General features: G+C 28.8%; 4 protein-coding genes across 7 annotated transcripts; 2 read left to right on the top strand and 2 right to left on the bottom strand.

Moving 5' to 3' along the window:
• Window positions 1-5,258: 5,258 nt before the first annotated feature.
• Window positions 5,259-11,038, bottom strand: LOC110282490 (transmembrane protein 14C). 3 transcript variants are annotated; one of them, XM_021146011.4, is made up of 5 exons: window positions 10,917-11,038; window positions 10,705-10,792; window positions 10,064-10,165; window positions 8,808-8,895; window positions 5,259-7,146 (listed from the first exon to the last, which is right to left on the bottom strand). In XM_021146011.4, exons 2-5 carry the CDS (start codon window positions 10,778-10,780, stop codon window positions 7,098-7,100), a joined length of 315 nt encoding a protein of 104 aa, XP_021001670.1. In that variant the 5' UTR covers window positions 10,781-10,792; window positions 10,917-11,038; the 3' UTR covers window positions 5,259-7,097. The 3 variants fall into 3 exon arrangements, with proteins under 3 accessions (XP_021001670.1, XP_021001671.1, XP_021001672.1); XM_021146012.4 differs by having other exon boundaries at window positions 10,705-10,806; window positions 10,917-10,981; XM_021146013.4 differs by having other exon boundaries at window positions 10,869-10,977.
• NiPp1 (nuclear inhibitor of protein phosphatase 1) lies at window positions 10,902-22,486 on the top strand. Of its 2 annotated transcripts, none has more exons than XM_043044649.3 (8): window positions 10,902-11,381; window positions 11,467-11,523; window positions 14,332-14,392; window positions 14,582-14,735; window positions 18,155-18,372; window positions 19,238-19,376; window positions 19,465-19,529; window positions 21,232-22,486. In XM_043044649.3, the coding sequence occupies exons 2-8, from the start codon at window positions 11,495-11,497 to the stop codon at window positions 21,580-21,582; spliced, it is 1,017 nt and encodes a 338-aa protein (XP_042900583.1). In that variant the 5' UTR covers window positions 10,902-11,381; window positions 11,467-11,494; the 3' UTR covers window positions 21,583-22,486. The 2 variants fall into 2 exon arrangements, with proteins under 2 accessions (XP_042900583.1, XP_071033834.1); XM_071177733.2 differs by having other exon boundaries at window positions 11,206-11,361.
• Window positions 22,487-24,867: 2,381 nt separating this feature from the next.
• On the bottom strand, window positions 24,868-40,266 carry LOC107442281 (DNA-binding protein SMUBP-2). The gene is made up of 9 exons (XM_016055807.5): window positions 40,006-40,266; window positions 39,759-39,922; window positions 37,608-37,803; window positions 37,110-37,210; window positions 34,769-34,929; window positions 31,990-32,190; window positions 29,385-30,592; window positions 28,230-28,341; window positions 24,868-25,589 (listed from the first exon to the last, which is right to left on the bottom strand). Exons 1-9 carry the CDS (start codon window positions 40,110-40,112, stop codon window positions 24,990-24,992), a joined length of 2,850 nt encoding a protein of 949 aa, XP_015911293.3. The 5' UTR covers window positions 40,113-40,266; the 3' UTR covers window positions 24,868-24,989.
• Window positions 40,267-40,466: 200 nt separating this feature from the next.
• Window positions 40,467-44,352, top strand: LOC107442282 (dnaJ homolog subfamily B member 4). Its single transcript, XM_071177732.2, has 3 exons — window positions 40,467-40,695; window positions 41,416-42,250; window positions 43,706-44,352. Exons 2-3 carry the CDS (start codon window positions 41,417-41,419, stop codon window positions 43,934-43,936), a joined length of 1,065 nt encoding a protein of 354 aa, XP_071033833.2. The 5' UTR covers window positions 40,467-40,695; window position 41,416; the 3' UTR covers window positions 43,937-44,352.
• The last annotated feature ends 8,295 nt before the right edge of the window (window positions 44,353-52,647 follow it).

Below are 52,647 nucleotides of genomic sequence, written 5' to 3'. Positions count from 1 at the left end.
CTCATCATTATGCTTTTAAAATCTACTATAGCACAAGATTCTATATACCACATGAAAAGGTATCGACCAGATTTACCTCTTTCTGCAACCGTCGTTTCTCTCACCTGCCCCAGTTTTCCCTATTTTGTTTTTCACCCTAATTTCATTTTCCATATTTTTGTTAGAATTTTGTACATGTTTTTAAAATTTGCTTGTTTTCTTCATTCATGTCTGGTGAGACATGAGAATAGGCACTTTGTTTTTTAAAGTTCAAAACACGTCTACCATCTTAATTTTTGAAGCTAATGAAGTTTTTCCATTATCAAGCATCTTTAACGGAGCTTAAATTATGGACTACCAAAGTCTATGGTTAATTATAGACCACCAAAGGGATTAATATCGAATCACAATGAGGATACAAACACCTAAAAATGTAAAAAGTGGTAAACAATAAAAAGTAATTATCTAGTAATAGAGATTTAAATCAGCAACACTTTCAAGCATATTTCTTTCTGTTTATTATTAAAAATGAATGCAAGCCAGTAGTAGTTCAGATATGTCGCACAAGAGCTGCACAATGGGCTATTGGCGACGGTCTGGGAAACATCCCTGAGAATGATTCGAAGATATGCCATATCACACTTTTGATCATCTGCAGAGGGGATGGCCTGACGACCTGCACTCGAAGTCGAGCACTTTATGCTAGAACAGTTTAACGAGGACCCATACAGCACACCCTCGGTCCCTACGCAGACTGATCCAAGTGGTCTCCCACTTGCACATTGTGCGCAGCCAGTGATGCTTAACTTCGATGATCTTCTGGAAACCGTGTCTTAACGATCAGTCCACTGCGGGACGAATGCAAGACAGATTTTCATTTTACATATACTACTATATCGTTGATATAGTATATTCAAATAGAAAATGCATGGTAGTAGTTATGAATGAATAATTAAACTGGGAAATTACCAATAATGAGAGCCTCTACCACTACTTTACTTACTAAAAAAAAAAGGAGGTTTAAGTCCCCAAATTTAACTTAAAAAAAAGTCCTAACAACCAAAACAATATTGAACATTCTCAGTTTTTAGAAATTTTTAATAACAGGTTCACTAATTTGATGTTAATGATTTACATATTGCTCTGAAACATGTGTTGCCTGTTCACTGCAAGTTTCAAAAAATTGTTTTACTCTCAAATTCTCAGGATGGAATACAAGCAACTAGCTTACTAGAAAATCCTTTATTAGATGAAATTCCAGGGTCAGGAGCTCATCAAATTTTTATAGCCGATGAACAAAATTTTAATCATCCCGTGGCTACCAAGCCACAAACGGTAATGAGCAGGCTGATTTCCTTCCTCGGAATGGAACCCAACTACTCCAACCAAAACACTCTAGTCTGTCCTAGTATCTATAAAATACCCAGCAAAAATGAGAACCCTTTTTTGATTACGATAAAGTATAAGAATTGGAGTGAAGTAAGAGCAATACCAGATAAACCTCACTGAAATGCATTAGCCCATTTCTGACTCCTAACAGGCCACGACTCCTTAGAACACCTGTATCGTTTACGTACATGACTATCCTGTGACTCTAACGAACCTACGAATAGAAAACACCTCCATCGCTGCAAAACACTATATTTGATTCCAATATTTTAGCATGCAAGAGAGAGCCTCCGGGTACTTTAATTCTTTTATTTCTTGTGTTCGGAAATTATTGTTCTTTTTGTTGCATTCGCTTTTATTTCACACCGTTAGAAAAAATTCAATAACAAATGTTACACTAATGTAAGTTTACTTTTCTCATATAAGTCTATTTTCTTTTCCATAAATTGCCCATCAATATATAAATTTATTGTAATGAATTTTCAAAAGTATTCTGGTAGTTTAACGAACCATATTAAAAATTAAGTTTAAAAAAATTTATACATAAATATTTAATGTTATATTCACAGAAAAAGAAGAAACAAAGTTAAGCGAAAACACTGTTTAACTTTTAATACTTAAACATATATGTTTAAGTGAATATATTCATTAATAACTGTTTTAACCCCATTTCTATTTTTTTTTAAAAAGATATTGTGTTGATAACTATTAACTAACATTAATAAAAATACCATTAAAAATTATAAAAGTTGTGAATTAATAAATATTGCATTCAAAAATACTTACGAAATTTGTAATAAATCATTCAGACCAATCAGCCTCACTTCCTGTCTGTTGAAAGCCATAGAAAAGCTAATTGACAGACACTTCAGAGACACTGTGCTCATAGAAAGGCCACTGTCCTCCACACAGCATGCCTATCAACCAGGCAAGTCTACAGACACCTCTCTGTATGAGCTCTCCTACTTGCTTGAGAAATCTATCACAGATAAGGAGATGGCTCTCGCGGTATTCATTGATATTGAAGGTGCGTTTGATAAAGTCCCTGTTGAGACTATCATCAATGCACTTAGGAACAGAGGCATAAACTCAATAATTACCAGATGGATAGCGAATTTTCTATCCTCTAGGTATGTTTGTTCCTCTCTATTGGGTGCAAGCATGAAAGTGCATGCAACTGCAGGATGCCCCCAGGGAGGGGTTCTGTCCCCTATCCTATGGTGTATGGTAATAGACTCCCTGTTAGTTCGGTTAACTGCTCTTGGCATTCCCTGTATCGGGTACGCTGATGACGGTGTTATTGTTGTCAGAGGCAAACATGGAAAAACTGTCTCTGATATCATGAATAATGCACTCCTTGAAGTAGCTAGATGGTGTTTAAAATCAGGCTTATCTGTCAATCCAAGATAAGTTATGTAGCCTTCACACGGAAAAGGCAACTTGATCTAGGTAATGTATACTACCTGGACCATAAACTGGAACTCACGGAGAAAGTCAAGTTTCTCGGGGTTTATTTTGACCCCAAACTAAATTGGGGTCTTCAACTTGAATACTGTACCAACAGGGCCAGGAAAATTTTCTGGTCTTGTAGAAACGCTATTGGTAGAACATGGGGACTGTCCCCCAAAATAGTCTACTGGATATACTCAATGATTATTAGTCCTATCATCACTTATGGCGCAATCGTCTGGTGGTCAAGGACTAGATTGAGCTCCGCAAGGTCTAATCTTAACAGACTACAAAGAATGGTCTGTGTAGCCCTGTCAGGCTGTCTCAGGACCACTCCTACAGCTGCTCTAGAGAGCTTACTTGGGCTTCTTCCATTGAACTTACGCATTGAAGTTGAAGCTCAGACAGGCGTAAAGCGTCTTATGTACCTTGGCCTGTGGAAAGAGAATTCCAAACACTTGTCATGGGGACATCTTGTTTCACAAGTGATGGATTTATTCTCTTTTATTATGCCTAGTGATTATACAAGGTCCGGCTATTAATTTCCAGGACTCATAGAATAACTCAGAAGAAAATAAAATTAAACGCATAGCCATTTAATATTATTCGAAGTAATCCCCATCAGCCGTAATGCACGTCTGTGCTTGGCTGTACAAATTTCGAAAAGAAGTTTTAAAGTGCTCTTTCGGAATGCTCTTTAATAGTGACGTTACAGTCTTCTTGATGGCTTCGACATCTTGAAATCTTGTCCCCTTCAGCGAATTTTTCAGCTTAGGAAACAGTCTGCGGGTGCTAGGTCTGGAGAGTATGGTGGATGCTGCATCTTAACGATACCATGCTGGGTTAAGAATAGCCTCACAGGCAGCGCAATGTGTGGAAGCGAACTTTTTCAATTGCTTCGGGCGTGCGTAACGACTGCGGCCAACCTGTGTGTGGATCATCTTCCACGCTTTCGCGAAGTCCCGAAAGCTTTTAAACCATTCAAAAGTTCTTGAGCGACATAATGCTTCCTTGCCGTAAACTTGTTTTAACAATTTGTAGGTTTCCGCAGCTGTCTTGCCCAATTTGAAGCAACATTTAATGTTTATTCTTGCTCCATTTTCACTTCGACAACAGGAATTTAAGAGCTACGCTTTAATGCGCCTTTCCACGAGAACCACTTACTTCAGTATGGTGCCGATTGCACTGCACATGCGCAAGAAAGCACTCTTCAATATGCAATCATTAGCGCCATCTTCCGGCTTTTCGTTCTCCTACAGTTACGTCAGTCCTGGAAATTAATAGCCGGATCTTGTATGTCACTAAGATACGCTTTTTACAAGCCCTTCAAGATCCATTTTCCTACTAGAGATGAATGGTTTAATTCTCCTCGGTGACTTAAAGGCAAATGCCTGATATGGTACACTGATGGTTCAAAGATTGGTGCCAAATCAGGAGCAGGAATTTATTGCTCCAATGATGGTACCAAACTTCACTTTCCCCTGGGAAATTATGCCACCGTTTTTCAGGCTGAGGTCTATGCCATTATCTTGTGCTGCAAGTTATGCCTAGACAAAGGATATCAAAATACGACTATCCGCATCTGTTCTGACAGTCAGGCTGCTCTCCTATCACTGTCAAGGTGTAAATTCACCTCTTTGTTAGTGTGGGAATGCTTCTCGGTCCTCTGTGACCTGTCCGCTCATAACAAGGTATCCCTGCATTGGGTACCAGGACATATGGGTATCGGTGGAAATGAGCTAGCTGACGAAGCAGCACGGGCTGGCTCTAATGCAATTTTCTGGGGCCCTGAACCTGCGCTGGGAATTTCTCCCTCCTCATTTAGGGCAACCATATTCAAGCTCTACGGCAAGATCGCCCATGAGCAGTGGCGCGCTGCTGACGGTCAGAGACAAGCTAAGGAGCTGAATCGAGACTGTCCTAGTGTACGTCAAAAGGAGCTCTTAAAGCTTAATAGAAACAGTATAAGGAAGATCATAGGTCTTCTTACTGGTCACTGTATCCTCAGGAGACACCTAAACATTATGGGAATAGAACCCAATTCTCTTTGTCGGGGATGTCATCTAGAAGAAGAGACATCACGACACATACTCTGTGATTGTGAGGTCTATTCTGCTCAAAGATTTGAGCATTTAGGGCAGCATATCGTCAATGCCCGGGAACTGCAAGATGTTCCTGTAAGGTGCTTGCTGAATTTTATTTCAGCCATAGGGCTTTCATGCTAATCATGATTTTAGGGTTTGGGTACAATAGACCTCTGGTCGATGTGCCCTGCTTGTCAGAGCTGCCCAACCTCTAAGTCTATTTCTCTTCCAAACTTAATTTGAAATAATGACTTTTTTCATTGGAACTTGTCAAACAATATTTAAATTAGCAATATTTTTGAAAGTTTTTTTATATGAAATATACAATTACATCACAAAACAAGAAAGACAAAAAAATACCACTTTAAAAAATCTTTATTAATAATTTTTTTCATATTAATCTTATCAAATTTACAATCTAATTATTTTCAATAAAATGCATTTAAGTTCTGGATTTTCGAATTAGAACTTCATTAGAAGCTGATAATTTTAAATAATTTTTTAAACAATAAAAGCAGAAAAAATTTTCTTTTTCAACTAGTGCAAACATAACACTAGATCCCTTAAAAATTATGTGACAACGAGGTGGCAATTTTTTTTAATTATGCGGATAACCTATAAAACAACTAAATCAGAAGGGGGGGGGGATTCATTTGAAATAAAAATGTACACTTCTCATTTGCCTAGCTTAATATTTCATAAGTTGCTTAGTCAAGGATAAGTTGCCACAAGAAGTTCCAAGAATTGAAAAAGAGAAAAAAAATTGGAAGGGAAAAAATTTTAAAGGCAAATCCACAATAATTGAAACTACACATGCAGGGATGTCAACCATAGAGCTGTAATAGAGATAGAGCAAACATGTTGTTACATTTTCTTTTCTCCCTTCATCTCAAACATCAAAGTCTCCGTTGTCACACATTCCCCTTATTTTTGGTGGAGAAAAATTTCAAGTGACAGTCCTCTCTGGTGGATTCATGTTTTGTACTTATAATGGCAACAGTGGAAAGTAAAAAGCTTAACATGTTGAATGCCACACTAATTTAATATGGCTTGCCCGTCTGGTCAAAATGATTTTTGTGTGTTCTATATTGCATTAGTTTCTTCAAACCATTTTAGTAACGATAATAATAAAAAAAATTAAAAGCATTAAAAATTTACTCAAATTACGTTTTTCTAATAATCTTGGCTTCGCCAGTCACCAATAACCCCCGTTGCGCTATGAACAAACTCAGTGTCAGTCACCAGTGAGCCCCATGGCATTCAACGCGTTAAAGAGGGTTTAGATTAACAGAACAGTTAAGTGAATAAGATAATTTTTTGACAAGAATTTTCTGTAATAAAAATTATTTAATAATACCTATTTTTCAACATTCATAAATTGTACAAATTGTTTGCATTCATAAAAAATTAAAAGAATTTTAATTTTTGAATGGTTTTAAAAAAGTACCTAGTAATAACCAGTAATGGGTACACATTAAGTTTTAATAATAGTTTAAAATGCTTGAAGTACTTTACACTAGCAAAATAAAGGTCCATATTTATAATTGAAGTTAATGATGAATGAAGTTAATGAAATTATAAATGAAGCTAAAAATCATCAATCACTCAATCAGTTCAGTAAATTTTATTTTAAATAAATTAATAGTTAGTGGTTAAAGAAATATAAAATAGATAGTTTTGAAGTCAATAATCAAAGAAATAATTTTTATTTGCTTCCAAACAATTTGAAACAAAATTACAAAAAAATAAGTCAAAATAAGAGCTCTACACGAATCAAATAATTTAACAAAAAAATAAGAAGTCATTAATAAAATCAGCAACTCTGATTCCTTTATAGATATCAAAAAAATTATTAAAAGTTATGAAAAACTTGTCCTCTTTTACTGTAAAATATTTTGATAAATTTTTTTTTTAATAATTTAGTTTAGAATGGAACTTAAAATAATATATATACATGGAAAACATCACATAATTTGATAACAGGAATGTAAACAGTATCCGCTTCGATTTTATAACATTTGACATAGTTAGAATAAACAATGCATAAATGCCAACTATAGCATATATAGTTTTACACTTCATACAGCAGTTAATAATAACACATCATATAATATTCAACAAATCAATATCCCATTCCACAATGTTTTGTTTTTCCCCCATAGTTTAATCTCGTTAAAAAATAATACCATAGTAAGATTACAGTGAAAGTGTATGTTTGTACAAAATTCTTATCATCATCAGACAACTAAAATAAAGAAAATAAATATTAAAGAGAATAATAACTAACATAGAGAGAAAAAAATGCAATGATGATAAACCAGAATGTTAGTATAAATCTGTAAAGATGACGTTTGATGTAACAAGACAGACACTTATTTAAACACAAAAATGAAATTTATAATGTGAGTATACAAATATTATAATAATGAACAGCATTACTTGTTTAATTTTTTTAAAATAAACAATAATATGCATTCATTTTTTGGTAAATATTCAATACATTTATGCAATATTTGAGCGAAAATTAAATTAAGTATTAACATTAATGTCAAAACTGGAAAGTAACAAATACCAAATAAAAGATTTTTGCCAATTTACCTCTCTCTAACTAAATTTCCTCAGAACTTAAGAATTAACACAGAAAAAATATTGTCCATACTGCTCACAACGTCTGTTTTAAAACTTTAATGAAAAATAAACTAAAAATGTCTAACTTAAAAACTAATCCCACATAAGGTAAAAAAAAAAAAAATTAAAAACTAAAATTTTTAAAAATAAAAAATTTGATTAATAAATTCGTTATTTTTATTAATATATTCGTTATTAAATTTAAGTTTTATGGGAGGGGGTGAAACATCACAAGATAAATTTCTAAGGAAACTACTTGACGTCATAATATGCTGCACAATAAGTTGTTTTATTACTACTGTCACTAAACAGACCACCTCCTTTTATTTACTCAAGATGTCCATCTGACTGCAAGTAAGTGATCACGGTCTCTTTCATCAGGTGTCTTTTTTTCTAGAAAACAGCATGGGAGTAAAACTAACCTCTGGACAAGAGGAATGGTCATTTTCTAAAAGATGAATGGGCTTTCATTGTTGTTGGTGTAACAGATAAGACACCCTATTCAAAATTCTAGAAAGAATGTCTTTCCAGAAACAGCAAAAATGAAAAGGTCACAGGGGGAAGCAAATTCAATAGGATCTAGCAACATACATTTCCTTTTATCTGTAACAAGGGTTGCTTATTTGCTGATTTTTAATTTAAAACATTTTTTTTTTAAAAAGAAAAAATATTTAAAGGATTAAAAAATTAAAATGTTAGCCTAAAATTTCGGCGCATAAACGAAGGATGTTTATCATTGTTTTCCTATCTAATGTACTGGGACCTATAAAAATGGTCTTATAAATGAAAAAGGTGCATAAAAGAGGTGGTGTATAAGGGAGAGGTCACTGTATATATATATATATATATATATATATATATATATATATATATATATATATATATATATATATATATATATATATATATATACATATATATATATACATATATATATATATATATATAAAAAATTTGTTTTTTCAAGTTTTGTAAATTTTTAATTATTTCCATATTTTTATACTTTTTATTTTAAAATTCTTTTTTTTTTTTGTGTTTGTTTCTTGTTTTCTTATATATATATATAAATAACTTCCTAAGTAAAAATGTAAAAACTGAACTTGGTTAATAACTTTTGATATCAAACATAATGATATTCATGATTATAGCTCCTTCTTTGCATGTGATACTATAAATCTTCTGAATTTTAAAATTAACTGGAAAAACATACATAAAAACCTTATGATAAATAAAGATTTGGTTTTAATGAGTTTTAAGAAATATTTGAAAGAATCTTACCTCATACAACCTATTAAACCAGCAGGCATAAATTTACCAGAATAGTAAAATCGATAAGTCATAATAACTCCCAAAGTAAATGTGGCAACTAAAATAATTCAATAGTTATAACCCATTTTGTCCAACATAAATTTTCTGTAATATTTTATAAATATTACATTCATATTCATTCTTTGTAATAAATTTTAACTAACACATAAAATACACATTATTCATAGTTTTAAAACATATGAATCGCAAAATGGAACATGCTTTACAATGAAAATAAATCGCTATATATTTTGAAACTGTTCACTTTTCTCTAATACATTACATATACCTACATTTTTGGAGCATGCAATTCTTAACTTTTTCAAATCAATTACGAAGAACTTCTTAGCTAAATAACATCACTAAAAATAAGATCAAAAGATGTACTAAACTAAGTACATCTTAAACAATTATTCTAAAGTTATCATTCAACATTTTCTTTAATTTAAAAATCCCTGACATTCTTATTCCCTCCTCTATTCTAGGAATTCAGAAATTAAGGAAATATCACTGAAAAACCATATTTCAACTCTCACTTAACAATATTTTAGTCATTGTTTATTTTTCTGAATAACTTACATAAGAAATGAAAAGAATTTAACTTTAAGAACTAGAACTTTCAAAAGGTAAAGGAATGATCCTTACAACAACATTTTTCAGTTATTAAGATCTTTTTATTTAAAAAATTAGGTTTAATTTATAACATAAATGCCTTTACAGAAGTTATTTTTTATTGAATTTTTTAATTTATTGAAATATTTTATTCAACTTACAAATAATCTGCATTGGAAAACTCAAAAAAATGCAATCCACATTGAATGCAAAAGTTGCATTGTTTCCATTCCATTATAATGTAAACCTTGATTTTCTTTTTTGAGCTATGCAATATTGTATAAGATTCTTGAACGGTTAAAATAAAAGAAAATGATTATGTGTTAATTGTTAATCAAGCTCTAAAGAAATAAAGATGATTAATACAATTGCATTTATCTTCTTACTTAATTAATGACAAAGTGTAACAAAGAAAAAATACTTTCAGGCTTAAATTGAAGAATTTTATATTTATCAAATCCTTAGCTGCATGCTGCATGTATTTTTCATTTTAAAGTGAGAAGAACAACTAGGTTAACAGCTGAATTTTGATTCAATAAAATTTTGCAAGTAATTAGATTTTACAATAAATGTATAAAATTAAATACATATTCATGTTTTTAAATACTACTTACTAATTGATACAAGAAAATTCTTTCCATCTAAGGAAGTTTGATATGCACCATAACCTAAAACACTACCAAAACCTAATCCAGCAAGGAGAGAACTTGTGCTACCTATGTAAATAATCAGAGAGTGTAATAAGAATCGTAAATTAATTTAATAATAATTAAATAATAATAATTGTTACATTTAAGTTAAGCAAAACTTTGGGGTGTACAGAAATGTTAATTTCCGTTTAGATTACACTGTTTTATTGATAAATACCAACACATTTAATTAAAATCTTTGAAAGAAAATTAATTAATGAAATATATTGTGACACAAGCTATTATTTTTAACATAAGTCTGAGCAGATGAGCAAAAAGTAAAAAAAGAATAGTAATAAGAAATGCTAACAATATTCTATCATATCAAGTCTAAATAATTATAATAGTCACATAATTATTAAATATGTGTTAAAAATTAACTATAACACATGCAAAAAAAACTATACAGTATAATATATATATAAGTTAAATTCATATAAACTAACTTAATGCTGTTGTTAACAGAAGACCAGTTGTAATAAAAAGTAAATTAGACAGAGACTAAAGAGTACCTCTTAATTATAAAGACATTATATCAAAAATAATTTATGCAAAACACAGATTACCAGCTTTGATGTATCCTAATATACCACCTCCGGCAACGGCTAGGGCATAACAAACAGTTACAACATCTAATCCCATCTTTCTTCCTTTCTATAAATTAAATACTACAAATATAACTTAAACTGAATTAAAGATTTAAAAATAAACAGAAAGTGGTGACATTTACTTAAAAAAAATTACACATCAAAACTGATATTATAAAGCAGATAATTACTTTCTTGGATTTATTTTTATCAAATAATTATCAACTTCGCAGTAACTTCCATAAGATTACGTTTTTGTGTTAATATATAACTTCCTTTTATCCAACTTACAGCTTACTTTGAGAAATATTTTCGCATTCCATATTTTTATTATAATTACCAAATTTATTGAATTTGAAATAATTTTTCTCATTCAATATGTGATTTTTTTCAAGTTTCAAATCTAATCAAAAAATCCTAAAACAGTTAAAAATCGTACGGCAAAATTTTCTCTCAAAAAGTGGCAGTTTTCAAAAATCAACACAACAACAACAGCAGGGGCCGCATTTAGAATTCAATTGATTTTTTTTTTTATTAAAATAAAAAAATATATATCTATAGCAATAAAATAATGATTTACTCTTGACTGTTTTTATTTTATTAGGAATTTCATATTATAAAGCAAATGTGCCAAAAGTAACTTTAAATTGAACTTAGTAAGTCTAATTTAAATCCAACTATGAGTTCCTCGTACAAAATACTATTTCTTTAATTAATGAAAATTTTAAATACTTATTTTAGGTAATATGCCACATTCTGCTTTTTAAGTATGGCGAATCATTACGACATACCCTCTTGGTAAGAGATTTGTTATTCATTATAAACTTAACCTTTACTACCTATCTATTTTACAAAATAGATTTTTAAAGTGATAATTGTTTAGATTTTAATATTTTGTTGCAAACTGAGTTGAACATCCATTATTTTCAAGTGCAAACCAGCATTAAATAGTTTATTTTTAGTTATTAATAGCATGTTCTGGTGCCTAGTATTTATTCACTTTTCAAATATTTCATAGCTTTCTCTTTCTGTATTTGCTATTATAGTGAAACCTCCAGGAAATACCACCTCTAAGTAGCGACCTCCTCTATTTATAACCACTTTTGGGGGTCACAGAATTTTTTTTCTATAAACTTTGTGTTGAAGGCAACATTTAGGAGAGACCATCGAAACCTCTCTTAGCAATTGGGCAAACCTCTCCACTAAATGACGAAAAGGTCAATTTAGGAAACACAAAAAAATCTGAAAAGAAAAATAGTAACAAAACAAATAAATAGATTAATATATATTCAAAATGTTTGTGAGTGACTCTTATTTAATCATCTCTGTGGCAGAATAATCGGCAAGTCTTGAAAACTTCCGGGCAGTGGCCCGTGAGAAACTAAAAAAAAACATCACAGAAAGGGACCAACTCGAAAGGTATAACTCGTAGCCACCCCTGGGCAAACAACTACATGTTTTTTGTTTTTTTTTAAATTTGCAAGTTTAAAATCTATTTAGCATCTTGGCGATTGTAGTTGGCACAACAGATCACGATATGGAAATATCCCCCTACAACTTTATGCTGTTGTCAGAGTGCACTAAGGACGATGCTGACAATGATTTATTTCTTAGAGTTGAAAGTTAAATTCGAAAAAAAAAAAGTTTTTCTAGAAAAAAAAATAAGCATCTCAAACCAACAAACCTCTTCTCATCTATTAAAGATAACTAATTTTTATGATATAAAAATGAATGCAAACTTAAGCAAAAAATACAATTGTTTATTTGTTTTTACACATAATTATATCTATAGGGATCATTTTTATTGACGCAAAATTTTATTCATATACAGTAAGGAACCGATTATCCGGGACCATCGCTATTCCGGATAACTGATTTTTCCGGCTTTCTGAATTGCTACAAAAAGCCTTTTTTTTTTTTTATTGTTAAACCCAACTGAAAAAAAAAATATTGGGAAATAATCTTAAAAAGAAGAAAAAACGATGAAGTAATACACTAATGATTATTTCCAAAATGATGGTAAGGTAAACATCTTTCAAAAAAGAAAGAAAAATCCTAAAATCTTATAAGGAAAAAAAAAATTGCGGGATAATTTATTGATTTTCGTTCCGGTTTTTTGGTTTTCCGGTTTTCTGATTTCCGGATAACGGGTCCTGTACTGTATCTGGTTTTAATCACAACAACACAAGTGACTTTTCTGCACTGAAGTTAAAATCTAAAATCGCTTGCGAAAAATCATGTCCCTTCGCTAATAATTTGAAATCAGTGGAGGTAACTTTAGAACGACCAACCTCCATTAACGACCATTTTATAGTGGAACAGAGAGTGGTTGCTACCGAGAGGTTTCACTGAAAAACTGATTATTTAAAATTGTTTATTTAATACTAATCTTGAAAAGAAGGTACATTTAGAGTATGTTTTTATTTTGCATTTTTCATTAGTGTATAGAAAAAAATTAAGTTTTATCTCTGATTCAAAAGACCCGCAACCAAGTTAATAATTTAAAATGTTAAGTCTTAATATTTTACTTTTTTCTTGTTGATAGTTAGTTAATTTTTTTTAGTTTTGATTAAATACTTAAAACAAATTGAAATTTATTTGTACGATACCTTTAATACTGAGCATGTTTGTTAGGAACTTATAATATAAAAGTGTCAGTATCTAATATTTTGATCTAAGTTTATAAATATTTATGAGTGTAAAGATAGGAAACTATAAAGTCTGTTAACTTATTTATAAGTCATGAAATAAAGAGTATGGGTGTTGTCTGTTATTGAACTTTAAAAACAATGTTACTTTTCAATATAACATTTGATATTTGCGTAGGTAACGCCTTTATATTTTCTGATAACACCTTTATATTTTTAGATCAAGGTATGTCAATTAATGGTGTAACAATCATATCTCATTGAGTGAAAAATTCAACAAATTATATATTATAATAATTTTCTTTTTTTTTTCATTTAATTTCAACAACAATTTTGTTAAATTTTCGAAGCAAAATTTTCTTTTATTAATTTAATAATATTTATATTAAGCATAACTTTTTGTAATCCGCATGCTAGTTACTAATTGGATTTTAAAAATATAGTTCTATTATTAAAACATTATGTTATAAATTGCTTTGGTAATGGAAAGTTAACCTGTAAATTGCCAAATTTTACTATACTTATATTTTCTTATTTTAAAGAATTCTGTTCAAACTTCTCAAATTATTTTGTATCTACTGTTATTTAGTATTAGTTTCCTAAGCAAAAAATTTGAGGAAAAGATTAAATCAAAGATACTGTTGTGTTCTTTATTTAAACGGTATTTTATGGACAAAATATGTAATTCTTGAAAAAAAGATTATGAAGTTTAAATTTTCATTCACCTCTCCTTTCTTTTTCATACTGGCTATTAATTAATTAATTAACAAAGACAAAAATTATTTTTAAGAGAGAAGCAGTGTTCAAAAATTATGTGAATAACTTTAATTATTCCTTTAAGGAGAATGAGCATTAAACTCAACCTATTAATAATATCAGAGATCTAAGATGAGATCAGAACTGCTTAATCTTTAATTATGACTGCATTTAAGATGTGATGAAAATATTTTTATTTTAGGGCTGGAAAACCACCAGTTGGTCTTCACCTTGATGTTTTAAAAATTGATAAGCTGATTCAGGTAAATGTTTGTTTATTACTTGAGCCTGTATTTGTTCTTTGATTTATACTGGTTCAAAAGACATTTTCTTAGGTTTGTAGAAAATTAACTGAAACCTGTGTACTTAATTGTTTTTAAGAAAAATTATTATTGTTGGTTCTTTGTGCAAATATGATAAAAATAAGAAATATTTGTTTGTTTTAATTTTAGAAATTGATGATTGATGAGAAAAAGTGCTATTTGTTTGGTCGCAATCCTGAGCTAAATGATTTTTGTATTGATCATGCCTCTTGTTCAAGGGTACATGCAGCTCTAGTTTACCATAAGCATCTGAACCGTACCTTTTTAGTAGATCTTGGAAGTAGTAAGTTTGACTCTTTAGTAAGTGTTATTGCCTTCTTTTTTTTCTATTCAGAGATAAGCATGCCAAAGCTGTCCTTCTGTACTTGTTAAAAGAACTAGCTTTGGCATCTGTACTACTAATTTACAATTTGGAGACGAAAGTGCCTTATATCCTCAAAATTAATTTATTTATCCGAGAAAGAATTTTTTTCTTATTTTTGGTATATGCTTTTTTTTTTTTTTTCGAATCTAATGAAATTTATTTAAAAAATTATTAGGGTGACCCGGGGTAATTCACGATCACTCTGTTTCTGAGGTAAATAATGATCACCTAAGTTTTATTTTAAAAAAAACTTTTTTTTTTTAAATTAGAGACAATTTTTTTTTTAAAATACTACTACATTAAACTATGAAAAATACCAAAAAAAATAATAATAAATAAAAAAAAAGATTAAATTGGGGTGGTTATTTACAAATCATGTAAATAATTCAAAAATTCTCCTCAATAGTAAGATCAGAAACTAAAATCTACAAAGTTTCAGTGATAAAATAAAAAATAATTTCTTTTTAATTTCAAAGAAGTAGCTGCGTGACATCAAAATTCTACAAATTCCAGGGAACACAAAGACTAAAAAATTATTAATACTTCATAAGCATGTAACCCAATACGGAGGAAAACTTAACATAAAGCAAAGAACTATTTTATAAAACTGCTTGTAATTTTAGGTGTTATGATTGTCCTAACGTTACAAATTTAAAGTGGTTTAAGGTACTAATATAAGGTGAAACAGATGTTTCTTTAATGTTTCCTCATCCATGTGTGTTCTTTAGACTTTTAAGTAAATAAAGTCCCCAGAGGTAGTTTAATACAAAAATTATATATATATATATTTAGAATAATGCAAAAATTTACAAATATATAATTAAAAGCATTGCAAAATAAGAATATTTTATTCCTATTTAAATCTAAATTCTCTAATATAGATACATCTTTTGGAAATGTTAAGCAAAACAAAAAAATCTGCTTTAATAAATTAAGTCAATAAATAGCAATTTTGTTTATTTTTTTTATAAAATTTGCTTGTTGATTTACATTTTAAGAATATCACACCCCATGCAAAATAAGGTTAAAACTCAAGGAGACCTCATTTTACAGTTTAAAGTTTTGTTACTTTGTGAAATTAAAATTCATATAATTTAGTCTTAGAAAGAATAATTATTGGAATATGTACCTTCATTAGTTTAGACAAAAATTGCCTTTTCTGAGATTTAAATTGGTGCACCAAATTTATAAACTGATTGCATTTCCAGTTGGTATGTAAATAAAATTTTGTGTAAATTAGGGTACAATTTTATGATGAATTTTATTTTGTTCTTCAACTGAGATATTTGTATAGAATCTATTGCTTCTATCATCTGTTGCATTGTTACCAAGATTTTTACGTTTTGCTGTAACATTTTAATTTTACTCATTTTTAACTATTTTGTGCTAAAGAGAAAAAACATTTGACATGAATTACTGAAATGAATGGTTATCTCCATATGTAATATTATATCCATATTATTATATATTCATATTATATGTATTCATACCTGCCAAGTCTCCTGTCTTTTAACAAGGACTCCTGTAGTTTACGATTATCTCCTGTAAACCTGTATATTCTTGAATTTTTCCGTATTTGTTGAAGAAATATTTTTTAAAAATATTTTGCCAATAAAATATCCGATGAGGGCAAAAATACTTCTTATTGATCAACAGATAGTGCTATTGCCAGTGCTGTAGTATGTTGAGTGTTTATACTAGTTTAAGTAATTAAAAATAATTGTTTAAAAAATCTTCTTTAGATTAGGATTTATATGCATATTTTTTACTTCGCTAAATGTAAATGCTTATATTATTTCCAATTTTGAATTTCTCTTTTTGACTTACATGATTATGCTCTGTTATTTTATTTCTCCAATGTTGGCAAGTATGTATATTTCTCATATTAATATTTTTAAATGTTATTTATTTTGGAAGTTGAACAGTTTTAATGCTTTATGCATTTTGGAACATATAAATTGAAACTAGCAAATTTTCAAAGATTAACTAATGTAGCTCTATCCTTAAAATCAGTCACTTTTTATACTAATTTCGTGTGAAAATTAGAAAAAGTTATCTTCAAATCAGGAGATGAGTGACTTCGATGCTAACAGGGGTCTGTCTAGCTTTTTCTGAAAGGTACCTATTTTGTGAAAAGTTTGACATAATTTGTGAAAAATTAAAAATTATATTAAAAAGTCAACACAAAAACATGGTAAAAATATAGATTTATCGTTTCTTAAGGGATACAAAAATAAAATTTTAAGAAAGAGTATTTTGTGAAACTACCATTTTTCCTAAAGTTGAACTTGCAAAACTACTGTTTTACCTAAAATTGAATTTGTGAAGGTACCGCTAAACATTAGTGAATTCGGCCTGGACAGACCCCTGGCTAATTAGCTTAAAAATCACAAAAGTTCAAATTGCTTAAAGTTTTTAAAATTAGACTTGTTGTTAGTCTTATATTTAAAAAATATATTTACTAGTTATATATTTTAAAATAAACAACTTTTGAATAAAAACATAGAGACATGCCTTTTAAAGATATAGATTTTTAATCCTATTTAATACCTATAATGTGGATAAAACAATAACCAAAATTTCAATATCTGTATATTCATATATGTCCATGGACAATATTATAATTTACTATAAGGCATAAGAACAGAAAATATCATTTTTTATTTTTATGCTGTTGTAGCATGTATATTAATTTAACTATAAAGTAGAATATGAGGTAACTTATATTATAATAACAATTCAAATGGAACTGCTGATGACATCTAACCTTAGATAAAACTGCCATGTTAATTAAATATGCCACGTCGTGAACCTTACATATTTAAGTTTTGTAATTGTGCAATTACCTTGAAATTGCATTGCTTGTGTGATTTTTGTTATTAATTATCTACTTTAATTATGTTACTGATTTTCTTCTATGTAATGAGGTAACTTTTGTATTTTTTTTAAGAAAAAAAATGATAATTTGCTCTCATAGTCTTAGTACTATTTACAAGAAGTTTTCAATCTATTCTTATTTGCTTTTTACTAAATTTATAAAATTGCCAAACTATAACTAATGTTAACTAATTTCACATTATTGATCCCAAACAAAATTGAACTAACAACATATTATTATTAAATTTTATACTCTAATACTGCTCATATCTTTATATATATATATATATATTCTCATCCTCAATTCTCTCACTAAGTGATGATGAGAATTTCATCCTTGATGCAACCTCTTTTTTTTTTCCATTGATTTCTCTCTAAATTAGGCATTCTTTAAAAATTACTTATTAAAAAAAAAGTTTTGTGATATTATCATTTATTTTATCATTAATATATATTTATAGCTCATGGTACTTATATTGGAAGCATTAGACTGGAAGCTAATAAACCGACACAACTTCCTGTCGATAGTAAATTTCACTTTGGTGCTTCAACAAGAATCTACATTTTAAGGGAGAGACCTCAGAAAGCTGGTCGTTCTACATCGGAGGATTTAGAGAAAAAGTCAGAAGAATTAGAAGGTGGTCTTTTAGGCTTACCAGAGACAGAAACTGAGCTTGATGTAAGTTTCTTTTTTCTTATTTATTGAATTTTACATCATTGCTACAATATTAATTTATGGTTTTTATGATCAAGACTAAAATTCCTCCTTTCAAGTGCTGTCCAATATTTAAAGCCCTTACACAAATGGTTCTGGAATTATACAAGAGACATACATGCACAAATTCTTCCTTTTATTTTACAACATTGCTACAATATTAATTTACGGTTTTTATGATCAAGACTAAAATACCTCCTTTCAAGTGCTGTCCAATATTTAAAGCCCTTACACAAATTGTTCTGGAATTATACAAGAGACATACATGCACAAATTCTTCCTTTTAATATTGTAGAAAATAATTTATTTTTTTTTTAAAAATTTATCCTAAAAAGCTTCATTTTAGATTGTACACTTAAACAAGTTTCTCTTTAGAAAAGTTGCTATTTACGCTGGCAAATAAGTTTCTAGGACAGAAGCTAATATTTCAAAAAATTGATAAAATAAGCAATATTCAAACTAAAGTTTAACATTTTAAACTAATATTTTTAGTGTACATGTTTTTTTGTTTTTACATTCATTAAAAATCACTGACTATTTATTTTTTAATATTTATTACATTCAATATGTAAGCAAAGAGGTCCTAAATATTTTAATCAGACCTTCTTATTTATAATCTAGTTCACTTTCAGCCAAATATTTTATGGGGCTACTTTTTAAACTTCTAACTCTTTACTGATTTTAAGTAAGTGAAAATTTCACTTTATGTTTCTCCATTCATACTTTATTTTGCAATTGGATGTTATCATGTATTTGATTATTTATCAATATGAAATACATCATTTCTATAATATAAAATACTTAAATTTTATATTTTTTCTCCTTCTAGAATCTTACAGAGTTCAATACTGCACATAATAGAAGAATAACCATGTTAGGCATTACAGATGAAGAAATGAAGCATCCCAATCGAAAGCGCAGCCGAAACACTGTCAGGTTTAGTTACGAAGAAGAAATTATTAACCCAGGTAATATCAACAGAATTTTTCCATATATATTTTTCCTAAATTATATTTATATTAGGTATTGTTATTCTAACTGATATTTTTATTACAGAGGATATCGACCCAACTGTGGGACGTTTTAGGAACTTAGTGCAGTCAGCTATCATCCCTAATAAAGTAAGTTTTTTTTAATTGGTTTTTTATAGACTATTTATTAATTATTAGGTAATTTTCTTATAGAAGTGTTGTTAAATCATAACAGTAATGGTATGTTATGTTGTTAAATTTTGAAATTCCAAAAAATTGCATTTATATACAAATTAAAGAAAGAAAATAAAACTTTTAATATATTTTGTTTGATAAAATTTTAGTCCATAGAAACAATTATTATAACATAATTAGATTGAAGTTGAATGGTTCATAAGTATGTCTGTAATATTTCCATTTCCAATTTTTTTTTTATGTTAATTTTTTTTACACTATGAAATATGTGTAATGAAAGTTTAAAAATAAAAAAAAATCAGGATATTCTTTTCAGCTAAAATATAAAGTTTCAAGCTCTAGATTTATGTGATGAAATTTATAAGTAAATTGAAAGTCCTAAAGTAATGAAATTTAAGTTTATTTATTTTCCAGATAATCTTTTAAAGAAAAGAAAAATAATTATCCAATGCTCAAAATGTTTATTAGCTTTCTTTGAAAAATATTTTTCAGATTTCTTTAACATTTTAAAAATTTTTGAGCATATCAAAAATTTTAAATATACTATTATCTTTTTCATCAAGTTAAAATTTAATTTTTGACCATCGTTGTTTTTTCAAAAATTACGAAAAATTCTGACAAATAATAAATTTTTGGCAAATAATAATAATTTCAATTGGCTTGGCGAGACAATACCTCCAGAAGTTTTGTAAAAAAAAATACATTTTATAATTATTTATTAATTACAAAAAGTAATTAATCAACAATACAATAAAGTAATTAATAAACTGCTTGTTTCATGCTTGTTAGTAAAACTACTTTTTTGTTAAAAAAAAGTATGTGCTGATTAAATGTGTACAGATGTGTTTTTAAAAAATATTTGTTAGATTTATTGATTACAATTTTTGAGACCGCTACGATTTTTGACACATTTGATGCGCAAATATTTTTATTTGGCAACTTGGCTATGAAAGCAACAGAAAATTTAAAATTTTGCAAGCATTTTTTCATTATAAAATGATTGCCATTTTTTATTCTAAGAATTATAGTTTCCAGTGATCAAAATGCAAAATATATGTGTCTTTCATTTGATAAATTGCTCTAAGGTAGTATCATATGTTAATGGTAATATGATAGATATAAAATAGCAAAAAACTTCAATAGACTAAATTAAATTAACTGTTAGGTTCTTGTTCGTGGGAACAAAAGTTGAAATCCTGCTGGCCGAAAAATCCTGCTGGCCGAAAAATCCTGTCCGGGTGACTAATGCACATTAAATATGTTGGGGTCACAAAGTCCCATAACTAATCAATGCCTCTGTACTGATTTGGAGATTGATCATTCTCTGGTTCGGGTCAAAATTATGATCTGTGGATGGAGTGTGATTGGGTCCTCCCTGTAAAATGAGATGTGACCTGTGTGTAGCTGAAGCGTATTCTTGACCATAGATGGGGCCATGGGGGGTGGGGAAGAAATGCACCCTCTGCCTTGTCCTAAGCCTGCTCGAAATTTGTTTGATTTAAAGCAAGCTTGCTGGTATTGGCAAAAGTAACAACAATAAATTAACTACAAAGTAACATAAAAGAGTAACACTGTAACATTCTACTTTTCTTTTTGTTTTTTAAATTGCACTTATTATTATGTATTTAAATTTTAGTTTATTTTCTCTTTTTTTCAGAGACAAAGAGAAGAATCTGCAAATTTGTTTGGCACAAGTCTAATATCTCATCCAGCCAAAAGAATGGCACAATCATTACATACTGCCGGAGAGCACCATCGTGCTGATTCACTTTACGGTCCAATCAGTCCTTTGTTTGCACCATCTCTTTCTGTTAAACTTGGATTGCACTTGCCAAATCCAGCACCTGACATTGACTTGGAACCATTAGAAGTGGCTCCCGACTATGCAATGACAGTAGCCAATCCAAACGTTGCCAATGAAACAAACTTATCTCAAGAACCTAAGAAGAAGAAATATGCTAAAGAAGCTTGGCCTGGGAAAAAACCAGTGCCTTCTCTACTGGTGTGAAATGATTGTTTTGCAATAAATTAAAATAGCTGTGAAATGAGGGTATGGCTTACGTGAGTTTGCTTCTAAGTTCAAGACTAAGAAATTGTTGTTTACGAGGGACATTCTAGTAAAACATTGCTTTCTAAACTTTATGTATTAATTGTGATGAAATAATTTATGCATTATCTTTTTTTCTGTAGTACCTCTGCCAATGCAGTATTTTGTCAATTCTTAGAATGCGCCTGGCAAGAAAACCATCTTTGCTACTTAAAAGTTTTCTCCAAAAAATATTTGTTTTCTCTCTCTAACGGAAAGTTAATTGACGATGTAAAGTTATATTTGGAATTTTCTTATCTTGTGCAACTCTTTGTTGCAAGGTAACACCTCTACATTGCCATGGCTTTTTTCTGGTGAAAATTATCTGAAAAACAGCGATACTGCCTTTTTTTAATTTCCTTTCCCTTTTTTAATGTCCTTTTTCCTTAAACAATACTTCTCTCTTCTAAATGGATCTAAAATGCTCGTTTAATTGCAAATTGAATCTTATTTACACAGCTTTCATACTCTAAACATTATAACGGATTCAAAAGTAATAATAAATATTTAGCCTACATGGATGCTAGTCAACTAATTTAATGTGTTTGTAATTTAATTTGTTATATGTTCTAAAATATAAGAAAAAAATTAATATGGATTCAGAAGTCTATTTTCTAGAAAGAGGAACTACATGAAAAAAATAATGATTAAGTTATTTCACTATGATAAATACTGTTTAGCTGACTAAATCATTGTTATATTTGAGCATCCCTCATTGTCAAAAAATTCATCTGAAGAATTTCGTGTAAGAGTTCATTGTAGATTTTAAACAACATTTTATAAAATATATTCTAACAGCAAATAAAAATTCCTTTTCATAATAAAATAATCATCTTGTCCTTTTTTATTTTTTCAAACTGATGACACCTTCCTATAGCCAAGAACATAGCTTATGTTCATTCCTATATATATAAATGGTTTGTAGATACATAAAGCAGTAATAAAAGTCTCATGTTTTGGACACTATAAAATAAAACCATATTTCTTTCCCTTTTAAATTAATGTGATAATAAATGTATATATATATTAACCTGTAAGTGGTTTTTAAAATTTTACAGGGTTGCCACTCCACAGGGAAAACCTGGAAAATACAGGGAATTTAAAAATTCCCTAAAATGAAGGGAATTTTGATTTTTTCTTTACAAACTGGGAATTTAGTTTCTTATTTTTGTCTTTTAAAAAATGGTGACCACTCAAAGTGTAATCGATGGAATGTTTAACCATGATATTTCAGCTATACCAAACTATTTCATTTACTGTAGCATTATTTAAGTATGTTCAGCTGTGTTTCCAAATTAGTTTCAGCAATTAAAACTAATAAATATAGTTAGCCCAACAATAGCTCACACAAGAGCCCAGTAATTGTTGTTCTCTCTTAATATAATGTGCATAATATGGACAGGGAAAATACAGAGAATTTTTTTTCTCTAGATTTGAGTGCCAACCCTGTTTCAGATACATCAATTAGTTTTTTAAATTCAATATTTATTTTTAGCATCAAAGTTAGATTTGCTAGAATAGCAAATTATGGTAAAAAGCACATTGTGTTGATAGAATTGCAATTGATTTTACTCTATTTCTTTTATTTTGAAAAATTGGGCATTTGTGACTGGAACCAAAAAAGGCAAACTGAATCAACTGATGTAATGCTTATAAAATAAAATGAGGAAGCTATTGAAATTCTTACCTACCATCATTGCACCACTTCTCAAGGTATGTAAGATGTTGAATTCAAGGAATAAATTAATGAAGGTAAACTTTAATTATGCAAAAATAATGCTTTCTCTGTAAATAAAACTGATCTTACTTCACTTTTATTAACTATAATTTTTTTTTTATTATTTAGGTCAGTTTAAAAGGAGTTTATAGTATGCTTATTGATAGAAAATAAAAGGTAAGTGACACAAGTTAAAAGAAAATCAAGATTTTTTTAAATCGTACAAGCCTATGTGTACTAGAACACTTTTTGAAGTCTGTTGTTTCTGGATTATGAGTAACACTTTGTTAGGTGAAAGTACATATTAAGAGTGTACTGCATTTAGCCTGACTCATCTAAAGAAAATATCATTTCACATTTAAATGAGTGACCTGTAATATCAATTAGAATCTTAAATTGCATTTGATATTTAATCAAAAACTACAATATATTGCTCAATATTATCAAAGGATTAATCCTAATGTTAGATTTATTGTCTGATAGTATTGTTTTGGTCAGACATTTTCATATCACACACTTATTAAAATCTATATGGAAAATATCCAAATAAAACTTAAAAATCTAACGATTGAGAATCAGTGTATACAATATGGCTTTTTTCAAGGGAGTCATTTCATTACATCATTAATTAAGTTCTAAGTTTCTCTAACAGATATTATATTAATTTGGCTAAAATCAATGAAATGTTTTAACTTTTTGTTAAAGGTTTTTCTTTCTATATTAAAAAAGAAAAAAAATTGGGTGTTCAACTTTGCAATTTCTACATTCTGTGCAAAACGATTTTGAAACTGGAAATTATGAATGCGTGGAGAAAATACAAAGGAACTACAATGAAATTTTAAAAAATTATTCAACAATAAGTTCCACAATTATTAACTGTTAAACATGTAGGAAAAATTATGTTGGCTGCTCTACATCTGGCAGAAAGCACATTTTTTTTTTCCTAAATTATAACTTACTTGAAAGCTATTGCATTTAATTTTTTTTTCTTTCAGTAATGATTATTTATCTATTGTAGTAGGAAAATTTATCTCTCTCTTTCTCAAGATCTTTTATTTTGTAAGCTTGCTCAAGAGTTAATGTCAAAAATTATTTTTTAAAAAAATTCTCGTTGAGTCATGTCACTGATGTTCAAAAGTTAGGTATAATTGATGCTAGCATGAACATTTAAGAAAATATAAGGCAAAATGGTGGTATGTAATTTCAACACAGTTTTACTATACGAAAATGAAAAAGAATTATTTTAATTAATTTTATTATCCAAAGAAACAGTGTGAAAGAAAAATAGTGCAAACTGATTGTTTATACTTCAATGAAGGAAAAAAAAAGTAAAAAGTTTATTTGACATGAGGTTCCCTTTAGTAGCTATGCTGCATAATGTATAAGTTCATATAATGTGATTTATGAACTTAAAAACTCTCATTTCAGAATTATTCCAATTTACTCTAGTTGCATAATTAGTGCGCTTAAGTGAAGCGAGAAGTTAGTAATTATACTTTTGAATTTTTTAATATAAATTTAGTTAAAAACAGATAACAATATTTCTTTTTTTAATTTACAGAACAAAGTCTAAATTTTTAAATTTCATTGATTTCTTAACCTTAGCCAGCTGCTAGCTTTTTGGTTTCGGTTTTCTTTTGTTAGTCAGTTCAGAAAGCTTCTCATCTAATTTCTTTTGCAAGTAAGATTGTTTTATGGCATCCATTTTTTTCTGAGGTCGTCCACTACCTGGATAGATGACTCCATCTTTACGAATTTGGCTTCTTGCATGGGCCTTAGCAGCATCACCACACCCATGCACTTCTGGCAAGAAATGCTCAAAGCAAAACCTACCTTTGCAAAAATGGCACATTTGTGACAATGCTGCCACAGACTTCTTACATTTCTCATAAAAACAGGTTTTATCAGCTTTCATTGCGTGTTCAATAAGAGCATCAAAATCATCTTCGTTTGACTCTTTCAATTTCAAAACTTTTTGCTTTGGTTTTGCTGCTTTCACTTTAGTAGCCTGTTTTTTTGGTTCAGCACCTTTGCTCTTAGTGACTTCAGGAATCTTAGCTTCAATGCTTTTATTTTTTAATCTAGTCATTTCATCATCTGTAGTTAAAGGTTCTGAGCTTGTGGATTGAGTAGAACCGTGTTTTTTAATCTCTATACACCTGTTTTCTCCTTCTCCAGTACTAATGTGTATTAGTCCAAGCATTTCAGAAATCTAAAATAATAGAGATTCATCAATAATAAACACAGAAAATAAACAGTGTGATAAATACTCTATACATATCCATATTTTAAAAATATTTTATAATCTAATCTAGCATTGCTGATAAATAATGAGTTATATACAAACCCATGTTTCTTAATTTGTTATACTGTTGTGCTAATGCTATGAAAGTTAGATATTAATTCTCTTTTTGTAACCAGTATATAACGGCCTCTCCTTTAGAAGTTAGCATTAAAAAAATTAGTAAAAATTTAATTCCTTTGTTCAGAGAATGTCAAAGGTCATAAATTCATCATAGACTATCATCTCAAACATATGTAATGTACAGAGTGGAAAATAATGAAACACCCTAAATAGTTTTTAATCTAATGATCGGAATTTCATTTATTAGGACTCAGTCTTAATGGTTCATGGTGGTAACCTCAAATATGCTCAAATGATATTTTAAGTTATGAAATCAGACAAAAATGCGAATATTAAAAAATTTCACATGTGAATTTTATTTCAGAACAAAACGAGAATAGCAATTGTTTTTGGATGTACTTAATGCAGTTTAAATAAATAAATATTTTTTTTATTGCCTCTATTTACAATTACATCGAATCAATTTTTTAATTAATTAAATGATAATTTGACTAGTTCTAACCCAGACTGCCAAGCTATCCCACTTCTGACACTTCTTGTCAAAGGAATAGCTGAGCTATCTGGGTCAGAGCTAACCAAATTATTGATTAATTAATTAAAAATCTGATTTAGTGTAATTGGAAATAGAGAAACAATTTTAAAAATGTATTAATTTATCAAACCACATTAAGTACAGCCACAAGCAATTTGCAATCTCTACAAAACAAATGCCTGTTCTGTTCTAAAATAAAATTTAATATGTTTTTTTGATTTTGCCGCTGCGTGCTTTTCTCTTATCATTATTATTCTTAAAAGTCTTGACATGCCGACGCAAAGCTTCTTTAAAAGGCAAAATTTTCTCCTTTAAGAATATGAAGCAAGCTCTTTTCTCATCTTCTTTGCCAAACAGTGATGATTACCCTTTTAAGTTCCTCTGGTTTGTAGAAGTTTTGCAATGAAATGTCAACAGAAAAAAACTAACATATGGCTCTTAACTATCTTGAAATTATTTCTGTGATAATGCATCTGCCCCTTTATGCAACTCGCCAGGGTAATGAGTAACAATATAATTCCAATGCTGTAGTGCCAACGTCCACCCAGTCAGGTTTGGAGTCTTCTCTGTTAAATACTTAAAGGATCATGATCCATCACCACTTATCAAATTTTTTTAACCCAAATAACACTGTAAATGCTTCTTTTTCAATCGTTAACCAGTTACTTTCACTCCCACTAAACTTTTGGCTGACATAAGTGATGGGTTTAAAATTACAATCTGAGTCCCTTTGGGCAAGACAGCAGGCATATCATTATGAACTTGTACAGTACTTGTGTATTGTATGAACTTATCCAGTTGGAGTGTACATAAAACGTTGCACATCTTTAAGTTAGAAAATACCATCTCTTGTTATTTGTACTTACTTACCTTTCCTGAGATTTATTAATGGCGCTGCTGATTTAGAGAAATTTAGAATGTAACTTCGAAAAAAATTCATCAAACCCAGGCTTGATTAGACTTCTTACTTCGTTTCTGGCATTTTTAGTTGCTTGATAGCCTATAACTTATCCTTACCAAGACCTTGTTTACCATTTCCAATTTTATATCCCAGAAACTTTATTTCCTTTTCAGCAGAAGTAATTTTCTTCTTCCCACATTTCTAAAAATATCCCTATATCATCCATGTAACATAAGTCTGTGTATACCTGAAATGCTTCTGTAAAACTCATTTCATCATTAATTGCTAGAAAGTTCCCGATACTCCAAAAAACCCGAATGGTATTACTTTCCATTGGAATACTCCATTATGGGTAGCAAATGCTGTTAAATGCTTCCAACCTTCCATTTTTATTTGATAGTACCCTTTCTGCAAATCTAGACACATAAACGATTTTGCATTTTCAGCCGTAAAGAGCATCCCTTGTATGTCTTGCAAGGGAAAACTTGATACTGTAAATCACATTTAATCTTCGATAGTCTATGCACATGCGAATTACGACATCCTTCTTAGCTACATATAGGATGGGTTAGATTATTTCCTCCTCTGACATTTCTGTTAGTTAACCATTTAAATATAAATCGTTGCCAAACAGGCAGGTTGCCTGGAAACTAAATAATTATGAGAATATCATTATTAGAAAAAGTATTTTTAAAAATTAAAAGTGTTTAATTTTCTAAAAATATTGCTGTTTAAAAAAAATTAGTGCTTATGTTTCTATAAAAATTTTGTTATTTGTCGTTCACATGTATAAACACGACTGCGGCCCCCCTTTGTTATTCAACCTGTTATGCAAGTGGCCCTTCACTCAAAGGTTGTGCACCCTACCAAATTGTTAGTTTTAAGTTCTTTTTGAGATTAGTTTTAAGATATTGCAGTTTCATTTAATCAAAACATTTTACATTGTTAGTAGTACTTAGTTTATGTGAGTAGTATTAGTAACAATACAAAAATATTTTTATGAGCACTATAAATCTACTATTAATTAGTGTAGTAATAGTAAATCACTACAAACCTCATGAACTATTCTTCTTTCAAAAGCAGTGAGAGAAGTTGGAAAGAGATATGAAGCTTTCTCTCCATCTTTAAACTCTTCAATAATCTGAGTAAATTTTTCCTCAACTAACCTGTAAAAAAAAAGGTCTATATAATATAAAAGTGAAACCACCACAAATTATCTAAATCATTAGAGTAATAAAATCATCTTAAAAATCTTAACTACAGTAAATTATGTAAATTGATTTTAAGTAAGTTTATTCAAATTATTTATTTTAATTAACAAAAACATTAAAAGTACATCATGCTTATATCATATAAAAAAAAATTAATTTAAAATCAAATAAATTTTGCGTTAAATTAAGGTTATCTCATCATTTATTTATATCTTTTCTGGAACTTATGTTTAAGCTTGTTCTTGTGTATTGAGATGAGTCATTATTTTTTGGGTAGAGGGTGGAAATATGTTCCAGCTGTAAGTTTTTTATTTCTCTTGATTTGATCTCTATTGCTTGATAAACCAAAGCCTTTTCTTGAATATTCCCTCTTGGACAACTATTTTTTTGCCTGGACAGCCAGTTTGTTACCTAAGTTTGATTTCACAGAATTGACCTATTGTTTTTGCTTTTCTCTTTTCCATCCATTTGAGAGCTTTAAAATAAATATCTATGAAACCTAATTTGAATTCAGGTTTGAGATTTAAGTATTCATCTTTAAATTATAATAACAACCTAAAAGCTATTATAACTCAATGTGTTCATTTTTAACACCCATAAAAATATACTTTTTCTTTCTTCTAGTGCCGTGTCGAATAGGTATTTTTATCACAGTGTAAACACCAATTGGGGTAATCAAGTTTGTGATTTACATTTTTATTTAAATCCCCCACAACTGTAAACAACCAACTTACAACAGGCTGTTACAAATCTGAGCTGTAAATAATTATAAATCATAGTGATCAGAGTCAACAACAAAATGCAAAATGATAGAAGAATATTTCCCATTAAAAATTATTAATTTTTAATAGTTAATATTCTAATTATTAATACAAATTTTTCTTATTAAAAATACATTTGTTAATTTTTTGAAATAGAATTTTAAAAGTATCCACTTTTTTTTAAACTTTAGATGTGTTAAACCCCTGATAAAAGTTTAAAAACAAACAAACTTTTACCTTTTCTCATTCTCCATTTCAAGAGGCACATCTTTGGAAGCATTTCTTAAGTAATCTGGCACTTTTTTAATGTTTGTTGCACGATCAGTGTGTTCTTTTTTAATTGGCTTTTTTTTCTGTCCTGGTTTATTTCCTTCTTTTTTTTCTACCACTTTATTTGGAGCCAAAGTAGGGTAGTGACCAATTTCTTTCTCATACTGGAAAGCAGTTCGCACCTCTCCTTTTTCTTCACAGTATTCCACAAAAGATTTCAAAAATCCATGATGTGACACCGTTTTGCTGTCACATATAACTGCCAAATGCCTCTTTGCTCGAGTGATAGCAACATTAATACGCCTGTCTTCCGACAAAAAACCAACTTCCCCAATGTTGTTGGATCTCACTAGAGACAGAACAATAGCTTCTTTTTCCCTGCCTTGAAAACCATCGACCGATCTTATTTCCAGCTCCGGAAACTTGGAAGACAGCCTGGATTTAATAAGATCCACTTGCAAGTTGTAGGGTGTAATAACCGCAATATCTGATGGATGCATACCACTCTTAATGAGACTCTCTACGTGATGACGTACCAAGTCTGCCTCCCCTTCATTACCTTTGGACTCATCATCTTCACTTTGGAGTTCACACAAATCACATCCTGCGGTATCAATGAGCAGCAAAGGTATCGAAGTATTTTCATTATCTTCAACACCAGGTAGGCCATTTAAAAGATGAGAGGAAACAGACTCATCTGCTACAAGTTTATTTTCATACAGATGTTCAGAAGGCCACTGCATTATAGCATTATTCATCCGATATTGAACAGTCAGCATTTTCTTGATGCTATCACCATATAACTTCAGAAGTCTTTCCATAAGAGTAATAGCTAGTCCTTCTTTTGCAGCTTTGTCGGACACTATTGTGGGTGGCAACTGGTTATGATCGCCAGCTAAAATGCATCTTTTGACTGACAGAAGAGGAATCCAGCAGGCTGCTTCAGTTGCTTGGGAACACTCATCAATCACACAGATGTCAAAATGATCTTTTTCAGCATATTTAAGTGATCCATCTTCAGATGCCGATGTAAGGGTGCTGAGTACAACATCGGCATTCTTTAAGATCTGTTTCACAATAAATTTTTCCCTCTCTTTTACTTCTTTTAACAAACTACGGTTTTCAGCCCACATAGTTTTCCTAGTTCTAGAGCCTTTGGTTTTGCTTATTTTTTCCTATAAAAAAAAGTTATCCATCAGTAAATATAATATTTAGCTAGTAATAATTTCACTTATTTTTCTGCATTTTTTGTTTAAATATTTCCTCTTTTTGATCCACTGAAAAGTTTCACATAAATAAAGAATATGAGTATAACAGTTATTGTTAAGGGAGACTGTTTTATGACACTGACAGCTACTTTAACTCCTTCAATAAACAAACATAAAAAATATGATAGATGATTTAGCATACAAATATAATGCATTATATTTTTACTATTTGTGCTACTACAAAATACAGTTATTAACATCCATTAATTACAAGTATGACAAGTTCAAATACAAGCTTTTAATTTTAAGTCATTTTTAATCAACCTCTTATATATGTTTCATGTTCATAATAAAATTGGTTAATATTTATTTTCAATTTGATTTAAGAATTTATCATTTTGCATGGTTTAAATACTAAACTTATTTGAAACTGAAAAGTTAATAAAAAAACTTTTTTATGAGACCAAATACTTCTGAAGACATCTACCATTTCATTACATTAAAATTTGCTTTAAGTGTTAAGTAATATAGCAGTTAAATTAAAAAATTCACTAATTTATAGTATAATTTTTATTTTATTTTGCAGAAAAAAATAAAAATTTACCCCTCTACTAAATGTGTCTTAACAGTTATTAGAAACTTCCCTTGTTTTAATACTTTACTTCATATTCACTATTAAAAAAAAAACTTATCTGTTTTGCTCATTCTGGCCCTATTGTGCCAAAACAATATACTACTTCCATTGCAAAATGTCTATGATAATAGTTCTTTAATAAAAACAACTAGATTCCTGTAAGTGTATGTTAAATAGCAAAAGAGGTAGATCTAGCAGAATATGAATATAAATGTAAGAGGATATTAAAATGCTCTTTGATGACTTGATTATTTACCATAATTTAGTACTAAATTGTTTAAAATTGATTACTAAACACTGATCTAGATTATGTAAACAAAGTTTACAAAATAAGCATAATATAATTTAGTCATAAAAAAAAAAAAATATTTGATTAACTTTTGATCTAATGTATTTTAGAATTACAAATTAAAGAGCAATTTTAAAAGTTTGCAGAGTTCATCAGGATGTACTTAACATAAACTAATGATAATTTAAATGGAAAAAAAAAAAGAAAAAATCATGATTCGTTCCTCAAACTATTAAGATTGTAAGAACATTACATTCTGTTTAAGGGGATTCTGATTGACAGAAATAAGCAATGATTAATGCTTTATTTGAAGCTGAAAATAAATCCAAATTTATTTAGTTAGTCAATTATTTGAGGTGTCTTTTCTTTTTAAATTATTTCAGGTGTTTATTTTCTCACAGATTGCACACATACACAAAACTAAGTACTGTCAATACTTACTCTTAGTTGATCAATTTCCTTGTGCAATTCTTCAACTACATTGCTGCCATCATATCGAGAAACAATAGCATCCAAAGAGTATTGTTGAATAGTAGGTGAAAATCGAGCAGGATGTCCTAATCGAACCATTTTCACTTTATATGGAGCCAGTTTTTCAACTAAATTATCAACTGCAACATTTGAAGGAGCACATGCAAGTACCTAAGAATAGAATATTCAAAAAAATATATTTAAAAATCTATATTTTTATATATATTATTATAGTTTTATATTAGTATAGTTTTGTAAACTATTTTTTAAAAAAACACAGTAGTCATAGGTACTATTAGCATTTCTTTAAAAAAAAATAGGAATTAATACTATACTGTTAATTTTCTAAGCTAGGGAAAAGCACACATAAACTTTTCTTACAATACTTAAAATATACTGTTCATATCAACAATATTGAATAGTGATAAAAGATGGATCTTTTTTTTTTTTATTTCAGGCATGAGATGGAGATTATTTTTTTTTGTTACATTTTTTAAACTAATTTTAATCTAATGCAAACCAAACACAGAAATACTAAATAGTAAGCATCAAATAATTAATAAACGTAGATACAAAAATTTTAAAAAGTAATTTGAGTAAATATAAGTACTGTAGGTAAAGATATTGTAAAATTCAAATATTACATTCAATGTTAAAAAAATGCTTCACATAATTTAGTTTAATGTATTTAATAGAACAAATCGCAACATAAATAGATTTTATTATATTTTAGATTCTTAAAATTTAAAATTATGGAAATTTTCAATTCACTGTGACAACTATGTAACTTTAAAACTTAAAATAATAACAATCCATTATTAATATAAATAATAGGTCATATGTTGCAATGATTAAATTTTTTTACACACTTTTAAAGTATGTACTTTTTAATGTTAAAAGAATTTACTTTTAATTTCAATAATTTTTTATTTAACTAATATTATTTAAAATGCTTTCAAATAATCTTTTTTAGGTGATAATAACTTTAAAAAATAACTATTTTAGGTAGGAAGAGTCTCTTTAATCTGAGGTTTTAATTTTTAAACTGCTCATAAAAAATTATAAAATAAATTATTTGAAACATACAGTTAGGACAAAAGACAGCCAGACAATAATTTTTTTTTCTTTTTTTTTACCCCTGAAACTGAGATAATATCCATTGACACTTATAAACTTTATATTTGTTATAATTTACATGTGCAAAATAAATTATAATTGTATTGGAAAATTGCAGTGTAATTTTGTAACATCTTGCAGTGTTTTTGTTTTTAAGCACTAAGAATTAAACACATCTGAATATAATTTCAATATTTTATTTGAAAAACTAAGAACTTGAATCGAATTGAATATGCTAACTAAAATTTTTGGTGGAAGTAATAAGGGCATTTTTTGAATTGCTCAACAAATGTTTATTTCATTTAATAGAAATAAATAAATAAATTTGGTATTTTTGGTTGAAAGATTATTTTGTGGTGTGTGGAATTTAGAAATAAAATCTTAATCACTTATGATTTATTACATAATTTAACCTTCTGTTAATAGTTTTATTTAAATGTATTGATTGTCAACCTTTATTAAACAGGTTTTCAAATTATAAGTTGTCTGACTGAAACAAAAAAATCATGATCTCATTTCAAAAAAAAATTTCTGAATATTGCATTAATAAAACAAACAAACAAAAAATTAAATAGGACTTTTAATTGATATTTAGTGAACAAAAATAAGCTTATGAATATTTGCCATTTTTTAAGTGTTAGAATGTTTTCAAGTATGCAAGATTAATATCATTGGATAAGAATAAATTAATAAATACTTCCTAGGTTTTGGAATTGTAATTCAGCTCAATTATATTTTAATCAAACAATAATTAAAAAAAGACTGCAAAAAAGTGATGATAGAGATTCAATAAATAAGATTAGTACAAAACATTTGACAAACAGAAATAAATGAGAGAATCAACTATCAGTTGCTCATTATTATGTAATTTTTAAATGTTGTAATCTAGTTAAATGTAAGACCTAAATATTTCAAAATCGCAAATATCCGGTAGGTTAGATTTCTATGGATTCTGAATAGAAATATATAAGTGAATGCAAAACTCCTTATTAAAATATTTATTGATGACTGGTAGTTAATTGGTTTTGTTATTTATATATTATATTCATTGCAAATACCACAGTGAAAAAAATAAACTCCTTAAAAGTTAAGAGCAAATTTTTTTTTAAAAATAGCACAAATTTAAAGACACATCAGATTATGGCATGCATTTACAACACTTTCAGAAAACAGTTGAATAAGAGTGCCCTTTGCAAATAAAATAAAAATCAACAATGTGTGTTAAACTCAAATGTGAGTATATATATTGCTAAAAAGAACTATTTAGAGTTTAAAACTACGAAATTGTTAAACTATTAAACTTTGTAAAAAAAAAATGCTAGTTTGGTGATATTTTTCCAAATAAGATAAAAGTAAATAAAATCAATGAGTAATTCTTAATTTTTGCATATTTCTTTAAGTCCAAATAATGGCAGTATTCATTCACTAAAAAGTGTTATTTCATACAGGGACAGAACTTTCAATAAAGACTTTAGGCAAGAATTGCAAAAGCAATTTTCAAACAAAATTGTGACAAGTTTACTCAAAACATCAAGTACTACACTGATACTAATCCTATTTACATTCAGAGATATAAATATAATTTGATATTTTTATTAATTTATTTATTAAAAATATAATTTTCAAAAATTACTTTTAGTTTTTGAGATGTAGCTTGTAATATACACTCTAAGACTGTAGTAGTTTTACCAGTACCTGGTGGACCATGCAAGATTGCTAGCTCTTTTTGAGTGAGAGCAAATTGAACAGCTTCTTTCTGGGCATGATTCAATTTGTTATTAAAATATGTCAAACCTAAAATATAAAAAAAAAAATTTTAAATTTCCCCAAATCTGAACACGTGATTTGTTAAAATAAAATTATGTTTATAAAAAATGCTACAATTTTAAAAACATTTTCAAATGTATACATTTAATGAAAACTACAATGAAAAAGAATAAAATTACCTACTTTCAGGTCATTTTTATTATATAAAGAAAATTTGGCTTTATTTTTAAAAAAATTCAAAAATAAATCAGACAAGTATTACAAACTGTTATTCACTTTGTCATACCAAATATCTGATACTATTGATGACAAATACTTGGCACTGTTTGCAAACTATAAAGAACTAGGACCACAATTTTCCAAAAGGTCTTGAATAAAGTTTATTATAGCTGTTTTTGGAAATTCGGTGCACATTTCTCTTAAATAATTTCATAATAAAAAAAATGATCTAGTGAAATACATACACAATAATCCTCACTTACCTTTTTTTTTTACGTATTTAAAATTTCCTTCACAACCAACATTTTCTTTTTTTAGTAAATCCATTAAATGATTTAAAATGTATTTTAGCAGGTATAATTTTCTTCAAAAACAGATATTTTTCTTAATTCACTGAATACCTTAAATATACTTATAGAAAAAAAATTTACTAAGCTCCCAAAAAACTAAAACATTCTGTACTATTGGGATTTTTCAGAAATCTCAATCGCAAAAATTTTTTGTGAGTATTTTTCATTCTTCCTGTGGCAGAACATCAATCATAATATTCAGAATCTAGATTCAGTAAATGAAATACATTATACATAAAAAAAAAATTTCAAAGCTAGAAAGTAACAATATAAACTAGTATTGTTAAATGAATACTTAGTTGAATGTAGACATTATTATTAAATGTTAGAAATTTTACAACAATTTCACTTAATGCTTATTAAGTGTTTCATAGCATATGTCATCAAAACATTAAGAGTATCTTTCAAAACAGAAAATAAGTTTTAAAAAAAAAATCAATTACTTATTAATATTTAAAATGATAGAGATCAGATGTAAAAAATGTAGTAAAAAAAATCAGTTGACAAAACATGTACTGTTATGAGCAGTATAAATGTGTTTTTACTAAGCACAAAAAATATATCTGCTACTACGCTAATTATGAAAGATTAAGATTTAAATTTTTACAAATGGTAAAGCAGCAATATTTAAACTTGGTCCAAAAATGTAGATATGAACCTTTTTGTGATTAGCAGAGACAGACAGTTAAAATGAACGGCAATTTACATGGGCAAAGTTTGAAATTTTTGAATTGTAAAAACATAAAATGACTGCAGATAAAAAAAAAACTACTTCTTATCTAAAAAAACGTGACTTTAATTCATTGTTAAAATAAAAATTTCAGAAGAGCAATTGAAAGTTTACCCTCTTAATTGTAATTCCACTTTTTGGGTATCATCAGCACAAATAAATTAGTATATTTAAGGTCAGATTCTTAAATCATTAAATACATGAAAATCAGATCATGGAATTAAACATCATTCATGCCGTTTACTTTTTCATTTTGAGCAGGGAGAGTAAAGCACATTAACGTTTTAAAAATTTATTAAATTAGTATGCTGATTTATCAGTAATAGCTATAAAAATGCAGTTGCTTTTGTGTCTTCAAGCTTGTATCTTTGCTGCATTCTTGGTTTTGGCAAAGTGATACCAATATGTATCCGTAATTTGCAACAGATCTTAAAATACGACAATTGAAAGCCATGCCTCTGATCTTCTTAAGAAAGCCCTTTTTCAAACTACACAACATGAGTCATTATTTTAGTATCTAATGCTACTTTTAAGACAAATTTTTATAATTGTCGCATGTAATAAATTTAAAAAAAGCCTTAATATTTTAAAGCACTGGATCTGTGCTGTGAATTCTGGATCCGGATAAAAAGGACATGAAATCTGGATAAAGCCGTGATTTCATAGTTAGAACCTGATGATTACATGCAATTAAGAATCTTTCACAATTTGGGTATCTTGAAAAATGATAGCATAACTTTAATCATTTCCCCTGTTCAAATCAACTAACAAAAGTTTAAAATTTGTGACAGCACAGTTCACAAAATTATATCATCAATTGACAAAAACAGCAGCTAAAAATTTATTTTTCCAAAGATAACCAAGACTAGAGAAAAATAAATAGCATGACAGTAACAAAATATACTTACTACTACCAGAAGATTTTTCAAGGGAAGACGGCTGCGAGATGCCAAACAAAACGTTTGCTAAATGAGATTCTGAACCTTTCTCCTGTAAAAGTTTCAGAGACCTAATAGGATGAATCATACATTTTTATAAAACCTTGAAACAAACATTTAATGATTTTTTTTTCTTTAATTTAAAATTGGTAACTAATGAATCACAAAGTATTACATTGATAATTTGGCTAACAGGATAAATCATTCCAAAACTTGAAATAAACATTTCCTGAATAATTTTTCTTAATTTAAAATTGGTAAATAAAGAATCACAAAGCACTATTTTTAAAAAATTTAAATTTGTCATAGAAACAGTGTCACTATTTAATAGTCCACCTGAATCCTGCAGGAGGAAATAAATTACATTTTAAAAAACATAAGGGAAAAGATTTAAAAACTGGCAGTTAAGTACATTTCTTATTTTTAAAAAAAATGGAAACCATTTATTTAGCTTTAAAAATAACTTACCTTTTCAACCTCTTATAAGTCACATCATTAGCTAACTTAATAATTAGATACTGGATATCATTTTCTATGTCTGAAAAATTAGAATTCTTTTCAAATGCAACAGAAATGGATGTTTCTGCAACTTTTATAACAATGCCAGAAGTTATTACTTCAATTTTTCCATCGCTGTTGAAGCTTCCAACACCAACTATGTCACCTATTGGAAATTTGTTAAAAAGTTAAAGTTACAAGGCATGATTTTTAATTTAATAATGAAACAATTTATACATATTATAGTAATTACAAAAAAAATAGAGAGAATTTTTTTTTATACACAAATTCTATAGGAATCGGTTCTTCAAAGCTCAGATTTTGACCACCAAAATTGTTTTGATCTTCTGATACTAGTTTGCAAGTATTGCTTTATTTTCAGAAATGTTAACGTCACACAGTTTTATTTAAAGGACACCCCACCCAAATTTTGTCAAGAGTAAAAAATTTCTTACCAAAAGACCTAAATTAATATATTAGGTATATATTACCATAATTATTTAAGAATCTCTGGCATAAAGAAATAGATTAGAGAATTCTTAGAGGTCCAAGAAGTGAATAAGTAAGTGCCCAATAAATGATTATTAAATTTGTTATACAATCAGTAAATGAAAATATCCAACTGACACTTTTTTTTGTTATTCTTATCTCTATAAAAGCATCATTTTTAAATTTAATATTTTTTTTTTACATTTAAGTTCCTAGAAATGACAACAATATGTATAAAAATCTAATCTTGGTAAACAAGATTTAGCATTCCTTTTATCATAACTGAAAAAAAATAAATACAGTTTGCATAACAAAATAATAAATTTTTGCTTGTCATTTCTTAATTTCCTTTTCCTTGTTAAGTAAACAACTAGAGCATTTGAAGTTTTAATAAAATGAAGTAACATTTTGGTGTAAAAACAATTCTTAATATCATACCAAGGCAATGCCTTTTCTTAAGATTTATTTATATATATATACATACTGGACCTGAGTAAGGGTCATGATGTCTAATGAATTGGGTTTTCAACTATACCATGCAGGTGGTAGTGTTCGGATATGGCAAAAATAGCATGAAAGCATGAACCCCAACTACATTGCAATAACACTTCAAGCTGGTGGAGGCAATGTTATGGTTTAGGGGATCTTTTCTTGCAGGGGTCTTTTGATTCCTGTGACGTCTGAATGCCCATGGGCATTTAAGTGTTATCACAGATCAAGTACATTCTGTTATGACAATGGTGTACCTGCTGGGGATGGATACTTTCAGCAAGCAATGCTTCTTGTCATACAGCTCGTATTATCGTCAGGTTGTTCATATAACATAACGGAGGCTTTACCTTGCTTTGTTGGCCCACACAATCACCAGATATCAATCCAATTGTTAATTTATGGGTGAGATCAAACGGGGAATCAGATTGCCGGATCCAGTACCAACCAATCGGGGAGAAACTGAAAAGAGCAGTTCGTCGTATATGGGGTCAAGTTTCTCCAACCAACGTCTCATAGAATCTATGCCACGAAGAATTCGAGCAATATTACGGACCTAAGGTGGATCTACAGTGTATAAGTGTATTATTTTCCATGCTGACCTTTGTTACATTCATTTTCTTTTTGTTTCAGCATTTCTGTAACCCTTATTTTAAAAAACGAACTTATGTGTGCTATGATTTGTCTTCTTATGGTGAACTACTATGAATAAACATAAATCTCACTTTTGTATCCTATTTGGTACCAAAATAACTGTTTTTTGTATTTAGAAGCATATTTTAATCAAATAGGGATTTTTATTCTCACATGGGACTCCAAACCAGTTATAAAAAATTGTGCTCAAATTTTAAAAAAAGGAACCATATACTGTTGAGGAGACTTTTACAAAATCAAATTTTTATTTTTTGCATTTTCTAAGGCCTCACAATATGTAATAATAATGATTTAAAAGAATTCAAACATTAGGAGCAATTATAGTAACAAAATGTAACAAAGAAAGGAGTTAAAAGGACAGTGAGTGCTTTCTACCTTAGTTTAATAATTTATTTAATCAATAGACTTAACTGCAAATCTTCTAATCAATAGACTATTGTGAACAGTATAAACACCATTTTAATAATTATGAAATTGGCTAATTATTACCTGATGATAAACAGTGAGAAGGAAAAGGACTATTACGAAAGAATGATTCGAAATGTAATAAGGTTCTTCCAAAAAGGCCAGTCGATGAATAACCCAGACGAAGTTTTGGTATACATACGCCCTTCTTTTGAAGACTTTTTATTGATCTACTCTCTTGAAGACACCTTAAAAAACCGAGAGAAAAATTTACAGTAAATAATATAATTAAAAATATTACATCTTAGCTAGATTTATAAATAGTAATTACTTATTTTCTTCGATTTCCGTATCTCTCTCTATTTCAAGAAGCTGTAACTGCTTAATGACAAAAGATTCGATATCCGACGTTATTAAAATTTCTCCAATTTCAGTCATTTTTATAAATGGTTAAGAAAATAAAACTAAACTATAATAATAATAGAATTTGCGCTTATTTTCTTTACGCATTTAATTCACTCTGTTAAAACATATCAACACAAATGTTGCTGTAAGAACTAATCCATTTGCTTTATAATATGATAAAAATTTTGCTTTTAGCTTTACGTTACCGTAAGAATTTTTAAAGAAGGCGACAAGCTATGTAGTTTTTAATTGAATTTTTTTTTTTAATTTTTCAGTACTGAAATCTGCTTTTTAATGAGCCGATAAATCTCTATTAATTTATTAGCAAAGTTTTAATTCATTTAGAAGTTTTTCTGCTTAAATAAAAAAAATTATTTAAATAAATATGACTTTGATCGCTAGAGGGCAGGACAGATGTAGAGGTTTCTGCAAAGAAAAAGAATATTCGTGAACATTCACGAGATATCAGTAAGTTGACCTCGAAAAATATAAAGAGCAACTGAAATCATTTCATCATATTTGGCAAACAGACGTGTGATTTTGTACTTAGTGTTTGACGTGTTTAAAAACTTAGCGATTTCTCCGGATTGTTTTGCTTGACCCTCTACAAAAAAAAGTAAGTAAACTTATGTCTTTTACACTCTGTTACGTTATATTAATCTTCATGCTACAAATATAGCTTTAAATGGCGGTGAAAAGGGTGTTAGCTTTTAAAGAGTTTCAAAGTATAACAATCTGTTCTTCTGATTAAGATGAAAGAATTTATATGTGTAAAAATCTGATTTTTCATAATTTTTATGAGAATTCCTGATGAATATTAACAAGTATATGACATGATTTTCTTAGTCTAGTTAGTAGTGTGAAGTTTCCAAACATGGATTCATTAAAATCGTAGGTGATGTTTTATACTAGAAATTAAAATTCAACAGCTGTCAACTCTTAATTGAGCGTCGCATTTTTTCATTATTGTTGATTGCATTTTTTGCTATTTTTAGAATTAAAAATATTTCTTTTGGAATTGTGGTTTATCATTATCTTGTGCTTAACTCATAAATTGATGAAATATAGTATGCACTTAAATTAGATTATTTTTCAGTTTTAAAAAGCTATGTAAAAGAGCACATATAGTAATTTTTTAAACATTGAGATTTATATGAATACTGTTTTAACATTTAACTATACTTAATTTATTTTGCTTAGGCGTTAATTTTCTGAAGATCTCAGTACATGACTAGCTCGTTTACTCAAATTCACTAAAATATCACTTAAATCATTCATCCACTTAAGTATTTTATTATTTCAAAATTTTCTTATGTTTTTTTCTTTATATTTTCAGGATGGGTAAAGACTACTATAAAATTCTTGGTATAAGCAAAGGAGCATCTGAAGATGAAATTAAGAAATCTTACAGAAAGTTAGCTTTGAAATACCATCCAGACAAAAACAAAACTCCAGATGCTGAAAGTAAATTTAAAGAAATAGCCGAAGCCTATGAAGTTCTCAGTGATAAAAAGAAAAGAGACGTTTATGACCAATTTGGTGAAGAGGGACTCAAAAGTGGTGCTGGAGGAGGTGGTGGCGGTGGAAACCAAGGCTTTACTTATACATTCCATGGTGATCCAAGAGCAACTTTCGCTCAATTCTTCGGCACAGACAACCCATTTGAATCATTTTTCATGGGACTCGGTGGTGGACACCCATCATCTAACATGTTTTACGACAATGACGATATGGAAATAGATGGAGATCCATTTGGTCACTTTGTTAGAGGGGGAGTAGGCGGTGGTAACCCCTTTCGATCCCAAAGCTTCACGGCTGGTTCTCCGAACATAAACCGAGCTAGCAAACCAAAGACTCAGGATCCACCTTTAGAACATGATTTGTATGTGACTTTAGAAGATATTTCTAAAGGCTGTGTAAAGAAAATGAAAATCAGTCGCAAGGTCCTTAATCCGGATGGTCGAACGACTAAGAGGGAAGAAAAAGTCTTATCTATTAATGTGAAGCCTGGTTGGAAAGCGGGAACCAAAATAACTTTCCAGAAAGAAGGTGACCAAACTCCAAACAGTATACCTGCAGATATATCTTTTATTATTAGAGATAAGCCTCATCCTACATTTAAAAGAGAAGGAAGTGATATCAGATATACAGCTAAAGTATCCCTTAAAGAGGTAAGTTTAACATTTTGTATGCTTATTTAGTTTTTATGGGTAAGCTTATCTTTACTGTTAATGACTTGACCTTTTTTTCTATATTAATAATCATTTTCTTGTGTGTTGATAAATTAGTAATGAAAAAACAGTTTCAATATTTATAGAAAACTGTATAATTTTATCTTTTGCTTATGGCTGATGCGACAGGTGGACCAAGCTGGCAAGCTACACCCTGCTGAGTGCCATAAGCAAAGGGTAAATAATAGTATAGTAACCATACATTGAACCCCCGTAGTAGAATCGCGGCGACATTGTCGCAGAACATTACAAAGTTCATGCAGAAAGTTTGTTTACAAAATGCGAAGAAGGAAATAGTTTGTGCCTATCCCCCACAAAAAAAATTGAGAATATCACCCATAATATAGAATTAAAAATTATTACATGTTCAGTTTAAAAAAAATCAGTTTTTTTTTAAACACAGCTCTTTTGTTATTTTAAATGAGTAGCATATGCATATATGTAGCACATATGTTTGTTATTATTAAAAGTATCTTGCAGAAAGATTATTATTAGAGAGATATCTTGCAGAAAACCGGAAGAAATTCTTCCTCAGGGCATTAAACCTATACTGTTACTAATGCATTCTAATACTTGTGAGTGGAGTTTTCATTGCAGAAATGACTTCAAGAAATTGAAATGAAACTTAATAAATTATAATCTGTTTTTTGTCGCTAATTTTTTATAATTAAGTGATTTCTGTGAAAAGCTGACTTAACTTTTGAAATCAGTAAATAAAGATATCAATCTTACTATAATTCGTAGAATATTTGCATAATTTATTTCTAGTAACTTCAATGATATATCTGAATTTTTTGATTTCGTCGTATAATCTGCTAATAATAAACCTTTCAATTAAATATATTTTGTTTTGTGTTTATTTGGATACTTTAAGTTCTTTAAAACATATGAAATAATGTGGTTAGTTTTTTAAATCTTGACTAATTAACTCTTGCTTAAATACAAATTCAGCTTCATAAATAACATTTTTTTATTCGGTTATTAGCTTGTAATAATTTTTGTACCATTTTAGTTAGAAATATCAACTATTCTGACTATATAATTGTTTTAAAATTAAGTACTGTCACATTTTATCAGATGATTTAACTGGTAAAAGTCTGAACATTTGAAGAAATAGTTTGCAATTGGGTCATAGCTCAAATAATTTCATTTTTTTATTGCTATATTTTTACAATTATCATGTGGTTAAAAATTGCTATTGTATTAAAGCCTGTATTTGTAGCAATTTCTTTTTATTTTTTACTGTGAGAAATATTAAATATGTCTTAAAAAGATATATTAAGAAATTATTTGGAATTTAGTTTCATTTAAGAGAAATAAAAATTTTGTTTCAATTTTTTATTTCATGTGTGTTAAATTATTAAATTTGAAAATTTTTTTTATCATTTTTTACAGGCTCTTTGTGGTACCAAAGTTGAAATACCCACACTTACTGGAGAGAAGAAATCCTTAAAGATAACTGATGTTATTAAGCCAAATTTTGTTCATAGGGTCAAAGGGCATGGATTACCTTTGCCCAAAGACCCAACCAAAAAAGGAGACTTAGTTGTAGGTTTTGAAATCAAATTCCCAGACTATTTATCAAGCACTGCAAAAGCTACATTACAAGAAGTTCTTCCAAACTAATACTTAACTGTGTTTATGTGACCATTATTATAAACAATTAAAAGTTATGTATGTCTGCAGGTTTGTAAGAGTTAAATGAACTGCTGCTCTATTGAAAAGGTTGCTAGAAGGGACTTCTTTAATTTTGTACATAATTTAACTGTACATATTTGTGTATTATTTATTTTTTAAAAGTCAATTATAATGATTGTTTGATATTTTTTTTCTGTAATTTATATTTGTATATATTTTGTACATAGCTGGGAACAATTTATCAGAATAGATAACTTTCTGTTCCTATTTTTTGTTGGTTATGTTACTGTCATACAAATCAAGATATCAGTGTTTGTAAGTTTACTGTGTATGAAGAATATTCTGTATATTGCTAGTTCTTGCTCCCAGCAGATTGTTTTAGTAAATAAATTTGTTAACTGATACTTAGTCTATCTAAATGAAAAGAAATATACATTTTCTATGTGCTCATAAAAATTATATCTTAGTTTTCAAATACATCTTAGGAGAAAGTAAAATGAAGTGGTCTTCTGCTATTAATTATTAAATCCATAAAGGGGATTGTATCTCTTAATTTTCAAACTCAATTTTTCCTACTTTCAAAAGCAACCTGCTTGAGTCTAATTATGATTGAATTTGACAAGTATTTTCTAGGAGATTTTTTATTTTAATCTGTATTGTTTGATCTATAACTAGTTGATGAAATTAAATATTAGCATTGTAAATTACCAGGTCTCTAGTAAAACTTTTAATTGAATTCAGGAAGAATTTTCTTGGATGATCCGTTTATCCAATATGTTTACTCAGATTTTGCATGCAGTTTTAGATTTCTTAGTTTTGTGCCCTGTGGCAAAAAAATTTTCAGGCTTTTTGTGACATACCCCTGTAGTACTTATCTTTCTTCTTGATACTTTTAATAATAACAAATATATATGTTCTAAATTACTAAGTTAAAGTGACAAAAACGTCAACATCAGAAGAAAAACTTTTTGTATAAAATAAATTTTTTTAATTCAATATGTAATTTTTTATTATTCTGATTTGGGACAATTTTTTCGAATTTTGTAGGGTGGAAACACACTAATTATTTCCTTTTTCGCATTTTGTATATCATTACATTTTTAAAAAAAGATAAATAATAAAAAATCTTGAAATTCTTTGTTGTAACTACCGGAAAAAAATAATGTGTGATAACTTTAATCGGACTTTTCTAAAAGGGGCTACTAAATGCATGTTTTCATTTCAGGATTCAGTTGTCATAATAAAAATATAGGATTTTAAAAACTGGAAATCAATAGTAATAACTGCAAAATGGAATTAAAATTTCTGCAGAAAGACAACCAAAATTGTTTACTTCCCAAAGGAAAAATCTTTCTATAAGACCTCTGTTATGTTCTGTGACAATGTTGTGTCACCACTGTTCTGCCACTGGGGTAATCACAATAATCTATTCTGGAAAACATCTCTCTGGTTGCAGCCAGTGATACTTGACTTAGTTGATCTACTAGTAACTGTGACTTTTGAGCAGTCCACTGTGAGACTGATTACTTTCAAAGCTGATACTTAATAACTGAAAGATTAATTGCCAATAAAATTATTTTATGTTATAAATTTTATTCACCTTTTCCTTGTATGATTATTTTATAATAGAAGCCCTATTTAAAAATTTAGAGTAAAAAAATATTTTCTAAAAATAACATGCTTAGTCTTCTGAATCTTGATTCTTATATGACTACTTGGTCATAAAAAGAGCTATAATTTAGAAGAAAAAAAAGGTTGTTAAAGTTAAGGTAAAATTATTATTAAAAAGTTATAAATTTTTTTGTAACTAGAAAAGTAGAGGGGGGGAGCTGTTTCATGTGCTAACTAACCAATTTTAAGTTTAATGGGATTATGATGAATAATTGAATTATTATAATTACAAATCCAGAATAAATTATTATAATTACAAAAAGAAACTGAAATTTTGAATAAATCAGTTGGGTTTTTACCTGTTTTTTTTCCATCCTGTAAAAAAATTATATAAATGTGTCACATTTTAAAGAAACTTCCACTTGTTGGACTCAATCAATGAATTCCCCTAAGGAAAAAACCAAGAACCATCAGATAAGGCCTACTTGAAAAGAAAAAAAAGTTCCTATTACATCTTTTAAGATTTACATTACACCCTATTAAATTATTAAGATTTAATCAATTACTTAGAGCTGCCTTATAACATCATAACCTCTTAACATAAAGAATCAGGAGAAACGTGGGGAGGGGGGGGGTTAATGAATTGCTAAACTTCGCACCTTCTCAAAAGAGTTAAAATGAAAACACACAGTAGCGTAAAACCAGTGTTACCCCTAAGCTTTTTTTTTATAAGCGCCGACCCATCTTGCCCTTTGATCCCAATAAATGCACCCTTTTTGTACAAATAAGCCATCATCCTTTAAATACACTGCCTTTTTATTCATATTCTATTTTGAAAAAAAAATTTTAATTTACTATTTAAATAATTTTTATTACATATTGCAATTATTATATAATATTACACATTTTAATAAATTTTTAGGGTGTTAAGGGAGAGCTTTTTCAAAATTCGAAGTGCCCTTTTCAGATATAAAGTGCCCTGGCCTTTTTTATTCCCAGGTACACTCTGGTAAAACGAGATAATAGTTAAATTTTTTTTTTAAAAAAAAAAGACCTAACTTCTTCCATTTTCAAATGAACAATGAAATATTTTTTTTTTTTGACTAAGGTCATGGATTAAAGGATCAAGAGTCCTTCAAGTATGGGAGGTTTTTTTTTTAAATATAAATCATATGCTCATTTTATGAGAAAACTGTACCTATCTAAAAAAACGCAATATCTAATGGATAAGAATTACAATTCCAGAATACTGATAAGAAAATGTTTTGACAATCCACATCGATAAAAATTATCAGATTAAATGATGCTTGTATATTCAATTTTCAACACTGCCAATTTAAGAAGGGGAAAAAATAAAATAAAGCATTGAACAAAATAAAACAAGTTCCATGTTTATTGACATAGAATATCGTATAAAAATTAATAAATAAAAAACCTGAAATATTTGAAAAACATAAACAACTTTCTGGAAAAACACAGTTGCAACAATTAATTATTATTTTTTACTCAAAAACATTTTTTTGATTTAAAAACAGGACAAGTTTAAAAGGGTACTTTAGGTTAAGGAATCCTGTTAGTTAAATAATTGGGATCAAGCAAAAACTAAATGTTCTTTTTTTCATACATCCAAATCAGGTAGATCAAATTTATAAAGGTGTCATTTCCTTTTCGTATTAAGACTCAAGAGAATGCTACTTATTTATATGATTAGCCCAGAAAAAAAATTATATTCTCCCCAGATCTATGAACTAAATATGGTTTTGATGCCTAATATACTAATGCATTTTCTAAGCACATCATTTATCACTTCGAATCTATGAATAGAAAAAAAGAAAAAAGTTCCTAATTTTACCATGTAATATAAAGCAATTCGGGAAGGGGGAAAAAAAGAACAGATCATCAGAAATCAATGTAGGCGTTATTATCAAATAATATTTATGCGATTTATTATTTTCTATAACTCCGGAAATCTTTTGCTCCCACTGTATTAGGTATCAAAAAGAAAATTCGAATTTATCCGATATTGATCAGTGTCTTTATTACATTTTACAAGATTTATAAAAATACAAAATTTTAATTTTTTTTTTCATTAGGTAGAGGGATCTTCGAGTAAAGGGGGCGTAGTATGTACCAACACTATAATTTTTTGGTAAGTTATGTATTTTAGACGAAAATGTTAGTTTTGTTTCTTGGCGCGAATGAAACGAAACACCTTGAACTCCGCCAGATTCTGTGTCAAGCAAAAAGGAGGATAAGAAATGGTTGGGAAGGCGAAATGTGTGTCGGCGCACTCTTAATTATAAATCCATCTCTATATTTAGATACCCCCTAAAACGTCGCTCACTCCCTCAAAATAGCAGTAGTTGCACCCATATTTCCACTGATGACCAAAATGTGACACAATTCTCTTTTAGACATCATGCCTGTGTAAACAACTGCTCCCAAGAGACTTAACTCTGCACCGGAAAAACGAAAATATTACGCTCAACGTTTGAATTTTTACAGGTCTAGAAAATTCTAATAGTTTATTTAAAATAGAGCTTCTAGATCAGTGGTGCCCGAATGGTGTTTCGCGGAACCCTAAGGTTCCGTGAAATATATAAAAAGGGTTCCGAAACTATTTTTAAATAGTAATTTTAACCTTTTTGAAATCAATAATTACATTTAGATTCAACTAATACTCCTACATTTACTTATTATTTCGATTGCCTTAACAAAATTATTAAAAATGAAATGCCAGTGAGAAAGAAATGACGAATTTTTTAAAAAATAATATACTTTAATATGAAAAGGATACGTAGTTATGTAAAAATTGCAAAAGTATTTCCCATGGTACTTTTCAAATCAAAGTAACCTTAAAATAGAAATGTTTCCATAATAACCATTTTTAAGCAGTTATTTTTGTTTTTCATTTTATAGTCATACATATTTTTAGCTAGATTTAGCTCTAACAAGACTGTAAATTCAGCTATCGAACATAAAATGGAATTTAAGATAATTAATGATAAACGATGAAAAAATTCCTTTCCTCTTTTTAAATATAACAAGTCAATATAGTGTTTTATTGGTAAATATATTCAGAATTGTCTTCATATGCTTTATTTCTAAAGTAGGGTTCCGCCGGAGGTAGGTTGATTATTTAGGGGTTCCGAAGGGGTTTTAGGTGTTTAGGGGTTATCATTGAAAAGAATCTTTTCTAATTCGTTAAGCCACATCGTTATGTAAATTATACTCATTAAAAATTAATTTGAAAATTAACTAGTTTCGTTTAAAAATTTCCGTAAATACATTCCTTTTTACAATATATTATAGTTCTGTAAATCGTAAAAATTTAAAAATAGAATTACTAATATTTTGTATTTCAGAGCTAATATATTGTGGATTTTTTTAATGACTTTAAAAAAAATATTAGGTTTCAATTATAGAAATATCTGAAGCATTTTTATGCTATCAAAATCTTACAAATCACATAAGATATTTCTTGTATTAAAATATATCCATATCTAGTAGCGAAATTTGTGCTATAATTTAAATGTTATTTTCAGTATCATAGATTTATTTATTTTATGAGCTAAATTTTGTAAATCTAGTTATTTATAAGAAGTCGAAAAAAGAAAAACACTGACTTTTACAAGCGAACGTTTCACTTTCTGTCACAAAAAAAGTATTAACTCTTTTGAATTGAAAATTAAATAGGCGTAATTTATTACACCATATTATCTTTAGCTTCATGAGGTATATTTTTTCAGATTTCGTCGGCACTAGTTGACCTTCGAGAAATAAATTCTTAAAGTTACTGATCTATTTAAGGAAATTCTATTAAATATCAGGAAATGTTCCCTCCCCCTTCTAATTATTATGCCAGTGAGGAAACAAAAGAGTAAAACGTAATAAATACGTAATTGCGATCTCTACTTTTGTGGACGTTGATTAATTTGACACTTTACAGCAAAGCACTTGTAAATTCAAGACATTAGATGTTATTTGAAAATCAGTATGGTTTATCGTCCAAGAGGACGTAAGTAATGTTGTTATGCTGTTTTGTTGAGCAAAAACAATTATTTATAAAACCTGAAATAACTTGGGTAAAGCCTGTACACGTAGTACGGACTAAAAAAAAATTACACTCGATAATTATTAACTAAATTTTTTGTAAAAAATACACTACGGGCCGGTTTGCAGCCACAGGATCAACGCGACTTTTTTTTTAAAAATCCTAATTTGCTTGATAGTTATTGCAAGTTTTAGTCCTTTTTCGGAATTTTTGGCTTTAATAACTGATTGTCCACAGTTGTAAGCAATTTTATTTCTTTCGAGTTCTTTATTTTATATACTCGCGCTTGTGCTGAACTTGGTTGACAACAAAAACGATAAAAGAGAACGAGATTAAACGTTGCCAGATATAACATCTGAAACAGGGACGTCGTTAGTGGTGGGTATATGTCCCCCTCAATAATTAGATATCACTCCAGAAAGTCTCCATCAATATTTCTAACAAATAATAAAGAATTATGAATTATCATCGATTTAAATTCATCAAAGTTAAAAACAAGAAATATTAAAATTAATGAATTATTTTACAAATATTTAGCAAACATAAGAATTTTTTTTCTCGTGTACGAAATCTAGAGAAGAGAGCCATTGTAACTGTGTATGTTAGATATCGTACCCTTCAAAAATTGGACTCCTTTGACGCCCATAATCTTAACATTTTATTCAAATGTTTAAATTGTTTATATATTTATAACTTATCTTTTATTTCTTTTTATTTTATCCCACATTCTGTTTTCTTAAGTCAATTTTTCTTTTCTTTTTCAACAACAGTTTCTCTTAAAACGGAATACAAGTGTTTGATAATTTTATATAAAATTATAAGCATTATTAAATAAAATTATTGAGCTCTTCACGTTTGGAGTTATCATCCGTCGGCGCGGCGGCAATTTTTTATTGAGTCACGTAAAATACATATAAGAACTTTAAGATCACAATTTTAACATAAAAATCACTAACTGCGTTTTACTATTTAAGGTAAGGCTTACAAAGTTACTCCTTCTAAAAGAGGAGCAAAAGAAATTATGCTGTTTGCTCAATTCGAATAATGAGCTCAGCATGAGAGCAATAACATTATCTGAAATCGAAACGCTCTTTTTTTTTATAAAATCAACCTACACGTAAAGGGTGGTTTTAGACTAGCCAGACATCCCCAAAATATCACTATTTCATCCTTACGGCGTTTAAGAATATTTTTGCTAAAAGGAATTGTTCATTTCTCACTGTTAATAAAAGAGAGTTTAACACCGTATTCCTCGTAAATCATGCTTTAATATTTTATTTTATAACCGACATTGAACAGTCGACACAATTATGAGTTTACGATTATTAATTGTAATTTTGAGCCCAATCCAACAGACAGGAGAACTCCTGGATCAAGCACTGGGACAAACTAGTATTCGCGACTTTTTGATGGAACTAACTTGCGTTTGCGTTACATGGGGAGGAAAACCAAGAAAATCATCCCAGGGTTAGTCCAACGGCAAGGGGATTCTAATTCGTGATCACTTTACCGCTGAGGATATTTTATGTCAGCACTATGGTCGGTGCGAGACGGGAGCAGAATTAGTATCAAACAGTCACCCCTGGTGCTTGAACCTGGGTTACCTCATTGAGAGGGGAACTCTCCATCCAAGCCACCGCGCCTCAGGTTTACAATATTTATTACTTTGATAGCTATTTGCAACTCACGATCCCTCAGGCCAAACATTGCGATTTTCAGTTAAAGTTCTGCCTGAGTTCAACTAGTCTATGGAAACTTTAAAATATTTATTATGAACTAAGATTAATTGTTCATATTCATACAGAAAGTTATTTTATTTATTACTTTTTTTTGGAAGGGCAATAAAAATTTGCGTCAAAGGGCAAGAAAAATATGTGACAACTTCGCAATTTTTTTTTTTTTTTTTAAATTTGTTGAAAATTTTATGTTGAAAACTCCTGTATTTAACTGTATTTTCGTATTTAATTATTTATAGAACAACCTAAGAATTACGACATACAATACTACCACGAAAATAGTTTTAATTTAAATGAGTAAAAAAAAGAATACTTCTTACGGAAGTGTATGTAACAAACAGTTTAACTATCATTAATTTAGAGGTCATTTTTTCATGGTCGCATAGTTTTATAAACAGCTCAGTAAATAAATTCAAAGTTCTTTTCTTTTTTAATTAAATAGAAATATACTAAATTTAAGCTGTAAAACTTAACACACCAAAAAATTTTATTATCATTAAATGATAGAAACAAAAAGAAATGGAATTCTTTATTTGAAACGATGAGTTGAGAAGAGTTTTCAAGATAAATTTATCATTATGAATTTTAAATATTTGCTTTTGAAGAAATTATAGCTTATATTACAGAAAATACAAATAAATATGCACCAACACTCGAGAAAATTTTTAAAAAAAATTTCAATGTTTAAAGAACGCTATACCACAAGAGAAATTTTCCAAGATAAATTCTGTTTAATCTCCATTTGTATTTTAGAAATTAAAGGGTTGAAAAAGTGATTTCTGGTAAACCTTAGAGTAAACTATAAAGTTTCAATTGCTTAAAAAAAAAAAAACTTGTTTCATTGCAGGATTACTTCTCTATTGCGTAGCCCTGATAACGCTGCAATAATTTGTATTTCAATATTTCGACCAAAAAAATTCATCATTTGAAACTTCATGGTTTACTCTAGTTTTGCTGTTAGAACTCACTTTTTCGATTTTTTAAATTTTAAAATACATATCTAGGGGGAAAAATATTACCACGAAGAGTTTCTCCCTCGGTATAGCGTTCTCTTTTGAGGATATCATACCACGTGAGAAACTTTTTGCCGCAAATTCTCTTTCCCCTCCATTACTAATTTAAAAGATGGAAAAATTGAGTTTAGGCAAATCTAGAGTAAACTATGAAGTTTCAATTACGGGGGAAAAAAATATAAAAATGCAAAAATTATTGGACGACATCTTCTCTATTGCGTAATCCTAAGTTATCTTCTCATAATTTATTTTAATTTTGAAATTTAAAATTTTTTTTCTTCAAAG

Source organism: Parasteatoda tepidariorum, chromosome 2, assembly GCF_982258835.1.
Source record: "Parasteatoda tepidariorum strain Cologne lab strain chromosome 2, Ptep-v5.0, whole genome shotgun sequence".
NCBI lineage: Eukaryota > Metazoa > Arthropoda > Arachnida > Araneae > Theridiidae > Parasteatoda > Parasteatoda tepidariorum.
This window is presented reverse-complemented; position numbering and strand designations above follow the sequence as displayed.

Bases quoted from the DNA above. Each gene is read 5' to 3' on its own strand.
- NiPp1 (XM_043044649.3), top strand. From the start codon at position 11,495: ATGGCGAATCATTACGACATACCCTCTTG. The intron at 18,373-19,237 runs GTAAGTTTCTTT...TTCTCCTTCTAG, and splicing joins AGACAGAAACTGAGCTTGAT to AATCTTACAGAGTTCAATAC. The intron at 19,530-21,231 runs GTAAGTTTTTTT...TCTTTTTTTCAG, and splicing joins CAGCTATCATCCCTAATAAA to AGACAAAGAGAAGAATCTGC.
- LOC110282490 (XM_021146011.4), bottom strand. From the start codon at position 10,780: ATGGGATTAGATGTTGTAACTGTTTGTTATGCCCTAGCCGTTGCCGGA. The intron at 10,166-10,704 runs GTAATCTGTGTT...TTATTTACATAG, and splicing joins ATTAGGATACATCAAAGCTG to GTAGCACAAGTTCTCTCCTT. The intron at 8,896-10,063 runs GTAAGTAGTATT...GAATTATTTTAG, and splicing joins GAATTTTCTTGTATCAATTA to TTGCCACATTTACTTTGGGA.
- LOC107442282 (XM_071177732.2), top strand. From the start codon at position 41,417: ATGGGTAAAGACTACTATAAAATTCTTGGTATAAGCAAAGGAGCATCT. The intron at 42,251-43,705 runs GTAAGTTTAACA...CATTTTTTACAG, and splicing joins CTAAAGTATCCCTTAAAGAG to GCTCTTTGTGGTACCAAAGT.
- LOC107442281 (XM_016055807.5), bottom strand. From the start codon at position 40,112: ATGACTGAAATTGGAGAAATTTTAATAACGTCGGATATCGAATCTTTT. The intron at 37,804-39,758 runs GTAATAATTAGC...AATTTCCAATAG, and splicing joins TTCTCACTGTTTATCATCAG to GTGACATAGTTGGTGTTGGA. The intron at 37,211-37,607 runs GTAAGTTATTTT...TCATCCTATTAG, and splicing joins ACTTATAAGAGGTTGAAAAG to GTCTCTGAAACTTTTACAGG.